We start from the raw sequence: 72,089 nt of genomic DNA, 5'->3' as shown, positions 1-72,089 counted from the left end.
CAGGGGTTTTTTTTTAATGAACCTTGTATATGTAAGATTCCTGACTATAATTAAAACCAAGCTTTTGTTTTAAGGTAAAGGATGGCAAAGTCAAGCTTTCTCTTTCAATGAAGGCTGTCAATCAAGGATCTGGGAAGGATCTCGATCCCAATAACGTTGCTCTTGAGTATGTGTTTTTGTTAATGGCTTTGACTTTTTTTAAATAAAATACAGTATGATAACTGTGAAAGATTTGCGCACTAACATAATGATTTGTTGCTCTACTTCCCAAAGCTCAGGGTTTCAGTCCATTCGGCAGATACTGCAATCCTTCTCCCACACTATGTTTTTAAAAAAAATTTTGTAGTCAACTCAAGTAATTTGGTTACTAAAAAAAGATGAATAAAGTTCCTCATTTACAATGCTGAACTACACACAAAAGCTCTTGCAGGTGGAGGATGCCATTCCCATAAACAGAATAGAATCTATTTTTCACAGCGGATTAATTCTATCTTTTTGTGATTTTGTTTGCAGCCAGGACGAGAGGAGGAAGCGCAAGTTCAAAGACTTTACAGGGCAAAAGATAAAACTTGAAGCTGTTCTAAACACAGTTTGCAAAAAATGTGGATGTAAGGGTATGTAATGCGTGTATAACTGTTTTCATTTTCTGCTGGGAGTTTGTAAAATAAAACGAACTTAAGTTCACCCTTTCTTAATTGCAGTAAACTGTAACTGCTGTTAATTATAGCTGAAGTCAATTACAGGTCAGTAAATTGATTGCAACTGTCAAGCTCCCGGGTGATAAATGGGTTTCTTTCTCCTTTTAAGATTTTTACTTATCTATGGGTGGAATTGCATTGCAGCTGGAGTATTTTTACAGTGCAGTTTTACTCTGCACTGATGTAGCCGCATTATATTGTAATTGCAGTTTGAATCTGGAGTCTAGACCCAATCTGACACCAGATTGAAGATGAATGAGACTCCCTGGCAGAGTTGATCTTGTTTAGATTTGCTTGGGAGTCAGTTTGAGTCTTGGTACATAAATTACACCCAGAGGGTTAGTGCTGGTGCAATATGGTTTCAGCTTTGCACCAACTTTAAATCTCTGGTGTGTAACTGAACCCCACAACACAATTTAAAGCTTGGTCTGTGATGTCCGGAGTGACCCAGGTAGACTGGATTTGCATACCAGTGCTCAGTGAATTCATCTTGCAGGGAACTCCTCAAGAATGCTGTTGGATTAAGATCCCAGTATAAACAATCCATTTCTCCCTGAACAGGCTAGTTAACCATTGGCTCAGGAGTAATGCAGGTAGAGGCCTGGGTTTACTTTGTCTGCAAAATTAGGGAAGTAGGTAAATTAATGCACCCTAAAATAATCTAAGCAAGCAACAACACATCTCATTTAAGCACAAATAACTGAAGGCTTTGAATTTGAGGAAAAGCAGTAAAGATGGGGAGCATTTTAATAACTTTCCCAGTGACCTAGTTCATAAATTGATGCTGCAGTTGTTTGCCAGTGAACTCAGCCACCATGGTCAATTCAAATATTATGATCAGCAGTCAACTTTGAGATGGTGGGAAGATGTTTACCTGGAAAACTAAACTTGTGTTGCAAGGTTTAATTTGGAGTGTGGCCGGCACTTGGGAGGGTTCTTAAAGTGGCAAGATCTTTTTTGGTGCCTGGAAGCTTTGCAAATGCACCTTTTTCTGCCCTGAATCATCTCAATCTGCTATATTTTTGAAACTTGAGAAATGGAATTATAAGAATGTACAGGAACTTTAATTGGTCCTCTGGATTTAGCATTTTGGAACAAAATTAAGCATTTGTGCAGTGATATTGTGCTGACGTAGAACTGCTTTAAAATGTTACTGTATACATAGAGAGTATAGACGTACCAGTGAACGAAAAGGATATTAGCATAAAGGTTTTCAATGATACTTTGTGACAATTGTGCAAAAGTTATGTTACTGCCTTAATAGTGAATCCTCATTAAATGTACCATCTCGTGCAACTTCTGTTGTTTGTGGGTACAGGATACTGTGAGAATGAACTGATGGTGATTACAATCATTGGATGTTGTAAAACCTACTCTTTTTATGCGTTTCAGAGGGCAGGCATTGACCAAAGATAGCCCAGTACATGGAGTTGTCAGCATGATGCTGGAAATGTGTGCTTTAGAGCAGGATTTAAATCAGCTGTGGTGGCACCAGCAGCAGAGATAATTAAAAAACTTTTTGCAGGCAGTTTCCCATACAATGAACGCTTGATCCAGATGTTGGAATCTTGAAAGGAAACTGAGCAGTTCTTGGGCAGAGGGACTGTTGTAATGACTGTCAGGCCAAGATACTTTTGGACATTCCTAGGATTATCTTCCATCTCTCAACAACAATTTCCACTATGTAGCACCTTTAACATAGAAAATGTCGAGCTGAACACAGAGCAATATTGTTAGAGGTGTGTGTTTATGCCAACCCTGTCGAAGAGGTATTAACATGGAAATGGAGGGGAAAACAATACAAGCACGTGTGCAAATCTTTCACAGTTGAACTCTTTTTTGTTGTGATACGCATATCGTCCTTCCCTGGTTTTAATTACTATCCATCAACTCTTTTTGCAGCTGTGTGGATGTTAGACCAGTGATTATGGAACTAAACTCCAGAATAGACCAAAGCCTTTGAAAGGGAAGAGGGAGGATAAAGTTAGTCTGAAGAAATAAGGTGGAAAAATTCCTCCTTTGATGGCTGCATTCACCATGTACTGGGCAGACCATAGAGGTACCAGTTCTTTGCTGGGTTTGCCACGTGCAATGGAAGACTCACTGGTCCCAGGTTAAGAAGGTGAAAATTGGCTAGGTTATAGTAGTTTGTGACTGACCGACCCGTTTCTCATCCCCAACACACAAGCACACTTAAGAAATACATGGCTAAGGCCAGGAATGGACCCATTGGTGATGATCTCTGTGGTCAAATAGCCCAAAACGCTCAGTGTTCATGTTTACTTTCTTCTATTTGTGTTCAGCGGACAACTGCACTCACATAAATGTATCACGTTACATGACTCCATTGTAGTAACCCCGTTTGCATTTAATGTGAGTGCATCACAACTTCAGACCTGTAAGTTAACTATGTTTTCTTTCCCAGGACATTTTGCAAAAGACTGCTTTATGCAGCCTGGGGGTGTTAGATACAGCCTAGTTCCTGATGATGAGGTGGAACCAGCCAACTGCTCCAGACAATCTGAATGTCAGCCTCCAAAGAAGAAAAAGAAGGTAGGTATTTATTTACAGGATGCAGGCTTGGCCTATAATTACAGCCACCTGAGAGCACTGCCTTCACTAGCTTGCAAACCACCAGTAGTCTAGTTTGTGGGTTTGATTCAACGACATGGGCTCTACTCTGGTTTGTATTTGTCATTGCGCAGAGTAGGTGAAATTTGTCTCTGTCCAGTCCAAAAGCAGTTGAGAAGACCGAGCACTGACATGGCCGGATGATGGTCCAGAGAGTCGGAGATGATGTGGTGATTTCCTTTTCTTTCATTTGTTGCGAACGTCACTGGCAAAGCCAGCATTTGTTGCCCATCCCTAATTGCGCTTGAGAAGGTGGTGATGAGGAGCTGCCTTCTTGAACTGCTGCAGCCCATCTGATGGAAGTACACCTAAATGCTGTTGGCAAAGGAGTTCCAGGATTTTGGCCCAGTGACATAGTATAGTTCCAAGTCAGAATGGTATGTAGCTTGGAGAGGAATTTTCAGGTGGTGGTATTACTTTGCATTGGCTGCCCTTGTCCTTCTTGGTGGTAGAGGTTGGTGCTGTCGAAGGCAGCTTGGTGGCCATCTACTTTCCACTATCCTTGCCAGTCAATGGAATCAGGGAAGGTTTTGGGGCTGGTTTTCATCCTTGAGGCGCGTAGTGGGAGTCAAGAAATTTCAGACTTGGGAGAAAGTGCCTGCAATGGCAGGATTTATTTTTGTTTGGGGAGGGTGGTGGGTGGGCAGGGGGCATGGCTGATAACTGGAGTCAGACCTGCTACTTCCGGAAGGAGTTTGGAGGAATCCACAGGGGCTGCCAGGTGCCGGGATGGGACTTCCTCTCAGTTACAATAAAATCAATAAAACAAAAAAATGCCCTCTACTCCTCATCCCTCACACCCCCTCACTTCCCACACACTGCCTTTGCCCCATCAATGCCAATTCATGCCACCTCATGTCGCTCCACTCACCCACATGGCCCCTCATTATTTCCATGCCAACCTTCATTATCTCCAAGCCCATTGACCTAGTATACACTCTGTACAGAACCAGTGAACCCTATAGTAACAATAGCATGTGTGGAAAAGCTTTACAAAAATAGTCATTCATTCATAACTTTATATTTTCTTTAAAGAAATTGCCTTTACTACTGCCCTATATAAGTGTCAATCATCCAGACCCTTTAAAGTATTAAGAGCAAAAACTACAAGCACTTGAACCTCTTTACCTTTATCCATTTAGTTCTTGAAAAGATGGCCCGACTCCAGAAATATTGCAAGGGTCAATCAGGCGCCTATCGCCTACAATAGAGCCGGCTAGGTCAGGACTGCAGGGTGCGGGCTCATGACAGCCTGTACTTTTATTCCACGCAAGTGAAAATTGGGGTCGTCAGGAATCGCAGAATTGGGTTCCCGTCCCATTTTTAAAAGTCCTGAGTCTCCCCGATCCTGTGAAAATCCAGCCCTTGGTGTGCAGGTTAATGATTATTATAAGTTAAGTGAATTGGCAGCATAATTTTGTCACACATTCTGTTCAGTAGTTGTAGGTTAGTAGCTGGTCAAGGGTCATGGTCTGTTATTTGAGATGAGTATAATGTTTAAGAAGTTGACCATTTAGAGATGCACCAGCATTCTACAAGTTAAAGATGAAGGGTGCAATTTTTGTGGTGTTGGGATTTTTTGAAGACGCTATTTCAGCCAGTACCCTGCTATAAGTTTCATATCGTTAGTGGTGTGAGTTGCAAGGTGGAAAATGCACTAATTGGAGTGCATATTTCAGGAGCAAAGACATTGTCATCAGCACAGGGAAATGTCCACAGTTTGATCTTGGGGAGATTATTCAGGTAAATTAATAAGGAGTACTTTTAGAGGAAATCCATTGATTTGATCTCTTCGCAGACTGGTAAGGTGAGTCGTGTATATTCTGCAGCAGTAACTCAATCAAGCAGCTGGCTGGGAAATTGAGAAGGAATCAAACAACAGTCTCTTTAAAAATAAGAAGTTCTGTAATGCTCAAATCTATATTTGTGAGGCTTATTTTAAGGAAACCGTTGGAAAGAGTTATTACAAAGTCTCCTGCATTCCTAAAGTCATTTTTACTCCAATAGTGGTTGAATGCAGTTTGATAGATTCTTATAGTTGTCTCTTATTTGTAATCCTGATAGCTGTCTTGAATATTTTGCCAAAGAAAGTCAATTATGCTTGGCCAAGGCAGGGAAAAATCAGACAGGCTCCCCACTTATTACTGTTTTTACCCCCTTTACCCCCTGCTAGAAGGTGGATGTATGTATACATTAGTTCAGGAAAGGATTGAACTGGGCAATAACACCTCTGTACTCAAATAGCCTATCTGTCACTGTCTGTGATCACACATGAATTACCTCTTGAGAATGACACTGGAGCACTGCCAACCTCTGTGGAACCATACCCCTGCATTTTAATACTTTGATCAAGAGAACTAGTGAGGGAATAAGAAATGGAAGGCATTAAATCTCCTTTCCCTCTCACTTCCTCACACACACATGTACACGTATAATCATTATTACATTTGTAAGCTTGTTGGGTTCCATTTTGCAGATACCTTGTGTTACAGTATAGTATAATGCAGCTTTAAGGTTTATTGTTTAGTGTAAGTAAAAGACAGCACTATGTCTTGAGGTCTTATAACTTGCACTTTTCGCAGGATTCCTTGCAGGTAAAAATAATTGTTTCCACCGACTTCTGAAGCAGCAGGAGGCATATTTTCCCATGAGGAAATGCATTCACTTGGTGGGATTAAAACCTCAGAATGACTTTGTTATCCAGATATGCGGAAACAATATGTCTCCAATAAGTACTTATTGCACATACAAGTCTTATTGCATCATATAATTTAGGCAATCTAACATTTACAACTAATAGATATTTATAATTAATATTTCCCAAATTAATAAGGTTTCTCCAGCTGTGCAGACTATGCTAATGCCTATTTTATATGACTTTCAAATCTTGAAATATTATTCAAACCTGGCATGCAAATATTTTGCAAATGGTTCAGTATCTGTAACATATAAAATGTGATTGCTGAGTGCCACACCTGAATATTGAACTGATTTGGTGCTTCTGATGCCTGAGGCAGAACTCTTGCATTCTTGTTTGAGGTAAAGAAGAAATGCAACAGTGGATCTGATGAGGTGATTGAGTGATGGTTTCTGTGTCCCATTAAATATTCAAGGGCTGGATCATACCAATCTCACAATAGGTAATATTTTCAGGTTTGGAAAGACTGATGAAATTCAAGGAAAACAAAGTATAAGCCCCATTTTAGAGTTCTGCAGTTCTGAACCTGTCATTTGAAAGGAAATCACAGCTATTTTACCAATGTTGCTGAAAGTAAAGGTTTGATCTTCTGCAGGAAAAAGAAAAGAAACGGAAGAAGAGTAAAGACAAGCTATCTTCCTCCGAGTCCTATTCTTCTGAGAAGTCAGACTCAGACAGTAAGCAGGAGCGTACTGATACCAAAACACATAAGCATTCAGAAAAGACTGAACGATCACACAAGAAGAAAAAGCATAAAAAACACAAGCATAAGAAGTCCAGAAAGACAGATTAAGGAAGAGTATCTGATGTAGAAAACCGGAAATCCTACTTTTTGTGCTCAAGTTGTTGGTATATAAAATCTAACACTCAAGGAGGTTGAAAGGATGTGGTTCCTCAGAATAATTTACTGTTTTGCATTCTGTTTACCCCGAAATGGAATCAAATTTGAAATACACTATTATTCTGTAGTAGCAAAATGTTATTACAAAATGAAACAGTTCAAATATTTTCTAGTCAAAGCACATCTCATGATGTTCTGGGAATCGTTAAAAACTGTTCCAACCTGAATAGTTCAGCCGTACAGTTGCACTTTAAGATATTCACATAGAAATACTTCACCTTGTTTGTATAAAATTCCTTTGCCCACTATTTTAATAGAATTGGAAACTGCTTATTTAAAAGGAATTAATATCATCATTAAAATACTAGATAGAAGAGACAGGAATTTCTTATGAATATATTAAGTATTCGTACATAGCATCACAACTCCAAGGCATTGCATTACCAGTCCACTTCACCCGGTTCACAATTTTCAATGCTTTTGTTACATCACCTTATCCGAAGATACATTTTGTTCAATGTAACTATGTAGATTTTAATAGGAATCTTTAGCTTTGAATTTTGGTTCGGAGAACAGTTTCAGTAAATTGTTTCTTTTTGCAAACAAAAATCTGTATTCAGCTACTAGGCAGTTCAGTGGGTTAAGATACTTCTGGAACCTTTTTGTTTAGGATTTATGGGATGCAAGCTTTCTTTTTCTGTCTATGATAAAATAATCTATCTTGGAAAAGTCAGCGAGTCACAACCCAGTTTCCAATCAAAACCAAAACAATCGGAGGTGTATTAGTATAAAAGAGAGATTGGCAACTTTTGCAGGTTTAAATGCAGATTAGCAGCTCAACGAGTGACATTAATGTTGATGTACTCTTATTTAGCTCCTTGGCTATTATGCATCCAGCCTCACAGTAAATAGGCCTACCGAGTGTACACATGTAAACTTTTTTCTCTTTTCATTTTCAGCTCCTTTTAAAAAAAAATTATTGCCTACTCCATGAATGAGATAAAAATGAATTTGCATCATTGTAACCCTACAACTGCAATAGAATTTGAACATCTTACTTCGAAAGAAGTGGTAGAGAAGGTCCAGGGGAAAGTAGTAATGATAATTGTGGGGCTTAAACCTCTTAAGCTTAAGAAAAAAAAGTTGGGAGAGTACAGGATGCGATTTATATACAATCGGTGGGAATGTTGAGCTGAACGGCCTTTTGTTAATTCATATTTAATGTCACAAAAGACCTGTAATGAAGGTCGTGGCCTTGGAATAAATTGAGGTTTATTTCACAATTTATAATTAAGAATCACTGGTACAGTGTTAAGATGGTTATTTTAAGATGGTTTTTTTCATATGAAGTTATTATACAAGGAGGTGCATCAAATAATGAAGCTGAAGAATGGAGTTTCCTCATATCGTTTCCCTTTGGGGGAACTATGTGAGAATTTAAGATAAGAGTCTAGAAAGAAGAAACCATGCGATCTGTCAAAAAACAAAATTTGGCAACTTGAATGTGCTGACATTCTGATCAGAGTGTTTTATCAAGTTGTTGTTACAATTTTTGGATTTTGTGCTAAAACTTCTCAGTTCAGCAAAACTGGTTACTCTGTTAAGTACAGCATTATTATTCTATCATGCATGTCTCACCAGGATAATGATGTTTAATTTTACCCTGTTAATCGCATCCTCTGGTACACAAGTGTAAAAATATTCCATCTCCCATATTATTCACTGGCTGTCTGTTGGGGTTGTCAATTTCAGCGCATTCAGGCCAATTTTGTTTTATATGCCCTGAGTAATATGCCCAGTATGTTGCTCTTCTCTAATTATAAGCAGAGATTAGTCCTTTACTCTCCACAATGGTTCTCCACACTCCATGTCCAATACTTATAACTTCAGAGGGGAACCTATTTCCGATTCACATACAATTTTGGCCCATCGACTGGGAGTTCCAAAAGGAATGTTTGGTCGCTGGTTCAATGACATTTGTTATGGATTCAAGAGTACAAGAATCCACTTGATAGGGTTAGCCTCGAGAAGACTGTCATTAGCCACCCCACTTATTAACATCTACAAAAGCCACATGCCTGTCACTTCATCATGAAAATGCATTTATGCCAATGATATTACTTTGACAACTCAGGCAAAATCTTTCCAAGACATGGAAGGCATGCTAAATTCTGATGTGTCAAAAATAGCTAAATATTTCTACAAATGGGTATTGCATCCAAACAGAGCCAAGGCCATAATTCGTGCAATCCACCATGAAAATTGCAAGGTACGTGACACCGTAAATGTTAACCGTGGAGAAATAGTGTGGCATAACCCCTGTCTTGCAGTGATCATATGAACATAAGAAATCTGAGCAGAAGTAGGCCATTTGGCCCCTCTTGCCTGCCCCATCATTCAATAAGATCATGACAGATCTGTTTGTGTTTTGAGTCCTAAATTCTCACCAACCCCATTAACCTTTGATTCCCTTGCCTATCAAGGATCTATCTACTTCTGCCACAAAAATATTCAGTGATTCCACTTCCACTGCCTTCTGAGGCAGCGAGTTCTAAAGTCGCACAATGCTTAGCGAGAAAAAGTTCTCCTTATCTGTCCTATAAAGGCGACCCCTAATCTTAAAATAGTGCCCCCTAGTTCGGGACTCACCCACAAGAGGAAACATCCTTTCTTCGTCCACCTTGTCAAGACTATTCAGGATCTTATATACAATCAGTTTACCCCTCATTTGAAGTGTGGTCTCACCAATGCCCTGCCTAAGTGAAGCATAACTTCCTTGCTTTTATGTTCAGTTCCTCTTTTAATAAAGGATAGCACTCCATTAGCCTTCTTGATTACATGCTGTACCTGCAGATTAACTTATTGAAACTCGTGCACAAGAACACCTAGATTCCTCTGCACCGCAGAATCCTGCAGTCGTTCTCCATTTAAGTAATACTCTGCTTTTTATTCTTCCTGCCAAAGTGATCAATTTCACGTTTTTCCTTTGTACACCATCTGCCAGATTTTTGCCCATTTACTCAACCTATTTAAAGAGTCTGCAAACTCCTTATGCCTTCTTCACAACATACTTCCCTACCTATCTTTGTGTCATCTGCAGGTTTAACTACCATGTCTTCACTCTGCTAATCTAAGTCATTGATATAAATTGTAAAAAATTGAAGCCCCAACACAAACTCCTACGGGACTCCACTCGCCACATCCTGCCAATCAGACAAAGACCCATTTATGCATACTCTCTGCTTTCTGCCAGCCAGCCAATCTTCTTATCCAGGCTAACATGTTACCCCCTACACCATGAGCATCTATTTTCTGCAATAACCTTTGATGTGGCACATTATGAAATACCTTCTGGAAATCCAAGTACGGTATGTCTACAGGCTCCCCTTCATCCACAGCACATTTTACTCCTTCAAAAAATTCTAATAAATTGGTTAAACATGATTTCCTTTTCACAAAACGATGCTGACTCTTCCGATTACCTTATGTTTTTCTAAGCGTCCAGTTATAAGCTCTTTAATGATCGGCCCCAACAGCTTCCCTCTTGATGGATGTCAAGCTAAGTGGCCTATAGGTTCCTGTTTTCTGCGCCCCCCCCGCCAACTTCTTGAATAGATGGGTTGTATTTCCTACTTTCCTGTCTGATGGAATCTTTCCAGAATCTAGGGAATCCTTGACCGCTCCCTAACTTATCATCACCACCTCCAAAAGACTGCCAAAATGATCAAGACACGTGTGAATATCATCTGCAAGTTCGCTGGTACAAGCTGAGGTGCCAAGACTGCTGTCCCCCACATTTCTGCTGTAGCTTTGGTTTTCTTGACAGCTGAGTACTGTGCACCAGAATTGGCCTCAAGTTGTCACAACAAACTCATTGATACACAACTTCACTCAGTAATGAGGATGATCTCCAGAACTCTGAGATCAACTCCAGTTCAGTGGTTACCAGTCCTCTCAAATATTGCCCATCCCTCCATTCAACAGGTCACAGCAACACGCAGAGAAATAACTTGTGTTAGCAGCAACTTGGACCTCCCCATCCACAGAAACCTTCAAGATGCCCCAGCTCTACAAAATACTCTCTGGACAAGAATTGAAAATCTTCATCTCTATAACACCGATGAAACCTCGAGGAAAGCTTAGGCAGATAACAGCTTTGCAATTAAACTTATTGGCCAGAATATTCCAGCCCCTCACACTGTCCCTCCGATGTGAAAGGAGATTTCAATGGCTTGTCGGCCCAGCTTCAGGGGAACCTGCTGCGGGTTGGGAGGGCTGGAAAATTCTGGCCATTGTCTCCATCTCAACAGGCAAGCTTCACCTCCCTCTGAAGTGAACAACCCGCAATAGAATATGGACTGGACATGGCCAATGTGGCCATCTGATGTATAAGTGTCCCCTCAAAACCTTGCCTGGCTGCGACTGTGGAAACCCTGACAAAACCATATAATAACATCTTTCCCTCACTCTGAGGACCACATCCTGGAGTTATACTTGCTCTCTGGCAGGGCAATGGACAGGCTAGGGAACTTGACATTAAAATTGTGACCACAGCTTATGTTCCTAAAGACATACAAAAGAAGCAAGATCGGGACAACAAACGACGAACCCGGTGGACCTTTCTTTTTCCAACTAACAATTCCTACACTTCAGTGAAGGCAAATAAATTGTAATTGCTGGGGACTGAGGAGTAGGATGGGGTTTGGGGGTGAGGAGGGATAATGGAATGTGTGAGGACGATGTAAGAGATGAGATTGAGGAGGAAGAAGTGTGGTTGGTGGATTGAGGAGGAGGAGGGGGAATGGCGTGTTCAAGAGGGAGGGATGGGGCGAGGTGGAGGAGGGGGCTGGATGTGCTTTAATTTTATAACAGTCTGAAGACATTCCCCGTGAAGCTCTTTGGGACATTTTGCTCTATTAAAGGCGCTATATGAATGCAGGTTGTTCATTTCTGTCGTACTGGAGCTGTTTTAGTTTGAAGACTGCATGCCTGCTCCCCACGTTTGCTGAAATCCCGCTCCCTCATCCCAGTCACAAACGCGTGACTTTAGTGTTCTGGGGGCCGGTTGGGGTGGTGACAGGAACAGCGGTGAGGAGTTGCATTGATACATTGTCTTTACTATAGGAAAATGCGTCCAAGTGTGAAGATAAATGAAGGAACAGCTCAGCTTCCAGGATAAGGGGTTGGATTTAGCGATGCAATTGTCAGGATTCAGCTCCCAGACTCCGCTCTCCTGGAATTCAAACTCAAGCAATTGAGGTATCAAAGCACTTAAAATGCGCAATAAGTGACAGAAAAATGGGCATTCAGTGTAAATTATCCCAATAATATGATTGTGAGCAATGGTAATGGGATAGCGACAATCTGGCATTTTGTGAGTGGCTGTCATCCATTCTTCAGATCTGAAGAGGAGTCATGCGGACCCGAAACGTTATCTCTGAGTCTTTCTCTCCACAGATGCTGTCAGACCTGCTGAGCTTTTCCAGCATTTTTTGTTTTCATTTCAGATTTCCAGTATCCGCAGTATTTTGCCTTTATTATTAAGGTGTGTCTTTTATTGTTTAAATAGTACAGTGAAGAGAATGTGGCGATAGGCGGGGTAAGGGTCCGAAATAATGGAATCAACGACCGCGGGAATTGATCCTCTCCAATGACTAGATCAATTGCAAACTGTTGTTGACTTGTATCTGACAGATACTAGCACAAGGCATGTCATGGTGCAATAATCTTGTTGGAACAAAGACTTTCATTTATATAACACCGTTCACAATCTCAGGACATTCCCAAGAGTCTTAAAGCCAATGAAATGCTTTTGAAAGCGTCGTCGCTGTTGATATGCAGGAAACACGGCAGCCAAAAAGCGCACAGTAAACTCCCAGAAAGGGCAATCTGACAAATGGTCAGCTCAGCGGTTGATTGAGGGATAAATCCTAGCCAGGACACGAAGGTGAACGCTGCACCTTTCTTTCTCAATGGGAAACTTGGTATTGCGCGACTTGATGTTTCTATTTAAATTTCAGGATATCATGTGGGCTGGAGGAGGATGCGAATCTTATTTTGAAGCTGTAATGTGGCAGTATATAAAGCTCAGTACTTCTGTTTATAGTTCAACTGAATCTGAATTTCCTAACGGAGGATGTCCTGGCTCAAAGTGATCGGCACATTTATTCCGTTTACTTTCTGTTGATGTAATGCAGTTTCAGATTGATGGCGAAGGGAGGTCTGCAGAGTAACTCTACATGGCAGTAGTTTCAATTGACTGTGGGTCAGGAGATAGTTTGATTTACCTTCAGCTTTGTACCAACTGCTCCCATTATTCTGGAACTGTATACAACACTGGTTAGGTCACAGCTGGAATACTGGGTGCAGTGTAATTCACCACACAAAAGAAAAATGTGATTGTACTAGGAAGGGTACAGAGGAGATTTACGAGGATGCTGTCTGGACTGGGAAATTTTAGTTATGTGGAAAGATTGGATAAGGCAGGGTTATTTTCATTGAAATAGAGGAGGCACAATAGGAGGCACAAAGAATGAATTTTATAAAGTTATGAGGGTTGTAGGCTGAGTCGAAAGGAAGGACCTATCACCTTGGTGGAGGGATCATTAACCAGGTGACATTGATTTAGATTAAGAGATAGGAAATTCAGATGGGATCTGACAGGAGTATTTTTCACCCAGGGAATGTTGGGGATCTGGGGATCACAGCCTCAAATGCTCGCAGATATAGAAAGTCTCACATAGAAACATAGGAACATAGGAGTTGGAGTAGACCATTCAGCCCATCGACCCTGCTCCTGCATTCAACTAGATCATGGTTGATCATCTACCTCAACACAATTTCCCTGCACTATTCCTATGTCCCCTGATGTCTTTAGTATCTATAAATCTATTGGTCTCTGTCTTGAACATTCTCAGTGATTGAACTTTCACAGCCCTCTGGGACAGAGAATTCCAAGAAGCTACCACCCTCTGAGTGAAGGAATTCCTCCTCACCTCAGTCCTAAATGGCCTGCCCCTTATTCTGAAACTATGTCCCCTTCTTTTAGACCCGCCACCCCCTGGGTCAAGGCCAGCATACTCTGTGCATCTACTCTTTCTAGTCCCTTACGAATTATCTAAGTTTCAATGAGATCACGCTCTTCTTCTAAACTTTAGAGAATATAGTCTCAGTCTCCACAATACCTCCTCAAAGGACAGTCCCATCATCCCAGGGATTGGCTTGGCGAACATCCACTACATTCCCTCTATGGCATGTATATCCTTCTTTGGGTAAGAAGACCAAAACTATATACAATACCCCAGGTGCAGTCTAACCAAGGACCTATACAACTGCAGCAAGATTTCCTTACTCCTGTACTCCAATTCCCTTGCAATAAAGGCCAACATACTATTTGCCTTCCTAATTGCTTGTTGCCTCTGCATGTTAGCTTTCAGTGACTTATAAACAAGGACACCCAGGTCCCTTTGGACATCAATACTTCCCACTCTCTCACCATTTAATAAATATCCTGCATCTCCGATCCTCCTCCCAAAGTGGATAACCTGACATTTATTCATATTATGTTCCATTTACCATGTTCTTGCCCATTCACTAAGTCTGTCTAAATCCCATTGAAGCTTTTTTGCATCATCGCCACAACACCACATTCCACCAAGTTTTGTGTCACCAGAAAACTTGGAAATATTGCATTTAATCTCCACATCTAAATCATTCATATAGATTGTGAATAGCTGGGACCAAAGAACTGATCCTTATCGTACCTCACTAGTCACAGCCTGTCCACCTGAATATGACCCATTTATTCATATTCTCTGTTTTCTGTCCATTAACTGATCCTCAATTCATGACAATATATTACCCACAATCACATGTGTTCAAATTCTGTTCACTAACCTCTTGTGTAGGACCTTATCAAAAGCTTTCTGACAATCCAAATGTACCACATCTGCTGGTTCCTCCTTAGTTTTTCTGCTAGTAACATTCTCAATAAACTTCAACAGGTTTGTCAAACATGATTTCTCTTTCATAAATCCATGTTGACCCTGCCCAATCAGATCATTGTTTTCTAAGTGTCCAGTTTTCACATCCTTTACAATAGATTCTGGTATTTCCCCTACTGCTGACATCAGACTAACAGGTCTGTAGTTTTCTGTTTTCTCGGTCCCTCCTTTCTTAAACAGTGAGGTTACACTGGCAACCTTAAATCTGTAGGCATTATCCCAGAATCTATAGAATTTGGAAATATGACCACCAATGCATCCATCATCTCTGTAGCCACCTCTTTCAACACTCTGGGATGTAGCTCCCAGGATTTATCAGCTTTCAGACCTTTTCATTTCTCCAGTACCTCCTTTTTACTAATACTAATTTCTTTCAGCTCCTCATTCCTACTAGTCCTGTATTCCTCTGTTATTCCCGGGAGGATATTTGTATCTATCTGTAAAGACAGATGTAAAGTAAATTTAGCATTTTTGCTTTTTTGCTATTTCTGTTCCCCATTATAAATTCTCCTGTCTCTACCTCTAGTGAACCCACATTTGCCTTCTTCACATTTCTACTTCCCTTTAGCTCTGAAGAAGTCATACGGACTCAAAACGTTGACTGTTTCTTTCTCCACAGATGCTGTCAGACCTGCTAAGTTTTTCCTGAATTTTCTGTTTTGATTTGCCTTCATTAATCTTTTCCTTTTTACATAGCCATAGAAGATTTTACAGTCGATTTTTATGTTTCTTGTTAATTTACATTCATATTCTGTTCTCTCTTTTATATCAATTTCTTAGCCCTTTGCTGAATTCTAAAAATGTTCCCAATCCTCTGGCTAACTACAGTTTACTACTTCCTTTTTGGCAACTTTATAAGTGTCTTCCTTTGATCTAATACAATCTTTAACTTTCTTTGTTAGCCTCGGTTGACTCACTTTTCTTGGAGGGGTTGTGTCTTAAAGGAATTTATATGTGTTGTAAACCACGTATTAGCTCTTTAAATACTAGCAATTGCCTGTTTATCATCATACCTTTTAATGTATTTCCCCAATCCGCCACAGCCAAGTTGCCCCTTGTACCTTCATAGTGCCGAGTGGATGGTCCATCTCAGCCTCCTCCAGATGTCCCCAACATCACAGATGCCAGTATTCAGCCAATTTGATTCACTCCACATGATTTCAAGAAACGGCTGAAGGCACTGGATACTGAAAAGGCCGTGAGCCTGACAATATTCCGACAATAGTACTGAATGCTTATGCTCCAGAACTTGCCACGACCCTAGCCACGCAGTTCCAGTACAACTACAAAAGTTTGCTAGCAAAACATCGAACATAATGTTTAACATTAGATGTGATCCCGTGATTGGACAGCACTTGCTCCGTCTCTCTACCCTTCAGACTCTCTCATGCTCTGTCTCTGCACCAGTTCACACTCCCACTCTCCCCAACCTTTTCTCTCCTCTATCTGTTTCTCTCCCTCCCCTTCCTTTACCAAACTCACTCCCTCTCACCTGCCACTCTCTCCCTCCCCTCGCTATACTGCACTCCCTTTCTGCTCCTTGCTTGTCCACATTTTCTCTCTTCCCTCCCCTTTGGTCTCATTCCCCATGGCCCCTCCCATTTCCCATTTTCCCTCTCCCTTTCAATCACTGTGTCCCATATTCTCTCCCTCTCTCTGATTCTCTTCCCTAGCCACCCCCCCCCACAAAAAAAATACCTTCCCAATCTTACTGCCACTCTCCCTCATCTCTCCTCTACCTCCCCACTCATGCAAGGCCTCTCCCTTTGAAATCCCGGTTTTTTAATCTCCCTGCTCCCACACTCTCTCTCTTCACCTCTGCCAATACCTATCACCCCTCCATCTCCCGCTCACCACCCCCACTCCCGCACTCAGCCACCTCTGCCTCTTTCTATCCTCCGCCTCCTGATGTCTCTCCCTTCCCCTACACTCTGTGTTCCCCTTCTTTCAATCTGCTCCCTCTCTGCACTCCCTGACTGCTCACTCCGTCCATCTCTCTCTCCCTCCCTTTTGCACTCTCTCTCCTATCTCACCCTCTCCAACTCCACCTCCCGCTCTCCCTCTTTATGCCCACGCTCTATCTCTCCTCTGCCACACTCTTTCTCTCCCCTCTCCCAGTCGATCCGCTACCCCTCCGGTTCGCTGTTGTCTCTCCGCCTCCCGCTATCTTTATATTTGTGTCTCCCGCCTTCTCCTCTGCTTCCCCCAGCTCCAGCCTCGCTGACTCTGGATCCGGACACAGCGAATCCCCAGCTCATCCTGTCTGAGGACCGGACCAGTGTGAGACTCGGAGACAAACAGCAGCGGCTCCCTGACACCCCGGAGAGGTTTGATCCCTGGGCCTGTGTCCTGGGATCAGAGGGATTCACATCAGGGAGACATTACTGGGAGGTGGAGGTCGGGGAGAAGACTGTGTGCGAAATCGGAATGGCCCGAGAGTCTGCTGAGAAGAAAGGGGGAACCAACCAGAAACTTGAGTCCGGATACTGGGTTCTGTGGTAAATCCCAGAGGAGGCTATGTTGCCCAGTAGACCCCCCTCTGATACCATCAACCACCAACCCCCCCACCCACCCCGACTCCAAGTGTGAATCCCCGGAAGATCGGAGTTTTCCTTGACTATGAATGTGGACAGGTGTCATTTTACAATGCGGACAACATGAAGTGAAGTGGGGGAAATAACAAGCTCCCCGCTTTGTATAAATTCCCAGGAGTTAGTGATATTCCTGCATGAGCAGCTGTCAAGATTTCCACCCCCAAACCTCCCGAATTCTCTCCCTTCTTCACGGTGATGGACATTTCGGCTGTCATGGTTTTCAGCAGTGAGTCTGACATTTCCTTTCGGTCGGAGGGGAGGGGAGGGGAGGTGGAGGACCAGCTGCTGTTGTGATTCTCGGCTGTCCTCAATTTGGGCTCAGGCAGTGAGCAAGTGCCGTTATCATGCTGCCTGACCTGCTGAGTATTTCCATCATTTTCTGTTTATATTAATCTCTGGTTGGTTTGTTTCTTGTAATCGTGATAAAACTGTCAGTTTCACTGACTTCAAACTCTCACCATGTTCCAATAACGTAACTTCCTTGCATGATTAAATAACACACAAACCGGACTGGGTTTGAACAGGTCTGTAAATATTGTCCAGAATGTCACGCTTAAGTGGCTACTCTGTAATAAAATTGGAGGGAAGGAAACTATGTGCTTATGAGAGATTTTATTTGACACTGTTTAAAGATGTGAATGATGTGACACTGCTGTGAATACTGATTTGACTGTCTGTATTGAACATGATGTGTGAACTAATGGGTATGTATGCCATTAATAGGTAATGTTTAACTACATGAAAAGCAGTTCAGCTGCTGCATCAGAATGTTAGTGGAGTCATAGTCATCACTTATCTCTGATTTGTCTGCCCTGCCTCATCACTGTCCACATCAGTGAAGCAGTCCTCAAATCACTAGTATGTTTTATTATTACTAACTGTTTTATTAAAAGTATCGTTAAAACACACTATACATGTAACCTTTGCATGGCTATTATGCTGAATTATAATTCATACTGGGGGTCCATGTTTGCATTTGAAAAGGGGATCTTCAGCCAAAAAAAATTGAGAACCACTAGAATAGAAGCAGTTTTTTTCCCCTCAATAATAACTCCCTACAAGTAAATCCAAGAAGCAGATAAAATAAATCTTTTGTTTTATTTATACAAATGAGAAGGCACAGAAGGTGGTCAGTTGGCCCCCTGTGTATGTAGAGGTGCCTTGATAGAGCTATTCAACTGGTCCCAGTCCAGTGCCTTTTCCTCAAAGCCCTATAATATTTTTACATTGAATTGTTCATCAGTTCCAATTCTAAGTTCAGAAGCCAATATGCAGAGGCAATTTGGATTGAGATGAAAAATGATAACGGCAAGAAATCACTTAGCCCCCTAATTGTAACTACATGGTAGGACAGAGTATAAAAGAAGAGATAATAGGAGCTTATCAGAAAGATACAGCAATAATCATAGGGATTTTAATTCACATATAGATTGGCAAACGTAGCATAGTTAAGGAGATCATAGAATGTTTTCGGGATGGTTCCTTAGAACAGCATGTTCTGGAACCAAACAGAGAGCAGGCTATACTAGACCTGGTATTGAGCAACGAGATAAGATTAATTGATAACCTCCTGGTGAAGGCACCCCTAGGTAGCAGCGATCATAATATGATTGAATTTTACATTCATTTTGAGGAGAAAGGAGGACATTCAAGACTAGTATTTTAAATTTAAATAAGGGAAATTATAAGGGCATGGAAGCAGAGCTTACTAAAGTGAACTGGCAAATCAGGTTAAGGGATATGCCAATAGAAGTTCAGTGGCAGACATTTAAAGGGGTATTTCAGAATACATAGAATTATACGTTCCAGTGAGAAAGAAAATTTGCAAGGGGAGGGCCCACCATCCATGGTTAACTAAAAAATGTTAAAGACAGGATCAAGCATAATGAAAAAGCATATAATTACGTTAGGACACATGGCAGGTCAGAAGATTGGGAAGAATATAAAGGACAGCAAAGAATGATAAAAGGATTAATAAGGAGGGAAAGTTAGAGTACGAGAGAAAGCTAGCTAGTAATATAAAGATGGATAGTAAGAGTTTCTATAGATATTTAAATAAAAAAGTGTTAACAAATTGAGTGTTGGTTCTGTAGAGAGTGTGTCTGGGGAATTGATAATGGAAAGTAGGGAGATGGTGGATGAATTAAACAAGTATTTTGCTTTGGTCTTCACTATAGACGACACAAGTAACATCCTGGAAATAGCTGTAAATCAAAAAATGGAAGGGAGGGAGGAACTCTGGAAAACTACAATCACCAGGGAGATGTATTGAGCAACTTTTTGGAGCTGCAGGCTGACAAATGCTAAGGCCTTCAAAGAAGTGGCTAGTGAGATAATTGAGTTGATGCATTGGTTTTAATTTTCCAAAATTCCCTATATTCAGGGAAGTTCCATTAGAGTGGAAAATAGCAAATGTAACTCCTTTATTCAAAAAGGAAAGGAGACAGAAAGCAGGAAACTACAGGCCAGTTAGCCTAACATCTGTCACAGGGAAAATGTTAGAAGCTATTATTAAAGACGTTATGGCAGGACACTTAGAAAAAATCAAGGCAATGACGCAGAGTAAACATGTTTTTGTGGAAGGGAAATTTTGTTTAACCAATTTACTGAAGTTCTTTGAAGGAGTCTCATGTGCTGTGGACAAAGGGGAAGCAGTGGATGTACTGCACTTAGATTTCCAGAAGACATTTGTCAAAGTGCCACATCAAAGGTTATTGCGTAAAGTAAAAGCTCATGGTGTAGAGGGTAACACATTGGCATGGATGGAAGATTGGCTAGCTAACAGGAAGCAGAGAGTTGGCATAAATGTGTCTTTTTCTGGTTGGCAGGATGTGATGAGTGGTGTGCCACAGGCATCAGTGCTGGGGCCTCAACTTTTTACAATTTATATAAATAACTTGGACGAAGGGAGTGAAGGAATGGTTGCTAAATTTGCTGACTACACAAAGATATGTAGGAAAGTAAATTGTGATGAGGACATAAGGAGACTACAAAGTGACATCGATAGGTTAAGTGAGTGGGCAAAGATCTGGCAAATGGAGTATGATGTGGGCATATGTTAAATCATTAATTTTGGCAGGAAGATTATTTTATAAATGATGAGAGATTGCAGAGCTCCGACATTCTGTCCTAGTGCATGAATCACAAAAGGCTTGTATGCCGCTAATTAGGAAGGCTAATAGGATGTTATCATTTCTTGCAAGGGAAATTGAATAATAAAGTAGGAAGGTTATGCCTCGGTTGTACAGGGTACTGGTGAGACGACATCTGGAGTATTGTGTACAGTACTGGTCCCCTTATTTAAAGAAAGATGTAAATGCATTAGAAGCAGTTCAGAGAAGGTTTACTAGACTAATACCAGGAATGGGCAGGTTGTTTTATGAGGAAAGGTTGGACAGGTTAGGCTTGTATCCACTGGAATTTAGAATTCTGGTGACTTGTTTGAAACCTTTAAGATCCTAAGGGATCTGGATGGGAGGATGTGAAGAGGATGTTTCCTCTTGTCGGAGAATTTAGAACTGTTAAAATAATACTGCATTTCCTGAAAAAATAGGTGTGGTCTGGTGGGGGCATAATTGTTTCTTATTCAAATACATATCCAAATCCCTTCTGAAAATTACTATTGAAGCTGCTTTCTGCACGATGCCGGTCAACCCATTCTAGATCATCACAAGTCATTGATAAAAGAAAATCCCCTCTCTTTTTTCCCCAATTATCTTCACGATTTTGGGACTTAATCCTTCAGATCTCTCTGTTCCCGCATTCCTTTTAAAACGAAGGATTTCGTTTACATTGCCTCTCCTCATTCTTCCTTCCAAGATGCATTCCCTTACCATTCATTGTTCAACCACATCTTTCCAAAGTCTGTTAATTACACCATCCTGTCGATCTCCTGAAATCTGTTACAATCATCCTCACTGTTTGCGATTTATTTATTTCAGGAGGAAGCTTGTCTGAAGAGGAGGTAGGACAGGCCCTTAACTGAAACTTTGCAGTTTGGTTTAAGAAAAACCCTCAGAATTGTGTTGTCATGGTAGTTGGCGAATTTCTTTTCTACCTACAGTTCCACAATTATATTCTGAAGGGGTAATTATTTGGGTGACGTTAACTCCGTTTATGATTCGCGCACAAGTGCTTCGGTTAAGGTTGCAAGGCGAGATGGTGGCGGAGTGGTTTCATGTCACTGGACTGGCAAGTGAGAAACCCAACGTAATTCTGTGGGGACTGAGTTCAAATTCCACCAGGGTAACTGGTGATTATCAATTAACAAATATGGAATATAAAGCTATTCTTAGCAACTGTGACTATAACAGCTATCGTCGATTGTCCTAAAAAGCCAATCGATTTATTAATACCCTTTAGGGAAGGAAATCAGCCACTCTTATGTAGTCTGGCCTATTATGTGCCTCCAGACCCACAGCAGTAGTGGCCTAGCAAGCCAATCAGTTCAAGGGTAATTAGGGCTTGCAAGCTGTAGGCTGCCTGTGAGGTCGTGACATTCAGACTGACCCTGAGAGAGTCACACGGCCCAAGGTTCCAAGGTGTGGGTCATTCAAGCACCTGCATGGCACCTGACGGACCCAAGAAAGTCTTACCTTAAACGAGAACCCGGCTCTATTTTTACAATATCATAGAAACTTGCTCTCTCCCGACAACAACCACAACTGCAACAATTTGTATTTATATAGCGCCTTTAACATATTAGAAAGCCATAAAATGACAAGGAGGCACACAAGGAGGTATTAACACAAGGGATGGAAGTAGATTTTATAGTTGTCTTAAAGGAGAAAAGAGGTAGAAAGGTTTAGGGAAGGGTTTCCAGAACTTAGGGCCTCGATAGCTGAGGGCACAGTCACCATTGGGTGGGGGACAGCGACTAAATTCAGAGATATTCAAGACACCAGAGTAGAAGGCCGCTGGTTTCTAGGATGGTTGTTGAGCCCATGTGTTACCTAGCTGGACTATAAGCTGATGCCCAATTTTTGGATTTTTGCGACACTTGGTAGTATTTTCAGTCTTTGTCTTTGTTCTACAAGTTTTGTTTATTAAATAGTAAGTGTGTAGGCTAAATGTTTATCTTTTCCTTGTAATATGTGATATTCTGGCATCGAGGTTGTTATCAGACTATGGGCCTTTCCCTTGGCATGGGTGTTTTATACTCTGTCTTTGCATTTCCAAGTTATATTTTGCTCAGTCATAGAAACAATAGTAACATTCCACTTTCTAACATATTCACTCTAACAGGAAAAGTGCTGAAAGATGGGAAATGTGGGTTAGCTTGATCATTTAAGTAATTTCTTAAATATTCTAACAAAGGTTAATTTATAACACCACCTGTTTAATATTTACAGGTTTAGTACCGAAATACTCACACACTCAGCAACAGATGCCTTCTTCGCTATCGGAAAGTTCAAAGGCCCTTTACAGTACACAGCGTGGAAAGAAATGATTGACTCCATTAACCCAGATAAATTTCTAATTCTCCTGATTATAAATCAAGTTGTGAAGGAACAAAAGGAACACCAAGGTTAAAGATTAAATACTCAAATTTCTGGCTGTTAATCCCGGGAGAATCTCCATTCTTATATTTTGCTTTCTGTGGCTTCCTCTGGGTAAGTGTCTGAAGCCATCAGCACAGTGTGTCAAAGCAGTGAAGGAATCTGTATAACCAGAGAAATAGAGCACGAATCTCAGGATGTAAAACCGAGTTTGTAAAGGAGACTAGTCTGGCACCATGTTGAGTTTTGGTGATCATTTTATTAAAGACCATGATCATTTTATTATCACAAAACCATGTTGATTCTGCATCACCCATTGAGATTTTCCAAGTGCCCGTCTATAACCTCCTTAATGATAGAGTCCAGCACTTTCCCTATGACCGATGTTAAGCTAACTGGCCTGTAGTTTACTGCTTTCCTTCTCCCGCCTTTCTTGAATAGAGGAGTCACATTCGCTATTTTCCAATCTGATGGGACCTTTCTAGAATGTAGGGAAGTTTGGAAAATTAAAACCAATGCATTTACTATTTCAGCAGCCACTTATTTTAAGACTCTAAGATGAAGTCCGTCAGGGCCCGAGGACTTGTCAGCTTTTAGTTCTAATAATTTTCTTAGTACCCTTTCCATTCTCTCTCTTTCACTCCAACTCTCCTACTCTGTCTCTCTCCCTCCTCCCCATCACTCTCTCCCTTCCCCACCATCTCTTTTCCCACAGCATTCCATATTCTTTCCCTCTTCCTCATTGTTCCCTGTCATCTCTCCACAATCTCCTTCCCCATCCCTCTCCCTTCCCATGTTCACTCTATAAACTTGTCCTCACACTCTCCCTCAATGCTTACCCTCACATCCGTGATTCCTCCTCTGCCTGCCACCTCTTGTTCTGTCTCCCCTCCCCCTTTCTCCCCTCCTCATCTGTCATGATGTGTGCCAGGTGGGCCAAATCCATGAGGGAAACTTGGTTGTGCTATCACAACGGTTTTGCAATTTGTATTTATTACAAGATGTGTGCACTGAATTCAGAAGTAATAAGTCCACCAAGGCTTCTAGGGATTTAAAAAAAATTAGAATATTTATTAACAAAATAAAAGATTCCAAGTACATATATAAGATTACAAATTGCTTACAATTATAATAACTTCTAAAATTCCTAATTAATCTGATTCCCAGTTACCCCCCACCCCTTTAAGGCAACGTCCGAAAATAGATTTTGGATTGTAAACAGATCCAGAAAATTAACACAATCCCCTGGACAGTGGAATTCCAAATGGCATTTCTCTAGCTTCAGTTTCAGTCGATAGCAGACTTATGCATGGATGTGAGAGGCTTCATTAAGGCTATTTCACACACTTCTGTTAGGTTCTGCCGAAGGGCCATGAAGGCTCGAAACGTTAACTGATTTCTTCTCCGCCGATGCTGCCAGACCTGCTGAGTTTTTCCAGGTAATTCTGTTTTTGTTTTGGATTTCCAGCATCCGCAGTAGCTTTTAGCTTTTTTGTTTTTATCTGTTAGATCTTACTTGGCCTTCTCCCATAACATTTCATTCTCCTTTATTTATGTTTCTCTCTTTTTAATATGTAAATTCTATTGTTCCATATGTCTTTGAAACTGTATCTTCATTATAACATTAAAATTGTCATAGTGCCAATATTGCCAGTAACCTTTGGGAAAAGTAAACAAATTCTTTAGCCTTGCTTATCTGGCTATGCAAACAGACTAAAATCCCTTTGAAATAAAATCTCCCATCATCTATCTAGAAATGCAAATTCCCTTCACACCTTACATGCTAAGCCAGCATCCATGTTCATTCATTGCATGTCAAGTACCTAACTTCTTTTGATGAGTTAAAGCTTGCAGTCTACTTGACCTCAAATGTAATTAAACACACACAGACAGGACCCAACTATATTTACCCCCATAAACCTACTTTACAATAAACCAGAAGAATATTATGACAATTATTACACTTTGGTGACATCCTCACACACTCTTTCTCTATCTCCTAGCATTTCCTCTCCACTTCCACTTACTGTCTTGCTACACTTCCCTCATTCCTCCCTTCCTTGCTCCTACCCCCCATCACCACACTTTCTCTTCCCCTTTTCTTCCCCCTTAAGCGCTCTCTCTTCCCCTTGCCCTCACATCATCTTTTAATGCCCTGTTCCCTCCCACTCTCTTTCCATCCAGTCCCTCTCATGCTTTTGTTTCACCATGCCCACTCTTGTTCGCATTCCACAGCCCCCCCCCCCCACCCCCCCCCCCCCCCCCCCCCCCCCCCCCCCCCCCCCCACCCACCATGCCTCTTCTCCCCTGGCTTTCTCACTCCCACGTCAAGCTATCATTCCTTCCCCTTCTATTCTCTCTTTCCTCTCCCGTCATGACCTCTCTCCTTTCCTCCTCCTGATCATGCTCACTCTCCCCTCTTCCTCATGATCTCCCTCTCTCTCTCTCCATGATGTTCTCCCTCACCCTCGCTCTATATCCCCAATGCTGTGCACGCTCTTCCCTCCACCTCCAGCATTCTATCTCTTTGCTCCCGTACTCTGTCTCCCCACTCTTTGTCACCCCTCCATCTCCCACTTTCACTCTCCACTCCTCCTGCTGTGTTCTCTTCTCTGCCTCTATCTCCATTGCCCTTCAAGCTGTCTCTCCCTTCCCCAACATTCTCCACTCTGTTTCCAAATTACCTTTAATCATTGTCTTCAGTTTAAGAACATTCTCCCACTGGCTATTGTTTTCTTTACCAAAATCCCTCATAATTTTCTTCAGCTCAGCTCAATGTCCCCTTAACTCTCTGTTTAATGGATAACAACCCCACCTTGTCTGGTCTGTCCACATAATTGAAGTCCCTCATTATTATAACACTCTTGTCAATTTCATCTGTCCTTTCTGTAGCCCGGGACATTTTTTTAAAGTGTGATGCTGAGATTTGGTCACAATGCTTCAGTTCAGTCTTTCAATGATTTATTAAGGTTCACTTTTGTAGTTTGACTTTCTGCTTACCAAGCTAAGGATTTTCTTAGCGTTTTTATCCAACCTTGTCAGATTTGTATGTGACTCCAGGTCTCTCATTTCTTTAAACCCTTCGAAAATTGTAGCACTAAGTTTTCATTGCCTCTCATTAATCTTTCTTTCAAAGTGCATCAAGTTACATTTCTCCGTGTTAAATTTCATCTCCACTTTTCATGCGCCTGTCTGTGCCCTCCTGAATTCCCTTGCACCTCTCGCAGTTTACTAAGTTTGCAAGTTTTGAATCATCTGCAAACGTTTACGCTGTGCCCCACGATCCCAAGATCAAGTAATATAAAAGTTATTTTATCTTTCTATCTCTATGTCAGCAGCAGTGAGAATTCTGATTATCGCCAACTTGTAACAATTCTGGTGCAATTTCTGCTGTCTGGATGTAGGTGGTCAGTCTTTGTCAGCTCTTCTGTGAAGATAGGATATGCTTTTTACTGAAACTCTGTCATGGTAACTCTGTGTAGGAAAATGTGGTTTACTTATGACATCAACTGTTTAATATTTAGAGGATTCGTGTGGACTCTCTTTTTCTCCCAGTAACAGAAAATCGAAAAGTTCACGACCCTTTTCGGCATGGAGAGGACAGGTGGGCGAACATTAATTTTGATAAGACTCTTCCATTCCCTTTTCCCGATTTATAATCCAGAATGGAAGAATCTAAACATGTTTCCAGACTCCAAATTGAGTGCTCATATTCATGGTTGCTAATTCTCCGGAGCCTCTCCATTCTCATTTGTTACTTTCTGTGGGTTCCTCTGGGTAAGTGTCTGAAGCCATCAGCACTGTGTGTCAAAGCAGTGAAGGGATCTGTATAACCAGAGGAATAGAGCATGAATCTCAGGATGTGAAACTGTGTTTGTAGAACAGAAAGATATAGCCGCATCTGGAGTTCTAGGTAAGATCTTGATCAACATATTATCAGGGAGGCATACAGGCACTGGAGTTAAAAAAGAACTAATCTAATGGGGGGGGGGGGGGGTGCGGGGAGGTGGGGTGGTGCAGCTTAGTCAAGAGGAGAGGCTACAGAAACTGGGAGGGTTTGCACTGGGAAATAGAGGATTTAGGGAGAACTTAGTGGAGCATTTAAGATCCGAAATACCATAGTCAAGATAAATAACCACAAATAGAATATAGTCTCATTCTCTATGATAAAAGATAGAAAGCCCCAAGTTGAGAGAAGAAAGGGTGATAATGCAACTTAGATTTAGCAGGGTTAGTTATTTGAGTGACCTCAATGTCCTCCTCATCTCCCCCTGCCTTCCACCCTCCCCATTCTCACCCCAGTCTCTTTAGACACGGATTCTGCTGCGGCGCTGAATCGGCCCAGACAGATTTACCTTCGGACTCAAACCTTGGAGTCGATACAGTTTCCTGAATACAATAGAGACTCCGATTGGACACTTCAAGGAGAAACTTAAAAAAAAAATCCAAGCAAGAAACTGAATCACTGACTGTGTTATTGAACTTCAGCTTCTCTGACTCTGGATCTGAACACAGCGAATCCCCAACTCGTCCTGTCTGAGGACCGGACCAGTGTGAGACTCGGAGACAAACGTTAGCCGCTTCCTGACACCCCGGACAGCTTTGATCTCTGAACCTGTTATGTGACAGGTTTAAAACAAGTACAGAGGAAGGAAAAGGGAGGAGAGGAGGATGGAACAGAAGAGAAGTTCTGCGAAAGAGTGGAATAAAGGAGTGATTAAATGACAAAAGGGATGATGGTGCAAGGTAAAAGGGGGTGATATGGGAGAAGTAAAGAGGTGTAAATGGACAGAGCAGAATCATTACCAATAGCTGTCCTGGAGCAGGGCAGTTGTCCTCGTGTCCTAACCAACATTCCTCCCTCAAACAGCACCACCAAAGAGAGATGAACTGTTCATTTATCTCATTTTCACTTTGTGGGATCTTGCTGTGTGTAAAATGACTGCTGCATTTCCGACATAACGGCGATCATTGCACTTGTGAGTAATTCATTGCGGGAGCAGAAAGTTTCTGTGATGGGTTGAGACTGTCTGAATGCAAGTCGTTTTCATTGTTACAAAGTGCACCGCTGCCACCTGCTGACAGAATCTCAGTGCTGCAGTAAAGAATTCCCCAATAAAGAAATGACCTAAATGTGATGACTGGCTTTGAAGCGTTCCCCATGACTCCTGAAACTGATTAAAGCCCTCAGTGCTCACGGGTAAAGAATGCGATGACGCCATGTAAAGGAGTTGGAAGATGAATGAAATTCTAAACGTTTGACACAATATTTGTCTTACAACGAATGCTAAAGTACAAGTAACAAAATTGTTTAAGATTGGAAGACATATGCTAGCCAAAGTAATGCCTTGAAGTTCTCAGGTCTTCGTAAAACACTTGATGGACAAGTATTTGCAAAATATGATCAGCATGACTATTGAATGTCAGATGGGGTGATTATAGGATTGTGTAGGCTCAGTGTGGAAGACATGCTCAAAGGGAATGCGAGTAGGTGGTCAAAGACTCGATTTTCCACGCAGACAAAATTCTGAATGAATATATAGCAAGAGTCAGTTGTGTCTAATTTCGCGTTGTCTATCTCCATTGCAGTTTCCAGGGTTCGCCAGGATCCCTTACGTCTAATTAACTATCTTTGCAACCTGCCCTGCTTCCTTCATTTGTATACATATATCCCCAGGTCACTCTGTTCCTGAATCCTCTTTAGAATTGTACATTTTAGTATATATTGCCTCTCCTCGTTCTTCTTGCAAAAATGTATCGCTTCACACTTTGGATTAACTTCCATCTATTACAAATCCACCAAATTCGACTAACCTCCGCAATTTTCTTGAAAATTTGCTCCTCTATATCATTCCCAGTAATTTTTGTCCAGTAGAATGCACCCAGAACTGTAAGGATACGTCTATTGTTTCTTAGCTCTAACCAAATTGCTTCCGTCCTTGACCCATTTGGAACTTCCACTCTCTTCAACACTGCAATGGTCTCCTTAATCAATACTGTCATTAATCTTCTTTTTCCTTCCCTATATATCTACCCATGAATATTTAGTGTCCAGTCCTGCTCCGTTGAGCTAGATCTCCATTATTATTGAATAATAATATAATAATCTTATTGAAACACATAATATCCCCAGGGGAACTTGATAGGATGGACACTGAGAGGATGTCGCCCTTATTGGAGGAACTAGCTCCCTAAAGTCTGTCTGCAGGAACCAGCACAGATTAAAAATGAAGATTCTGCCATTTAAGGTGGCGATGGCAGATTTTATTTTTCTCTCAGAGGTTCGTTAGTCTGTGGAATTCACTTTATATTCCTTGTTTTTCCTTTCTAATGTTACCTCCTGTTTTCCAATCCTCTGTCAAGTTTGTTTAAACCCTCCCCAACAGCAGAATCAAATTGCCCCATGAGGATATTTGTCCTGGCCCTGTTCAGGTGTAATCCGTCCAGACTGAATAAGTCCCACCAGCCCCTGAACCAGCCCCAAAGCCCCAAGAATCTAAAGTCCGACTTCCTGCATCATCTCTCTAGGAGTGCATTGATCTGCCTTATCCTGCTCGCTGGCCTTAATACTCGCCAGCACCTGCCATTGGGACTAATCGGGAGAGGTCCTGGTTGCTAATTTCCTTTTCTAGCTCCCTGAAACCTGTCTGCCACCTTAAAATATGTGCATTTTCATTTTTTTATTGCACAGAAAAATAATCTAACAGTGTTTTTGGGTCCAAACTGGAACTACAAGCACAGACGTGTCAGAAATTAAAGTCTTAAAGTGGGGCCGAAGCAAAGGACTGGGAAAATTGAAATACTCATTAATTTATGCAGCATCAGTGGAGAAAGAAACATAGCTAATGCTTCAGATCAATGACATTTCAACAGAACTTAAAGAAGGCACTGTAATGTTCCTGTGAAAAGGCTTTGGAATATTTGTGTGATGGTAGAAGTGTTATGCAAACGCAGGTTGTTGTTGGTGTTGTTGACTGTTCGCAGGGATTCAGTTGCTCATCTGAACTTGAAAAATGATATGGTCATGTTGGGGAGAGACTGATCACCAGCTGCACGAGGAAAGGAAAGCACTCAGTCACCCCATTTATGTACGCACTGGTACAGTCACAATGGAGAGAGACCGCTCAGATACTTCACATGTGCGGGGGGGATTCACTCAGTTTTCCCACCTGTTAACAGCCTAGTTAAGTTCCAATAATTTGATATACGATCAGTGCATTCTTACTGGAGAGGGGTTATTTTAATATTCTGTATGAGGGTAGAGATTCACTTGTTCATCCCACTGACTGACACACCAGTGAACTCACTGTGACTGGAGGGATTGGCTTTTGCTGTTATTGCTTCTGCTTTGGGACTCTTGATTCTGCACAAATTCCCCCTCCCCACCACCCCCCCCCCCCGACTTCTTTCTGGTGCATAATAGATGTCCTGTGCATTTGGGTTTCCGTATAATTTATTTCCTAATTTTACTCGTTAAACATCCGATCCCCATCACAGCGAGAGAGAAAACATCACTCCAACCTAATTGGGACTTTACATGGCGGTGCTTTTACCCACGGTGCAGAATGTACTCTTTCCACACCATAGGAGAGAGCTGCGCAGACGCAGCGCCGAACAACATTTGGAGCATGCGCAGAATGAGTGATGGCGACGAAGAGCCGCTTGTGCGTCTGAACTGTGGACGGTAAGCGGCGGAGGTCGGGATCGGAGGGAGCAATACAGCTGGCCAATGAATGGGGAGGCACCAGAAATACTTTTCTGTGCCTATCAATCTAGATTAAAGCCCTGCAGGTCCGGCATTTGCAGCTCCCGGTCTTTTTGCCAGGGAAAGGCCCGTGTTAACGGCCGCCATCCTGGTAAAGGAGGAAAAGGTTCAGTTCGTCGCCATCTTTGTGCAGGAAGGCTGAGTGGGCGGGTCTTTCGGTCCTCGTTCTCAGCTTTTCCAGACGCTCGGGAGAGAATCTGATTGGTCCTTTGGGATCACGTGTGTGTCCAGCGGGACGGGCTGTGGGTTTCACCACAAGCATGATCCAGACCTCCCTGTCGCTTGCCATTTTAACACTCCACCCTGCTCTCTTGCCCACATGTCCGTCCTTGGCCTGCTGCATTGTTCCAGTGAAGCTCAACGCAAACTGGAGGAACAGCACCTCATCTTCCGACTAGGCACTTTACAGCCTTCCGGACTGAATATTGAACTCAACAACTTCAGATCATGAGCTCTCTCCTCCATCCTCACCGCTTTTTGAACCCCCCTTTCTATATTCATTTTTATTTTTAAACTTTTATTTTTTTTCCCCCACTTATTTTCATTATCATTATTTTAAAAATTTATTTCCCTTTTCATTATTTCATCCCCAGCTTTTAGCCTTTTAAAATATTTTTTCTCACCACTGTCCCCTACCCCCCACCTCTTCCCGCCCCCCCCCCCCCCCCCCCCGCCTCCCAACTAGGGCCATCTGTCACTTTCCAGAGTTCCTATCACATTCTGCTTTCCACTCTTAATGTCACCATTAGCACCTCCTTTAGTCAGTACCACCACTATTCACAACCCTTTGACCTTTTATTTATGACATCTTACGCAAGCTCTCCTTTGCTTCCACCTATCGCTGGCATTCTATCCAGCTTCACCTGTTCCACATCCCCTCCCTTGAACAGTATATATTTCACCACATTTCTACTTCCCTTTAGCTCTGAAGAAGTCATATGGACTCAAAATGTTAACTCTGTCTTTCTCTCCACAGATGATGTCAGACCTGCTGAGTTTTTCCAGTATTTTTTGTTGCGGGTTTGCCTGTCAGGATGCACGAGGTCCATGCTCCATCTGATCCAGGTGGAGAGAATGTTGTGCATTTCTATCCTGAACGAACAGTGATGGACTCTGGAAACCCCTTTTACAGCGGGATAGAAGGAGAGGATTTACACATAACAGAAAATGATTCATTCATTTTATTCCCACTCTGCACACAGGGGCTGGAGAACTGAATCCAGCCTGAGTAGAGGGAGACAAGGACTGGAGGGAAGAAATGGTGCAATGGGTTTGGATTTCAGCACAGGGAGGAGGGAAAGTGTGTGGGATGGGGATTTACAGCTTTAGGTGAACAAAAGAGGAAACGACTAGTCACTTGGTAGTACAGAATTTGAGCATTGCTGAAAAAAAAAAACAGGTCAAAGCTTTTCCTCCTTGGAAAACTCTTGCAAAACTCAAAACACATGTCCAGCATTGGATGTGATTCCACAATTGGACAACATTTGTTGAACAATCCTAATGTGCTTAGAATTATACTGGCAACCAATTTAAGATTGTCAGTCAGGCTCGCAGTGTGGTGCATTTGTATGTACTGGAAGCTACATATATTAATACACGGGGCCCTGTTCTTTTCAGACAGAAAGAACATGTACACACATTGCACCTGTTTCAGCTAAACAAAATAAGAAACAGTCATTCACTGACTCATTCCTCAGGGGCAATGCCTTGACCAATAAGAGTCAAGCTGCCTGGTTTAAATTTCAAACAATGCTTGGCAGCTGACAGTCACATCACTGGTGCATTCTCCATGGCAACGCCTCTACCAATCAGAGTCTACTTGCTAACCAATCAGCACTCTCTTCACATACAATGTAAATTATTGTTTTCCCCATATATTGGTATTCTTGCAAAGTATCCTGATGAGTGCAAGACAAAAAAACTTAGCCATGTCTCTTTTTCAGCAATACTAGAGGAAACAATGTTCCATAGAAACTAGAATTGTCTGTTCTGATTTTCTACCCTGTACTGACAGTGATGGCTTTTGTAAACTCCTTTTACAGGGTATTCAAAGGGAGGATTTGCTGACCGAAAGCTCAACCCAAAATTTATATCAAGATCTGACATTCAGTCGGTTCATCAGGACCTAAATATCTTTGAATGGGGAAGGAGAAGTGTTTGCCCTGTGTTTGGGAAAGGATTTCAAACATAGTCTGACTGGAAAAGCACCGAGACACGTACATGAGTGAGAGTGTTCCAGTGCACCAACTGTGGAATGAGCTTCAACTAGTTATCCAGCCTGTAAAAACATCACACCGTTAACAGCGGGAAGAAACCATACACATTTTCTGTAAGTGGCCAAGGCTTTAACTGATCATCCAAACTGGAGAGACACAAGGACACCCACACCATGGAGAAACTGTGGAAATGTGGGGACTGTGGGAAGGTATTCAATTACCCATGTGAGCTGGAAACTCATCAACGCGTTCACACTGGGGAGAGGCCGTTCACCTGCTCCTTGTGTGAGAAAAGATTCAGTCAGTCCTCTCATCTCATTGAACACCAACGGGTTCACTCTGATCAGAAACCTTTTAAATGTTCCAATTGTGGGAAGGGTTTTAAAAGAAGACATGATGTGATGAGGCACCAACACACTCATACTGGGGAGAGGCCATTCATCTGCTCTGTGTGTGGTAAGGGATTCACTGATTCATCCACCCTCATTGATCACCAACGTGTTCACTCTGATAAGAGACCTTTTAAATGTTCTGACTGTGAGAAAAGCTTTAAGTGCAAAAGGGAACTGCTGACACACCAACGCACTCACACCGGAGAGAGGCCATTCATCTGTTCCGTGTGTGGGAAGGGATTCACTCGGTCATCTAACCTGTTGACACACCAGGGGGTTCACACTGGAGAGAGGCCGTTCACCTGCTCTGTGTGTGGGATGAGATTCACTTTTTCATCCAACCTGCAGAGACACCACCGAGTTCACAAGTGACTGCAAGTTTTGGATTCTGCCGTTATCACTGCTGTTAATCACATTCAGGACTGGACCATGTTTAATCTGGTGGATGGGGTTTGTTTTGGCTGATGTTAATAACCTTTATAAGTTGGGCTATTGTTTGATATTATGTAGAAATGCAAACAAAAATCAGCTTTAAACAGAGTGTCTAATCCTTGATACCTCAGCGATAGGACATGAAGTGTGTGGAATTTACCTTTGAATTCTGTTCCTGGATCAGAGTGTGTATTATAACAGGAACTGGACGCAATAATATGTTGCAGGGAATCAGATAGAGTAGGGACTAGAGTCATGGCTACAGAAAAATCAGGACTGGGGATTAAAAACTGCAGGGTATAATATAATTTGAAAAGATAGTGATGGAAAAATGAACACATTACGTTGTTCGTATTCAATATAACAACATTATATTCTTATATCATCCATCAGTGAGATACAAATAGAACAATGTGGATAGGAATATAAGATGATAAAGAATCAGTCACACTAATAGGTGTAGTCTACGGACTGACTAATAGTAGAAGGGAGGTGAAGGAAAATCATGCGGACAAATTAGGGAATTAAGTTTAAAAAAAAAATTGAAAAATAATCATGGGTAATTTCAACTACCCTGATATTAATTGGACAAGAACATAGAAACATAGAAGCAAGAGTAGGTCATTCGGCCCTTCGAGGCTGCTCCGCCTTCAATATGATCCTGGCTGATCCTTTATCTCAACGCTATAGTCCTGCTCTCTCCCCATATCCCCTGATGCCTTTAGAGTCTAGAAACCTATGTATTTTCTTCTATGTATTCAATGACTTGGCCTCCACAGCCTTCTGTGGTAAAGAATTCCACAGGTTCACCACCATCTGAGTGAAGAGGTTTCTCCTCATCTCAGTCCTAACTGGACTGCCCCATATCCTGAGACTGTGGCCCTCTTGTTCTAGACCCCCCCCCAGCCAGAGGAAACATCATCCCTGCACCCAGTCTGTCCAGCCCTGTCAGAATTTTATATGTTTCAATGAGATCCCCTCTCATTCTTCTAAACTCCAGTGAGTTTACAGGCCAAGTCAGCCCAGTCTCTCCTCATACGACAATCCGGCCATCCTGGGAATCAGTCTGGTGAACTTTCACAGCATTCCCTCTATGACAAGTATAAGCTTTCTTAGGTAAGGAGACCAAAACTGCACATAATACTCCAAGTATGGCCTCACCAAGGCCCTGTACAGCTGCACTAAGACATCCTTGCTCCTGTACTCAAGTTCTCTTGCAATGAAGGCCAGCATACCATTTGCCTTCTTAACTGCTTGCTGCACCTGCATGCTTGCTTTCAGTGGCTGGTGTACAAGGACACCCAGGTCCCTTTGTACATCAACATTTCCCAATCTATCACGATTTAACTAATACTCTGCCATTCTGCTTTTCTACGAACGTGGATAACTTCAACAACTTCACACTTACCCATGTTATACTGCATCCACTATGTATTTGCCCAATCACTCAACTTTTATAAATCACCTTGAAGCATCTTAATATACTCCTCACAACTCACATTCCCACCTAGTTATGTGTCTTCAGCAAACTTGGAATATTACATCTGGCTTCCTGATAAAATCATTGAAATATATTGTGAACAGCTGGGGCTAAGCACTGATCCCTATGGTACCCCCCACTAGTCACCGCCTGCCACTCTGAAAAAGACCCATTTATTCCTACTCTGTTTCCTGTCTGCTAACCAATTCTCAATCCCATGAGCTTTAATTTGAACACTAACCTATTAGGTGGGACTTTGTAAAAAAGCTTTCTGAAAATCCAAATACACCACATCTACTGGTTGTCCCTTATCCATCCCGCTAGTTACATCCTCAAAAGCCTCCAGTAGGTTTATCAAACATGATTTCCCTTTCATAAATCCATGCTGACTTTATCTAATCCCATTGATAGTTTCTAAGTGCCCTGTTATCACATCCTTTATAATAGACTCTAGCATTTTCCCTTCTACTGATTTTTGGCTTACCGGGCTGTAATTCACTGTTTTCTCCCTTTCTCCTTTTTTAAATAGTGGCGTTCCATTTTCTTCCCTCCAATCTGCCGGGACCGTTCCAGAACCTACAGCATTTTGGAAGATGACAACCAACGCATCCACTATTTCCATGGCCACCTCCTTTAGTATCCTGGGATGTAGATGTAGACAGAAGAGACAGGTAAAGGGCCTAACAGAATGCAGTTTCTACAATGTGCTCAGGAGTTCTTTGTAACCCAATATGCAAAAGGCCCAACAAAGGAAGATTCACTATTGGATCAAATAATGGGGAATGAAACAGAGGGCAGAATTTTACTGCCCTGTTTCGGCGGGGATGGGGCCGTAAAATGCGGCGAGACATTCTAAACCTCATTGGCTTCAGCGGGAATGTAAAATCCCGCTGCCGTAAAATTTCGCCCAGAGTGGGTAAGAGGAGTAAAGTTCGGGGAACATCCAGGCAATAGTGACCATAACATAATGTGCTTTCAGTTAATAATGGAGCTGGGAAAAAAATATGAGAATTTCTCATGATTCTGCCATTTTGCCCTTGCTGCTTGTGATTTTACCCTGTCCATTCTTCAGCCCAAGCTACCTTTTTTTTATTGATGTGTCTGTAGAATATTTCACTTTTTCATGTTTCTCGATAATTCAATTTCATAATCTCTCTTTTCCATCCTAATTTTTTATTGCCTTCTTTCCTAGTTTCTTCACATTCTCCCTTGTCCTTCTCTCCCCTGCTTTCGTGTTTTGCCTCTATCCTCACCCTCAGTTTTTTTTCCTCATGTCTTCATTTCTCCATGGTCCTCATTAGTGTTTGGTTTGTTTCTGTTTACTTAGCAGAATATATTTTTCCTGGAATCTGTTGTCCACAGTATTAAATGATTCCCAATGTTGTTCTACATCATTCTTTGCCAATGTTGTTCTTCATTTAATTTTCCAACTTCTGTCCTGAGCCCCTCAAGTTTACTCTTTCTCCAATCTATTATCCTGGTCAGTCACATTCCTGACTTTTGCCTTGTAGATGGTGGACAGACTTTGGAGTATCAGGAGGTGAGTTAGCAGGACTACTAGCCTCTGACCTGCTCTTGTAGTCACAGTATTTATATGGCTTGTCAAGTTCAGTTTCTGGTCAACGGTATCCCTCAGGATGTTGATATTGGTGGATTTAGTGATGGTAATGCCATTGAATGTCAAGGGTTGATGGTTAGATTCTCTCTTGTTGGAGATGGTCATTGCTTGGCAATTTATGGATGATCGAGAGTAGATTGATGGGGCGGTAAGTGGCCGGTTAGATTTGTCCTGCTTTTTGTGTACAGGACATACCTGGGCAATTGTCCACATCGTCGTGTAGATGTCAGTGTTGTAGCTGTACTGGAAGAGCTTGGTTAGGGGCACGGCAAAGTCTGGAGCACAAGTCTTCAGTACTATTGCTGTAATATTGTCAGGGCCCATAGCCTTTGCAGTAGCCAGTGCCTTCAGCCATTTCTTGATATCACGTGGAGTGAATTGAATTGGCTGAAGACTGGCATCTGTGATGCTGGGGACCTCCGGAGGAGGCCGTGATGGATCATCCGCTCGGCACTTCTGGCTGAAGATTGTAGCAAATGCTTCAGCTTTATCGTTTGCACTGATGTGCTGGCCTTACCCATCATTGAGGATGGGAATATTTGTGGAGCCTCCAACTCCAGTGAGTTGTCTAATTGTCCACCATTATTCACTACTGGATGTGGCACATCTGCAGAGAGAGCTTAGATCTGATCGTTGGTTGTGGAATCACTTAGCTCTGTCTATCACTTGCTGCTTATGCTGTTTGGCACACACGTAGTCCTGTGTTGTAGTTTCACCAGGTTGACACCTAATTTTTAGGTATGCCTGGTACTGCTCCTGGCATGCCCTCCTGCACTCTTCATCAAACCGGGTTTGACCCCCTGGCTCGGTGGTAATGGTAGAGTCGGGGATATGCCGGGCCATAACATTAGATTATAGTTGAGTACAGTTCTGCTCCTGCTGATGGCCCACAGTGCCTCATAGATGCCCAGTCGAGTTGCTAGATCTGGTCAAAATCTATCCCATTTAGCACGGTGGTAATGCCCCATTCAAACTCTCTGTTCCTTTTTTCCCAGTATCAAATTAATTTCAGCCATTTCAGCTCTTTAACAGCCAGCTAGCTTCACTGGGCTGGCACTGCCCATGGATTTCACCAAGCTCCAATTTCACCAGCTACACCAAGCTATAAAGGGCCCCTAGGGCTTTATCTGAGCCCTAACCCTATCCAGGTACCTCCTGCTCGCCGCCTTCTCAGGTCCTCAGTACTTCTCCTGAGCCCTGACTCTCTGGAGACTGCTAACCTCAGCCCCTCTGCTAACAACAGCACTTTAGCTGCATGGAACTTCTTCTGCTCCTCACTCTGACTAACTAGAAAAATGACTGACTGACTAAAGATAACTGCTCATTCTGACCCTTGAACTGCTGGGGAACTTATCAACACATTCACAGCAGGTTCCACCCTTGTCATTAGGCAGAAACCTAGTGGAACATGCTGTATCCCAAACTGTCACAATGTCCTCAGGGACACAGAATGAAAGGGCTTCGTAACAGTGGGAGAGAAAAAACTAGAACCCACCAATATGAGATTGTCACCAAGCCAAATGATTGTCACAAATCAATAAGAAATTCAACATTCTGGTCGAGGTGGTGTACTTGGATTTCCAAAAGGCATTTGATAAGGTACCACATCAAAGGTTACTACACAAGATAAGGGCACATGGTGTAGGGGCTAACTTTCTCACATGGATAAAAATTGGTTAGCTAACAGGATGCAGAGAATAAGGAAAATTGGCCTTTTTCAGATTGGCAAGCTGTAACTACTGGAGTGCCACAGGGATCAGTACTGGGTCCTCAACTATTTACAATCTCTATCAATGACTTAGGTATGGTAGCTAAATTTGCCGATAACACCAAAATAGTTGGGAAAAACAGTTCTCAAGACAAGGTAGAGAGTCTGTAATGGGATATAGACAGGTTAAATGAGCGGGCAAAGGTTTGGCAGATGGAATATACATGGTTAAATGTGGCAGGAATAGAAAAGCAGTATACTATGTAATGCAGAAAGATTGCAGAACTCTGTGGTAGAGAGTGACTTAGATGTCCTGGTACATGAATCACAAGTTAGTATGTAGGTACAACAAGTGATTAGGAAGGCAAATGGAATGTTGGCATTTATTGCAGTAGAAATGGAATATAAAAGTAGGGAAGTTTTACTGCAGCTGTGGCCTTGGTGAGGCCACATTTGGAGTACTGTGTGCAGTCTCGTCTCCTTCTTTAAAAAAAGATGCAATTGCTTTGAATCAGTTCAGAAAAGGTTCATTGGACTCATTCCCGGGATGAAGGAGTTGTCTTATGATGAAACGTTGAACAGGTTAGGCCTATACCTGTTGGAGTTTAGAAGCATGAGAGGTGATTGAAACATATCAAGTCCCACACGATCTTATAGGGTGTATACCAGAGGATGTTCCTTTTCTGCAGGAGTCTAAAACTAGGGGACAGAAGCTGTTTCTGGCTGGGTTCGGTGCCACACACTGGTGCTCCTCCCTCCCCCTCCTCTCCTGAAGGTGTTGACTCCAGCTGGGTTCAATTCTACATTCACTGGTTCCTTCTCTCTGTTTCTCTTCACCAGCACCCCCACCCACCCTGAATATTCACTGTTTTATAGAATGAATCGGCACTAATGGAAGCCATTCAGCCCATAATGCCTTTGCTGACTCTCTGGAAGATCGACTGAATCAGTCCCAAAATCCTTCTAACCCTGTCAGAATGATGTATGTCTGCTGCAGTAAGAGGTGGATGGAAAAGGTGTTCCTGGATATTTCTCACACAGTCACCCCTGTGGAAGGCTTGATCAAGCAGTGTACTAAGCATGTAGAATGGCACATTTTTTAGGTAAGCACAGTGTACCTGGTGGAGGTGAATTCAATAATTCTACACACATATGTCCCTGTGGCATTATTAATTAAAGGGTCCCATTAAGGGAATTTCCCTGGTGTTTTAGGGACGATGAATTCTGGATAGAGAGATAATGGTTCACATTTCACAGCAGATGCAATGCAGCAACTCTTGTCATCTTGTCAGTGTGTAACAACATTTCCACATCCCCTACCACCCAGGGAATAGTAGGATGGTCAAGCTCTTTAATCGCTCGAAAGAAATGACACTGAGTAAAGCTGTCATGAAGGGAGCTGATGTTCTGGTCAAGGCCAATGACTGGGTCACCGTCTTGACTGGTATCTTAATGACCATTTGCTCCACTCCTGTTCACTCCCCTGGTCACAACCCATTTCAGCTCATGATAGGTCAGCAAATGCAGATTGCTACTCGTCAGACTCACAACCAGTTTCTCCAGAACCTCCAATAAACCTTAGCATCCTCCTCACTACATGCAACTAAGAAGATGCGTGCTGCCCATCTCAATATCTGCAGGGATAACCACCTGGCTTGTTACATTACTTCATCTCCCATGGAGCATCAACATCCTGAGGGTTATCATTGACCAGAAGTTGAACTGGACTAGCCACATAAATACTGTGGCTACATGAGCAGATCAGAGGCCAGGAATCCTGCAGTGAGTAACTCATCTCCTGACTCCCCAAAGCCTGTCAACCATCTACATGGCACAAGTCAGGAGTGTGATGGAATGCTCTCCACTTGCTTGGATGAGTGCAGGTCCAACAACACTGAAGAAGCTTGACACCCTCCAGGACAAAGCAGCTTTCATGATTGGCACCACATCCACAAACATTCACTCCTTTCACCACTGATGCACAGTGGCAGTGGTGTGCACCATCTACCAGTGTGTTCTAAGGAACTCACCAAGCTTCCTTAGACTGCACCTTCCAAATCCACGACCACCACCATCTAGAAGGACAAGGGCAGCAGACACATGGGAACACCACCACTTGCAAGTTCCTCTCCAAGCCACTCACCATTCTAACTTGGAAATATATCATCATTTTCTTCAGTCACTGAGTCAAAATTCTGGAACAACCTCCCTAACAGCACTGTAGGAGTACCTATACCATATGGACTGCAGCGGTTCAAGAAGGCAGCTCACCACAACCTTCTGAAGGGCAATTATGGATGGGCAAGATATTCTGGCCTGGCCAGTGATACCCATATCCCATGAATGAATAAAAAAAGTTAATGTTTAAAACATTTTTTAAAGGCTCTGGGATGCCAGTTGGGAAGGTCTATATAATGTTCTGGATAAAATGGAAAAAACAAAACTTAAATTGTTATTCATAGAACCATAGAAAATTACAGCCTAGAAACAGCCTAGATTCAGTCCATCATGTCTGCACCGGTCAAAAAAGAACATTTTTTTAAAAGCCGTCTATTCTAATCCAACTTTTCAGCACCTGGTCTGTAGCCTTGCAGGTTACTGGGCTTTAGATGCAGATCCAGGTACCTTTCAAATGAGTTGAGGGTTTCTGCCTCCACCACCAAACCAGGCAGTGAAACCAGACACCCGCCACCCTCTGGATATAGAAGTTTTTCCTCACATTTCCTCTGATCCTTATAGCAATCACCTTAAATCTGTGCCCCCTAATAATTGACCTCTCTGCTAGGGGAAACAAGTCTTTCCTGTCTACTCTATCTCGGCCCCATATAACATACAAACATAAGAATTAGCAGCAGGAGTAGGCCACTCAGCCCCTTAAGCATACAATAAGATCATGGCTGATCTGAATGTAACCTCAACCCCACATTATGTCCTTCCTGTAATGTGGTGACCAGAACTGTACACAAAATTCCAGCTGTGGCCTAACCAGCGTTTTATGCAGTTCCATCATTACATCCCTGCTTTTGTATTCAATACCTCTCCAATAAAGGAAAGCATTCCATATGCTTTCTTTACCATCTCATCCAACTTTGCTGCCACCTTCAGGGACCTGTGCACATGCATTCACTTCCTCTGCCCCTTTCAATATCCTTACTTGCTTTGTTTGCCCTCCCCAAAGACATTACTTCACACTTTGAAATGAATTCCATTTGCCACTTTTCTGTTCACTCAACCAAAACATTGATATCATTTTGGAGTCAACAGATATCCTTTTCACTATTAGCTACATGGCTAATTTTTGTGTCATCTGCAAATATCCCAATCATGCCTCCCATTTTTAAGTCCAAATATATATAATAAACAACAAAGGATTCAACATGAATTCCTGTGGAATTCCACATGATTCCTGTGGAATGTCACTGGAAACCGCTTTCCATTCACAAAAACATACATCGATTATTACCTTTTGTTTCCTGTCACTGGGCCAATTTTTGATCCAACTCGCCACATTTCCCTGTATCCCATGGGCTTTTACTTTTCTGACTAGTCAGCCATATGGGATATGTTATATATATATATGTGATGTGTATAAAAATATATATACATATTCAGAAAGAAAGAAGAAGCATAAAATCTGTGGTGCCATGGAGATCAGCGTAAACTGTACAAATGAGAGGTAAGATAACTGGATGAAGCATAAACAGTGTGTGTGATTTTAGCCATCAGGGACAAGAGGTGGAAGGTCATCGTGCTCCTGGACTGTGTCCACCAGGCTGAACAAAGAACAAAGTACAGCACAGGAACAGGCCCTTCGGCCCGCCAAGCCTGCGCCGATCATATTGCCCGTCAACTAAAACATTTTGCACTTCCGGGGTCCGTATCCCTCTATTCCCACCCTATTCATGTATTTGTCAAGCTGCCTCTTAAACACCACTATCGTACTTGCTTCCACCACCTCCTCTGGCAGCGAATTCCAGACACTCACTACCCTCTGCCTAAAAAACTTGCCCCGCACATCTCCTCTAAAGTTTACTCCTCTCACCTTAAATCTATGTCCCCTAGTAATTGACTCTTCCACCCTGGGAAAAAGCTTCTGACTATCTACTCTGTCCATACCACTCATAATTTTGTAAACTTCTATCAAGTCGCTCCTCAGTCTCCGTCGCTCTAGTGAGAACAATCCGAGCTTCTCCAACCTCTCCTCATAGCTAATAACCACCAGACCAGGCAGCATTCTGGTAAACATCCTCTGCACCCTCTCCAATACCTCCATATCCTTCTGGTAATGTGGCAACCAGAATTGCACGCAATATTCCAAGTGTGGCATAACCAAGGTTCTATACAGCTGAAGCATGACTTTCCAGCTTTTATACTCAATACCCCTGCCAATGAAGGCAAGCATGCCATATGCCTTCCTGACTACCTTATCCACCTGCATTGCCACTTTCAGTGACCTGTGGACCTGTACACCCAGATCCCTCTGCCCGTCGATGCACTTAAGGGTTTTGCCATTTACTGTATAATTCCTGCCTGTATTAGATCTTCCAAAATGCATTACCTCGCATTTGTCTGGATTAAACTCCATCTGCCATTTCTCCGCCCAAGTTTCCAACCGATCTATATCCCATTGTATCCTTTGACAATCCTCTTCACTATCTGCAACTCCTCCAACCTTAGTGTCATCTGCAAACTTACTAATTAGCCCAGTTACATTTTCCTCCAAATCATTTATACTACAAACAGCAAAGGTCCCAGCACTGATCCCTGCAGAACTCCACTAGTCACAGCTCTCCATTCAGAAAAGCACCCTTCCACTGCTACCCTCTGTCTTCTATGACCAAGCCAATTCTGTATCCATCTTGCCAGCTCACCTCTGATCCCGTGCGACTTTACCTTCTGTACCAGTCAGCCATGAGGGACCTTGTCAAAGGCCTTACTGAAATCCATGTATATAACATCCGCTGCCCTTCCATCGTCGATCATCTTTGTCACTTCCTCGAAAAACTCGCTCAAGTGAGTGAGACACGACCTCCCCTTCACAAAACCATGCTGTCTCTCACTAATATGCCCATTTGCTTCCAAATGGTAGTAAATCCTGTCACAAAGAATCTTCTCCAATAATTTCCCTACCACTGACGTAAGGTTCACCAGCCTGTAATTTCCTGGATTATCCCTGCTACCCTTCTTAAACAATGGAACAACATTGGCCATTCTCCAGTCCTCTGGGACTTCAGCCATAGCCAGTGAGGATACAAAGATTTCTGTCAAGGCCCCAGCAATCTCCTCCCTTGCCTCCCTCAGTACTCTGGGGTAGATCCCATTTGGCCCTGGGGACTTATCCACCTTAATATTCTTCAAGACGCCTAACACCGCTTTTTGATCTCAACATGATCCAGGCTATCTACACACTCTTCCCTAGACAAATTGACCGCTAAGTCCTTCTCTTTGGTGAATACCAAAGTACCTCTCCCATTTCTTCTGGCTCCACACACACATTCCCACCTCTGTCCCTGAGTGGGCCTACCCTTTCCCTGGCTACCCTCTTGCATTTTACATATGTATAAAAGGCCTTGAGATTTTCCTTAATCCTGGTTTCCAGTGACTTTTCATGACCCCTTTTAGCCCTCCTGACTCCTTGCTTAAGTTTCTTCCTACTTTCTTTATATTCTCCACAAGCTTCATCTGTTCCCAGCCTTCTAGCCCTTATGAATGCTTCCCTTTTCTTTTTGACTAATCTCACAATATCCTTCGTTATCCAAGTTTCCTGAAATTTGCCATGCTTATCCTTCATCCCAGCAGGAACATGCCGGTCCTCAATTCTTATCAACTGATGTTTGAAAGCCATCCACGTCAGTTGTTGATCCGCCTCCAGTCTAGATTCCTCAGTTCCTGCCTAATATTGTTATAATTAGCCTTCCCCCAATTAAGCACCTTAACCTGAGGACTCCTGTTATCCTTATCCACCAGTACCTTGAAACTTACTGAATTATGGTCACTTTTCCCAAAATGCTCCCCTACTGAAACTTCGACCACCTGGCCGGGTTCATTCCCTAATGCCAGGTCCAGTATTGCCCCTTCTCTAGTTGGACTATCTACCTATTGTCTCAGGAAGCCCTCCTGGATGCACCTTACAAATTCTGCACCATCCTAACCCCTAGCACTAAGTGATTCCCAGTCAATATAGGGAAAGTTAAAATCAACCACCACAACAACCCTATTGCTTTTACATGAAGTTCTGTTCACACTGTACGATCCTCTCCCAGATTGTTCTGAGCTCCAGCCAAGTGATGTTAAACACACAGATGAAAGACAAAAATCTGCAAGGACGTGTTCAAAACAAAGCTGATTTATTTCATAATTATCCAGAATATTAAACTACAGCCTAGTTAGGATGTTGACATCAACAGACACAAACCCATCTGTCAGAATGGACATGGTTCAGTCCTGGGTGGGATTAACAACAGCAATAACAGCAGAATCCAATCCCTGCTGTCGCGTGTGAATTCTCTGGTGTGTCAACAGGTGGGATGACTGTGTAAATCCCTTTCCACACACAGAGCAAGTGAATGGCCTCTCCCCCGTGTGAACCCGCTGGTGTCTCAGCAGATGGGATGTACAGGTGAATCCCCTCCCGCACACGGAGCAGGTGAATGGTCTCTCCCCAGTGTGAGTTCGTTGGTGTGTCTGTAAGTGGGATGAATGAGTGAATCCCTTCCCGCACATAGAGCAAGTGAATTGCTTCTCTCCGGTGTGACCTCGCTGGTGTGTCAGCAAATCCCTTTTAGTTTTAAATCTTCTCTCACAGTCAGAACATTTAAAAGGTCTCTTGTCATTGTGAACAAGCTGGTGTGTCAGTAGGTGGGATGACTGCACGAATCTCTTCCCACACACAGGGCAGATGAATGGTCTCTCCCCCGTGTGAATTCGCTGGTGTGTCAGCAGGATGGATGACTGAGTGAATCCCTTCCCACATTCAGTGCAGGTGAACGGCCTCTCCCCGTTGTGAACTCGCTGGTGTATCAGTAGGTGGGATGAGCGACTGAATCGCTTCCCACAATCTGAGCAGGTGAACGGTCTCTCACCAGTGTGATTATGCTGGTGGGTTATCAGCTCACTTCTGCTTTTAAAGCTCTCCTCACAGTCAGAACATTTGAAAGGTCTCTTATTGGTGTGAACAAGTTGGTGTGTAGTGAGGTGGGATGAACAAGTGAATCCCTTCCCACACATGGAGCATGTGAATGGCCTCTCCCCAGTGTGACGGCGCTGGTGTACAGTGAGTTGAGATGATCGTGTGAACCCTGTGCCACAGTGGGAGCACCTGAATGGTCTCTTGTCAGTGTGAACACGTTGATGGCACTTCAGTTCCTCTGCACTTTTATAGCACTTCCCACAATCCGGGCATTTAAAAGGTCTCTCATCGGTGTGAACTCGCTGATGCTTCAGCAGGTTGGATGAATTAGTGAATCCCTTCCCACACTCAGAGCAGGTGAACAGCCTCTCCCCAGTGTGAGTGCCTTGGTGTCTCATCAGATCCTGTTTGCTTTTAAATGTCTTCTCACACTCAGAACATTGAAAAGGTCTGTTGTCAGTGTGAACATGCTGGTGTCTCAGCAGATGGCCTGTCTGAGTGAATCCCTTCCCACAAATGGAGCAGTTGAACGGCCTCTCCCCGGTGTGAATTCGCTGGTGTCTCAGCAGGTGGGCTGAATCAGTGAATTCCTTTCCACACACAGAGCACGTGAACAGCATCTTCCTGTTGTAAATGGACCTATAAAGTCCCAGCTCAATCAGGTAATTAAATTCTTTCCCACAATTCCCAAGTTTATGCAGTGCCTCGGCAGTGTAACTGAATCTGGCCTGTTGATGCACAACTCATTAGTTTATGCCTCATCACACACAGAACGCATGGACAGTATCTCCTCACTCTGCATGGTGCTTTTTGCTTCCATATTCAAAGGCCATTGTCACTGAATTGATTGATTGTCAGGTTTTGATATGATGCTTGATTTCAGGTCACTGTCTGGAAATTTTCTCCTTCTGATGTCCTGTGAAATTAATTTAAAAAAGGAAAAAGAGAAGGTAAGAGAGAATGCACCAAAAAAAGGCAGGCCATAAAATTGAGCTAAATGGATTTGTGGGACAGCTCTAGAAAGAAAATTAGCTTGAAAGTTGTTGTTTGGCGTAAAAACCCAACTGGTTTATTCATGTCCTTCAGGGAAGGGAAACTGCCACTTGATCTGGGACTACACAAACTACTGGACTCAATGGGAAGAGAGAGTTGGAGGTGGCAGGGAGAAAAGGAGATGAACTTTACACATCTGAATTCAACAAGAACTTTGACAGAATTTCCCAAAGCCACGTTTAACAACTGGAAAGAAAAGGGAAGCAAGTGCATGGGAAACCATCACCTCCAAATTCTCCTCCAGCTCGCTCATTTACATTGTATGATAGTCTGTTTTAGCAACCTAATTGCACCTAGAATCTACATTTCACGATAGTTACACACTGGAAATTGTTGGGCCCCACTGGGCTCAAAGGTGCCTGGGGTTAAAACCAGCAGCTTCTCCTTCATCTCCATTCCAGTTCAAACTGATGCAACAAAAGACAAGGAATCGACTTCTACACTCAACGCCCTATTCTGATACAAATGGACTCTTAGTTGTTCTGTCTGAGTTTCTCGATTCAGTTATGTGAGCAATAGCTGCAATAAAGCTAAGGCAAATTATCGAGGGTGCTGAAAATCTGAAATGAAGAAAGAAAAAGTTGGAAATACTGAGCAAGTCAGATAATATCTGTGGAGGGACACAGAGTTAACGTTCCCGGTCGCTAACCTTCCGTCAACCTACAGTGAAAAACTTATCGAAATCAGTTGAAGAATGGAGGCTGTAGTTCCCACAATGCCGGGCGCTCCAGAAACCGTTCTATCCAACGCGCTCATTTCCTCTTACGCAGGCAGGGCGCATGCTCCCCAGGGCCATTCCGGACAGCTCCTTTGTTGTGAGTCGAACTCAGCGAAAACGGGAGAAGAAACCAGGAAGCGGCGGCTCGGTTGGAGCAGGCGCTGCACCATCGCTTTAACTGAGAGAGACCCACACCACCTCACCGCAGTCCGCCGGGCAGCTCCAACTCGGACCCTGAGAGCCGCGCTCCAAGATGCACTCGCCTCCGCTCAGTTTCTTGGCTACGCACCACGCATGCTCCACTGAGTCACGTGGTCCAAGGCCTCCTTACGCGTGCGCTTCTGCCCTTCCGATGGAGATAGATCGTATTCACTGATACGGCGCATTCTGGGTCTTTCCATCGGCCCTTGCTGTGGAGGAGCATGGTGACAAGTTCATGCGTCTTAATCAATATGATTAAAATATTAAAAATATAATGTTATGAAACTGTGATTATCCACTTCCTCCCTCTATTACTGTTACATAAAATGAAGATATTAATTTCAACAATTCGTTTGATTTGATTTTAAACACTTCAATTTATAAATTGAGCTATGTTTCTCGAATTGTATTTCCGAACTCAGATTCACGGCTTCATTATTTTTCTTCCCCTACGCCTCTAAACTTTAACTGGCAGTGACCAACAAGAAGAGAGCTTAGAGGCCTGGAGCACCAAGTGAGCAGCATGTTCTGCAAACAATCACGGTGCATGAGGAGTGGAACCTGATTTGGTCAGATTGGTGAGTCTGCGTGAATGCCTGTTAAAGAATTTATCTTTTGAAAGATATTCGAGATTTCTTTTGTCAACAAAATTTGTCAGGATTTTGCTTTCCCGAGGTTCCTATTATGAGTTTTAGACATTTTGGCAACAAGGGGAACCAGGTGTTTGAAGGTCATTCATTTCTTTCCATTTGGTATTAATTAAAGCTACAGAAATTGTTTGTTGCAAGGATCTTTTGAGTCCTATCATGAACCACCCTTCCATGGCTCTCAAATCCTGAAATGGGTCTTGAACCCAGGGTATTCTGCCATAGAGGCAGGGGTGCTATGACTGAACCACAAGTTCTCTTATTCCTCATTATGCATTTCGTGATACTAAGAGAGACACTTTTTCACTTTTCTACCCCTTTCGTATTTAAAGTACCATCCTTTCTGTTGGTAGTGAGTCACATCTGGTATTGGGGGAAATGCCTCAATGCCCTCAAACCACACCATCACTGTAACCTCACCCAAGCCCATAATCTGCCAAGATCTCTGGATTCCTCCAGCCTTTTGTGCAACACCACCCCCCACCCCCACTTCCTTCGTTCCACCATTGGTGGTAGTTCCTTCAGTTACTCAGCCCAAGGATCTTTGACCAAGTGTTCAATCACTTGTTCTAATGCCTTCTCCTTTTTCTTGGCGTCAATTCTTTACTGATTACGCCCTTGTGAAGCACTTTGGAACATTTTACCACATTGAGGATGCTAAGTAAATGCAGTTTGCTGGTGTGAGATCATTGACCTCTGCCCTCCAAACAGGATCATCCAGGGTCAGCAGCATTGCTGCTCCCACTGACAAAATACTGGCAACTCATTCTTTAGGGTCTCAAGCTCAGGATTAACACTTGTAAAGGCACTGGAGGGTAAACAGTGACTGGGACCAAACTCCAGCATCACACAGCACCTTGAAGTGAGAAATTGAGAAAAGCCTAATTAGAGAGAAGGGGCAGATGGAGAGGAATGCTGATTAATAAGGGAGGGGAGGGCAGGTGGAGGAATATTGAATAATGCACCCTTGTGCGGAGTCAGTGGCCTTATGGTAATGTCACTGGACTAATAGTGCTCAGGCTGATCCTCTGGTTCAGGTCTTACCATGGCAGATGGTGGAATTTAAGCTCAATTAATTAGTAGTTTCCGGATGACTCAAGGCTTAGGAGTGTTGTAAACTGCGTTGTAGAACTTCAAAAGGACATGGACAAGTTGGTGGAGTGGGCAGATAGCTGGGAGATGAAGTGCAATGTGGAGAAGTGTGAGGTGATGCATTTTGGTAGGAAGAACACGGGCAGACAATATAAAATAAGGGGTGAAATTCTGAAGGAGATGCAGGAGCAGAAAGACTTGGGTGTATATGTGCATAGATCATTGAAGGTGGCAGGACAGGTGGAGGGAACAGTTAATAAAGCTTATAGTATACTGGGCTTTATTAATAGGGGCACCGAGTACAAGAGCAGGGAGGTTATGCTGAATTTATATAAGACACCCGTTAGACCTCAGCTGGAATATTGTGTTCTGGGCGCCACATTATGGGAAGGATGTGAACACATTGGAGACATGCAGAAGAGGTTTACAAGAATGGTTCCAGGGATGAGAAACTTCAGCTATGAAGATAGACTGGAGAGGTTGGGACTGTGCTCCTTGGAGTGAAGGAAGCTAAGAGGAGACTTAATAGAGGTGTTAAAAATCATGAGGGGGCTGGACGGAGTGGATAGGGAGGAGCTGTTCCCGCTCATAAAAGGATCAACAACGAGAGGACATAGATGTAAAGTGATTTGCAAAAGAAGCAAATGTGACGTGAGAAATAAACTTTTTCACACAACGAATGGTTCCGGTTAGGAATGCACTGCCTGGAAGTGTGGTGGTGGCAGGTTCAATCGAGGCATTCAAGAGGGCATTAGATGATCATTTGAATAGAAACAATGTGCAAGGATACAGGGAAAATGCAGGGCAATGGCACGAGGTCATAATGCTCATTTGGAGAGCCGGTGCAGACACGATAGCCAAAATGGCCTCCTTCTGTGCCTTTAAAATTCTGTGATATGTTGCCTCACTACTAATGTAGATAGACTCTATTTTACTCTGTGGGTCATTCGGCATAGCATCGACTACCATTGCCTTCAAATGGTACAGCAGCTAAAGGATATTTTGGCTCATGATGTCTGAGTTAGCTCTTTAGCATAACTATCGAATTGATCCCATTCACCTGCTCTTTACTCAAAGCCTTCAACTATTTACCCAATGTTCTCTAAAATGTCACTATAGAGTCTGCTTCCACCACACTTTCGGATAGTGCATTACAGATCAAAACAACTCAGCACTTTAAAAAAATGTTATTTCGGTAATCACCTTAACTTTGTGTCCTCTGGATCTTTCTACCGCTGGAAACACCTGCTCCTTCTTTAGATCTCAAACCCATTCATAATTTTGTACACCCCTATCACATCTATTCTTAACTCTTTTTGCCCCAAGATAGACACATGCGTCTCCCCTCTCAACACATAACTGAAGCCTGTCAGCCTTGATGCAGTTCCCGTAAATCTCTTCTGTACTCTCTCAAAGACCTTGACATAATTTCAGAAGTGCGATGCCCAGACTTGAACACTGCACTCTGTCTGAAATCTAACCATTGCTTTATAAATTCTAGTGTTAATTCATTTAACATAAACAGGTTTAAAATAAGTTATTTAAAGACAGCATTAAAATATCACATATAGCATTTAGAAGAGCTTGTAAACTATTGGCAGCATTGTGCAACTCTTTTGGATCGCCAGGTAAAAAAGAGTATGATAGCATAGTGGTTATCCGTCAGCAATGTCTCATGTCGAGGGTAATACCATCCTTCAGACGGCTGGCTGGAAGTCATTGTTGGCTGAAGGTTCACAGATGGACTACAAGGCTTTTCTTAGCCTTGCAGGGTCTCTCAACATGAGGAAATTGATTGCCAGCTTGGAGAGGTGGTGGTGGATTGTTAGCTCGAGCAGCTGCCCTCTCTTTCCGTCTCTCCCAGTGCTGCTCTTGTTGACTGGAAAGTCTTGACACCATTTTTTTAATGATGAATCATCATTTTGGTCACAATTGGGCATCTGCTTCCAAAGTATTATGTTACTAGTGTGGTCCTTCATGGGAGCTTTGAAATTGTGTTTAAAATACTTCCCCTGGCTCTCATGTGAACAGACTCCCTGGAGTAGCTTTGAGTAGAGTACCTGCTTGTGCAGCTTTGAGTCTGGCATCATGGCAGCATCTCTCTCCACAGATGCTGCCAGACCTGCTGAGTTTTTACAGCATTTTCTGTTTTTATTTCACCACAATGTGCTTATATTACAGGATTAGTAATCTACATGGTAGAATAATAATTTGGAGTTGTAAATTCAAACCAACCACAGCTGTTAGGGAGTCTGTTTGGTGAGAGCTAAGGAACAAAATTGGTGCAATTACGGGTTTGTGGTGTAGCCTATAGGCCATCAAGTAGATGTAGAGGAACAAATTTGCAACAAAATTATAGAGAAATGCAAGAATTAAAGAGTAATTATAATGGGAGACTTTAATTATCCAAATGTACACTAGAATTGTGGTAGTGTAAAGGACGGAGGGGGGCAAGAGTTCCCAGAGTGTGCTCAGGAGAATTTTCTATCGCAGTTTGTTTCCAGTCCAATGAGGAAGAAGACACTGCTGGACCTGATTCCAGGGATGAGGTGGACCAAGGGGTTCAAGTGTCAATAGGGGAACATTTAGGGGACAGTGATCATTGTATCATAAGGTTTAGGTTGGCTGTGGAAAAGGACAAGGAACAATCCAGTGTAAGTATAACTAACTGAGGGAAAGGCAACTTCAATGTGATAAGAATGGATCTGATCAAGATGAATTTGAATCAAAGCTGTAATTGAACAATGGGCTGCCTTTAAAGAAGAGAAAGTTGGGGCACAGTCAAGGAATATTCCTACAAAGAGGAAAGGTAGAGCAAACAAGTACAGAGCTCCATGAAAGATGAAACAGAGATTAAGATGAAGGAGGAAAAGTGTGCTTATGACAGATGTCAGAAGGATAATACAACTTAAAACCAAACTGAATACAGAAGATTCAGAGAGGAATTGGAAAAGCAAGTGAGGGAAGCAAAGAGAGAATATGAAAAGAGACTGACAGCTGTCATAAAAGGGAATCCAAAGGTCTTCAATAGGCATATAAGAGTATAGGGATTTTAAAATGAGGAATGGGGCCAATTAGGGATCAAAAAGGGGATTTACACGTGGAGGCAGTAAATGAATACTTTGTATCTAACTTTACTGAGGAAGAGGATGCTGCACAGATCATGATGAAAGGGGAGATAGTTCTGACACTTGAAAGGTTTGAAATTGATAAGGAAGAAGTATTTACATAGGCTGTAGGCACTTAAAGTTGACCAGATGAGATGCATCCAAGAATAATGATTCAAGTGAGAGTGGAAATTTTGGAGGCACTGGCCATCATTTTCCAATCTTCTCTAGACTTAGGGGTGGTGCCAGAGGACTGAAGAATTGCAAATATTACACCCTTGTTCAAAAAATCAGGGTGCATAGATAAGCCTAGCAACTGCAGGACAGACAATTTAACCTCAGTGGTGAGGAATATTTTAGAAACGATCATTTGGGATAAAATTAATAGTCAGATGGGCAAATGTAGGTTAAATAAGGAAAGCCAGCATGGATCTATAAAAGGAAAAATCGTTTTTTAATGTGTACAGAGAGTTGATGATGGCAATGCTATTGTTGTAGTGTACATGGACTTCCAAAAGACATTTAATGAAATGCAGCAATATGGATCTCATGGGGCAGTAGCAACACAGATGCAAAATTGCCTGAGTGACAAGAAACAGAAAGTAGCAATTAATGGTTGTTTTTCAAACAAGAGGAAGATTTATAGTGGAGTTCCCAAGGATGGTATTAAGTCCCCTGCTCTTCCTGATATATATTAATGGCCTCGACCTTGGTGTGCAGGGCACAGTTTCAAAATTTGCAGAGAACACGAAACTTGAAAGTATTGTGAATTGTGACGAGGTTAGTGCAGGACTTCAAAAGGGTTTAGACAGGTTGATGAAATGGGCAGACAACTGGCAGATTATATTTAATGCAGAGAAGTGTGAAGAGGTTCATTTTCATTGAAAAAATGCAGAGAGACAAGATAAAATAAAGTGTACAATTCTAAAGTGGGTGCAGGAACAAGGCAACCGTGGATATATTTGTGCATAAATCGTTGAAAGTGGTAGGACAGGTTGAGAGAGCAGTTAATAAACCATATAATATGCTGGGCTTCTAATTAGGGGCGTAGAGTACAAAAACAAGGAAGTTATGTTAAACCTGTATAAAACAGTGGTTTGGTCTCAACTGGCCCAGTTCTGGGCACCACACTTCAGGAAGGATGTGAAGGCATAGAGAGGATGCAGAGAGATTCACGAGAATGGTACCAGGGCTGAGTAACTTGAGTAATGTAGATCGATTGGAGACATTTCAACTGTTCTCTTTGGCAGTAAGAAGGTTTGGAGGAGATATCATAATGGTATTCAAAACCATGAAGTATGTGGACAGGGTAGATGGGAAGAAATTGTTTCCATTAGCGGAAGGGTCGGGAACCAGAGGGCAAAGATTTTAGGTAATTGGCAGACATCTAGAAAACATCATGCAGTGAGTAGTTAAGGTTTAGAGTGCACTGCCTAAGACTGTGGTGGAAGAAGGTTTAATTGAGGCATTCAAAGGGGAATTGGATTGTTATCTGAAAATGAAAAATGTGCAGGGCTATGGGGAAAAGGCAGGCGAGTGACACCAGATTAATTGCGCCTTCAGTTGGCCAGCATAGACAGGCCAAATGGCCTCATTTTGTGCGGTAATCATTCAACAATTACAGAAGCAAACCAACTAGAGATTAATATAAACAGAAAATGATGGAAATACTCAGCAGGCCAGGCAACATGATAACGACACTTGCTCACTGTCTAAGCCCAAATTGAAGACAGCCGAAGATCAAAGCAGCAGTTGGTCTCCCACCTCCCCTCCCCTCCCCTCCGACCGAAAGGAAATGTCAGACTCATCACTGAAAACCATGACAGCCGAAATCTCCATCACCGTGAAGAAGGGAGAGAATTCGGGAGGTTTGGGGGTGGAAATCTTGACAGCTGCTCATGCAGGAATAACACTAACTCCTGGGAATTTATACAAAGTGGGGAACTTGTTCTCCCCCCACTTCACTTCCTCTCCCTCTTGTGCTTTTCTCTCTCTCTCCCACCCCCTGGAGAAATTATTTCTTGGACCCCCTGGAAAGACTCCCCGGGCCCCAGTTTGCGAATCACTGAACTGATTCATCTCAAACAAGCTGATGTCCCACCACCTTCCGCCTGTGGAGCAACATTACAGGCAGGAAGGTCACCGGGTTCCTGCAGTTCACAGCTCATTCTACCCAGTAAGTTCGTCTCTACAACTGAGTTTCTATTTGTTTCTTCTCTCCCCCTCCTTCTTTCCCCCAGCCCTACAGAGGTCCTCGCTGATCCTTCAGTTCCCAGTTCCCAGACAGGGTTTATACCCGGAATGTTAACCTGGCTTCTCTCTCCACCTGTGACTGAGACCGACATCCATCAGTTTACAGCTGGCAGGAGGCAGGGAGCCGGTGAGAAATTATGGGATGGATCTGTTAGTGACCTTTAATCCCGCAGATTCTTAGCGGTGCCGAGTTCTCCCTGTCCAGGTTTGATCCTGGACTGAAGACGGGAAAAATTCTCTCAGTGAAAGTGTGGGTGAAAGTGTGGAGATGGGACATGTTGTCCGCATTGTAAAATGACACCTGTCCACCCTCATAGTCCAGGAAAACCTCGACCTTCCGGGGATTCACACTCGGGCTGAGGGAGGTCGGTGAGGGGGAGGTGAAGACAGTTCCGACAATCAGCCTCACAATCCACAATCCGGACTCAGGTTTCGGGTCGATTTCCCTCTTTCCTGTCCACTGAACCCTGTGCCACTCCGAGCAACCACCAAGTCTCCTCCCCCACCTCCAACTCCCAGTAATGTCTCCCTGATGTGAATCCCTCTGATCCCAGGACACATTCCCAGGAATCAAACCTCTCCGGGGTGTCAGGGAGCGGCTGCCGTTTGTCTCCGTGTCTCACACTGGTCCGGTCCTCAGACAGGATGAGCCGGGGATTCGCTGTGTCCGAATCCAGAGTCAGAGAGGCTGGAGCTGGGGGAAAGTTAAAATAACACAGTCAGTGATTTAGAGAGGGGTTGGGGGTTGTGGGGGAGGGGGGGGGGGGTGTAGGCGGGGTGTTTCCCGTGGGTTTGAGACTGCATGGGAGAGGGAATAGTGTGTGCAGATGGAGGCAGGTTGAGGGGAGTAAGAGAGATGAAAGAGGAGAAGGAGAGGGAGAGAGGAGTGTCGGTAGAGGGAGGGGACAGAGATGAGAAAGTAGGCGACAAGAGAGCGTGAGATTATTAATGGAGGGGAGCGAGTGAGCGGAGGGAGAATGAGGGGGGAGGGAAGGAGAGACAGCAGGAAGTCAGGGGATGGGAGGGTGGAGGCAGGGAAATGGTATCAGGAGGGCCAGAGAGGATGAGGTGGGTGGTGGGGAGGGGTAAAAAGAGAGCGAGGTGGAAGGGGCAGCTGTGATGGGATATTGAGGGGCACTGGAGGGTGAGGAGTTACAGTGATCGGGAGGCTGAGCTGTGGGATAGAAAGATTATGAGTGGGAGAGGGGAGAACACGGGAGCATAGAGTGGGAGATTGGAAGGGGAACAGGGAGGGGAGATGGGGGAGAGTGAGTGGAAGAAGGAGTGAGAGAGCTATAAGGGGAGCACAGTCAGGGAGGGGGGTGAGGGAGAGGGAGTGTGAGAGGGAGGAAACAGTGACAGGGAAGGCAGAGAGCGTAAGAGGAGCAAAGCAGAGAATTATTTTTATTCACTCACGGGATGTAGGCTTTGCTGGCTGGGCCAGCATTTATTGCCCATCCCTAGTTGCCCTTGAGAAGGTAGTGGTGAGCTGCCTTCTTGAAGCGCTGCAGTCCATATGGTGTAGGTACACCCAAAGTGCTGTTAGTAGGGAGTTCCAGGGTTTTGACCCAGCGGCAGTGAAGGAATAGCAATATATTTCCAAGTAAGGGTGGTGAGAAGCTTGAACGGGGAACTTCCAGGATGTCACAGAGTGGCTGCAGGACATTTTGGGGAGGGAAGGTAAACAGCCAGTGGTTGTGGTACACATTGGTACCAATGACATAGGTAAAATAAGGGATGAGGGCCGGCAAGCTCAGCACAGTTAGTTAGGAGATAAATTAAAATGCAGGACCTCAAATGTAGTAATCTCAGGATTACTCCTGGTTCCACGTGCTAGCGAGAGCAGGAATAAGAGGACAGACCAAACGAACACGTGGCGGGAGAGATGGTGTAGCCGGGAGGGATTCAATTTCTTGAGGTGCCAGGACCAGTTCTGGGGAAGGTGGGACCTGTACAAACCGGACGGGCTGCACCCAGGCAGAGCTGGGACCAGTGTCTTTGCAGGGACTTTTGCTAGTTCTGCTGGGGAGTATTTAAACTAGTGTGGCAGAGGGATGGGATCCCAGGAGTAGGGTCAGATAGGCCAGATTCAGATCAGTAAAATGGAGGTAGAACATTAGCTAGGGACGTTGTGATAGACATGGAGTTATAGGAGAAGCAAAGTTTAAAAGTGTCCAGCAAGGGAAATTGACGGGGTTAAACTGTTGTTACTTCAATGCAGGAGCATTACCATCAAAGTAGATGAGTTAAGGGCACAGGTAGACACATGGCAGCAGGATGTCATTGCTATAACGGAGAGCTGGCTAAAGGAGGGACAAAACTGGTAGCTTAATATCCCTGGTTATCGAGTCTTCAGACACGATAGAGTAGGAGAGAATGGTTAAAGAATCAATTCCAGTTGTGAGAAGGGATGATGTACTAAATGGGTCAACAAACGAGGCTTTATGGATTGAGCTTAGAAATAAAAAAGGGGCAGTCACACGATTGGGAGTATACTACAGATCCCCAAATAGTGAAAGGGAGATAGAAGAACAAATATGTAGGCAAATTTCTGCTTGTAAGAACAAGAGGGAAATAATAGTAGGAGACTTCAACTATCCTAATATCAACGGGGATTCAAACAACATAAGGGGAACTGATGGAGAAAAAGTCATGCAGTGTGTCTAGAAAATTGTTTTCAACCGATTAGTGACAAATCCAACGAGAGGAGATGCAATTCTAGACCTAGTCTTGGGGAACGAAGAAGGGCAAGTGGGTGAAGTGGCAGTTGGTGACCATATCGGGGACCGTTATCACAATTCAGTTAGATTTAGCATTACCATGGAAAATGACAGAGATAAGGCAGGAGTAAAAGTCTTGAACTGGGGGAAGGCAAATTTTGCAGAAATGAGAAGAGACTTGGCTGACGTGAACTAGACAAGCACTGCTGGAGGATAAAACAGTGGAAAACTGGTGGGAAGCACTAAAAAGCGAGATCTTAATTATACAAAGTAGACATGTCCCCTACAAAAATAAGTGTGGAACTGTCAAATCTAGACCCCCCTGGTTGTCTAGAGGAATACAGAGGAATATCAAACAGAAAAAGAAAGTGTACGATAGGCACTAAGAACTAAGCACTGCAGATAGCTTGGACAAATATAGGAAGTGCAGGGATGAAATAAAAAACGAAATAAGGGAATCAAAGAGAGGGCATGAAAAAAGATTAGCAAGTAAAGTTAAAGATAACCCAAAGATGTTTTACCAAAACATTAATGCTAAAAGGTTAGTTAAAAAAAAAGTGGGACCTATCAGAGATGAAGATGGAAACTTGTGTGTAGATGCAGAGGCTGTGGGAAGTGTTCTGAATGAATATTTTGTCTCCGTGTTTGCAAGGGAAAGGGAGGATGTAGATATAGTAGTCCAGGAGAAACACTGCGAGATATTGGACGGAATAGTCATAAAGAGAGAGGAAGTACTCGAAGAGTTGACATCCTGGAAAGTTGATAAGCCACCAGGGCCAGATGGATTGTTTCCGAGGTTGCTGAAGGAAGTCAGGGAGGAGATAGCAGATGCTCTGAGGATGATTTTCCAACCTTCACTACATACAGGGGAAGTACCTGAGGACCGGAGAAATGCAAACGTAGTTCCATTGTTTAAAAAAGGAATCAAAGGAAATGCCAAACAATTGTAGGCCAGTTAGTCTCACATCGGTGGTGAGCAAATTAGTAGAATCAATCCTGAGAGATAGGATTAACTGTCATGTGGAAAGGCATGGACTAGTCAGGGATAGTTAGCATGGATTTGTTAAAGGAAGGTCTTGCCTCACAAATTTTATTGAATTCTTTGAGGAAGTGACAAGAAGGGCTGACGAAGGTAGTGGATGTTGTGTACATGGATTTTAGCAAGGCATTTGACAAGGTCCCACATCGCAGATTGGTCAGGAAAGTAAAAGCCCATGGGATTAAGGGTAATGTGGAAAACTGGATAAAAGGTTGGCTTTGTAACAGGAAACAAAGCGTAATCGTCGATGGATTCCTCTGCGAATGGAAAGTTGTCTCAAGTGGTGTTCAGCAGGGCTTGGTGTTGGGACTCTTACTGTTCGTGTTATATATTAACCATTTGGACGTGAACGTGGGGGGCACGATTAGGAAATTTGCAGATGACACAAAGATTGGCCAAGTAGTGGAGAGTGTAGAGGATAGCCATAATCTCCAAAACGATATAGGTGGGTTGGTGGAGTGGGCGGTAAAGTGGCAGATGAATTTTAACCTAGAGAAGTGTGAGGTCATACATTTAGGGAGGTCAAACAGTTACAGGGATTACACAATAAATGGGAATATACTAAGAAGTGGTAGATGAAGTGAGAGATCTTGGCCTACAAGTACACAGGTCCCTGAAGGCAGCAGTTCAAGTAGACAAGGTTGTAAAGAAGGCATATGGAATGCTCTCCTTCATTGGCAGAGGTATAGAATATAAAAGTAAGGATATAACGTTGGAATTGTATAAAACACTGGTGAGGCCACAACTGGAGTATTGTGTGCAGTTCTGGTCACCTCATTACTGGAAGGACGTAATAGCTCTGGAGAGAGTGCAGAGGAGGTTAACAATAATGTTGCCAGGGTTAGAAAAGTGTAGCTACGGGGAAAGATTGGATAGGTTGTGGCTATTTTCCTTAGAACAAAGAAGGCTGAGAGGTGACTTGATTGAGGTGTACAAAATTATGAGGGGAATAGATAGGGTGGACAGGATAAAATTGTTTCCCTTGGTGGATAATTCTAGAACCAGGGGACATAGATGCAAGATAAGTGACAGACGGTGTCGGGGGGACATGAGGAAGAACTATTTTACGCAGAGGTTAGTGGATGTCTGGAATTCACTGCCCAAGTTGGTGGTAGAGGCAAAAACTCTAAACTCTTTTAGAAAGCACCTAGATCTGCACCTTAAGTGCTGTAAGCTGCAGGGCTATGGGCCGGGTGCAGGAAGGTGGGGTTAGAAATGGCACCTGGGTGCTTTCGGTCTGGCATGGACAAGATGGGCTGAATGGCCTCCTTCTGTGCTGTAACTTTTCTATGGTTCTATGGTTCTATGATAGCACAGGTGGGGCAATAGAGAGTGGGACCCTGCAATGGAGGTGTGAGAGTGTGTGTTGCGGGGGAAGGGGTGTGGGGAAGGAGAGAATTTGGAGCGGGGAGATAAAATGCGGTAAATGGAGGGGAGAGAGTGTGCAGGAGTGGGAACGGAGAGCGAGGATGATAGCGGGGCAGGGAAAGGGCAGATTAGGAACGGCATGGAGAATGTGAGTGTGAGGGAGGAAGAAGAGCGAATATAGGAGAGAGAGAGATGGAGCTGCAGGGGTGGAGAGAGAGGTTTGGAGAGAGGGAGCGGGAGTATGCGCACGGAGACAGAGCACAGGAGGGGAGATAGAGTGGGCTGGTAGGGCAGAGGGAGAGTGGAAGGGTGGTTAAAGAGGATGGGAGGAAAGGAGAGTGTTGAAAGAGGGTTGGAGGGAGTGCGAGGGAAAAGAGTGCGCCGGAGGGTGAGATGAGAGAGGACAACTGAGGGAAAAGTGGAAAGAACACGGATTGTGGGGGCAGTGACCGTGGAGGATGAGAGAAAGGGAGAGGTGGTTGGGAAAGAGGGTGGGACAGTGAGCTGGAAAGAATGAACGGGAAAGCAGATGAAAGACGGCAAGAGTGTGGGAGAGTGAGCAGAGAGACAAATAAATCATACACTTAATAGAATAGGGAACAATCCAGTGCAGGAATAATTAATTGGAGAAAACCAAATTTGATAGGATGAAGATGCATCTGAATCAAGTGAGTTGGAGTCAAATGTTGGCAGAAAAGATGGCGGTTGAATAATGGGCCGTCTTCAAAGAAAAAGTATTGCAGGCAATGCCAAGGTATATTCCCTTGAAGGGAAAAGGTAGGACACATAAATCCAGAGCACCCTGGATGATGAGAGAGATAGAGGTAAAGATGAAACGACAAACATCAGATAGAAAATACAATGGAGAATCAGGCTGAATATAGAAGGACCAGAATGGGAGTGAAGAAACTAATAAGAAAAGCAAGGAGAAAACATAAAAAGAGTATGACAGCGCGCATAAAAGGGAATCCCAAGGTCTTCTACAAGCATGTAAATAATAATATGGTGGTAAAAGAAAGAGTAGGGCTGATTAGGGACAAAATAGTGGACTTGCATGTGGAGCCTGGAGAAATAGTGCAGTTGTTGAATGAATACTTTGCACCTGTCTTTACAAAGGAAGGGGATACTACCCAGGCCAAGGTGTGAAAGGGGGTAACTGGTGCAGCAGAGGAACTTATAATTGAGAGGAAGGAGGTATTGAAAAGGCTACCTTTACTTAAATTAGTTAAGGCACCAGGACTGGATGAGATGCATACAAGGGTACTGAGGGAAGTGAGAGTGGAAATTGCAGAGGCACGAATGATAATCTTCCAGTCTTCCTTAGACACAGGAGAGGTTCCAGAGGACTGGAGAGTTCCGAATGTTACATTCTTGTTCAAAAAGCGGTGCAAGGATTAAACTGGCAACTACAGACTTGTCAGTTTGACCTCAGTGCTAGGGAAACATCTGGAAACTATAGTGTGGGATAAAAATCAATCGTCACTTTGACAGGTGCAGGGTAATTAAGGAAAGCCAGCATGGATTCATTAAGAGAAAATCATGTGTAACTAACTTGTTGGAATTTTTGAGGAGGTAACATAGAAGGTTGATAAGGGAAACGCTGTTGATGTGATGTATATGGATTTTCAAAAGGCAATTGATACAGTGCCACACAGCAGACTTGTGTACAAAATTCTAGGTCATGAAATAAAAGGGAAAGTAGGCACTTGGATAAGAAACTGGCTGAATGACAGGAATCACAGGGTTGTGATAAATGGTTGTTTTTTAGATTGGAGGACGGTTGGTAGTGGAGTTCCCCACGGGTCAATGCTGGGACCCTTGCTTTCCCTGATATATATCAATGATCTAGACTGTGGGGTGTAGGGCATGATTTCAAAATTTGCAGTTGATGCGATGATTGGAAATGTTGTTAACTGTGATAGTCTTGAACTTCAAAAGGACATCGACATGTTGGTGGATTGGGTAGACAGATGAAGTTCAATGCAGAGAAGTGTGAGGTGATTTATACTGGCAGGAAAAATATGGTGAGATAGCATAAAATAAATGGAGAGCCTCTAAAGGAGGTGCAGAAACAGAGAGACCTTGGTGGATAAGTGCATAGATCATTGGAGATAGTAGGGCATGTTGAGAGAGCACTTTATAAAGCATATAGTATCTTCGGCTTTATTAATAGGGGCATTTAGTACAAAAGTAATGATGTCATGTTGAATTTGTATAGGACACTAATTAGGCCTCATCTGGAGTACTGCGTCCATTTCAGGGCACCATACTTGAGGAAGGATGTGAATGTATTGGAGAGAGTACAGAGGAGATTCACAAGAATGATTCCGATTAAAGCTATGGATGGTTTATCTTCTTTGTGCTATTTCTGACCTTGAATATCACTCTCAGGTCATACTAACCAACCCCGCCTCCCACTTATTCAGTGCAAAGAATCCTGAATTCGAGGCTAGACACAGCATGGGTGATCATTTAATCTGAGGCCTGGAAGCTAATTTATGCTCTTCTCATCTGAATTTATAAATTCTGGAAATAAAAATGGGAGTTCAATCGGGACTAATGGCGTCTATCATTTCTCACACTCCACACTGTGACTGTAAACAGCCTTTGAACCTCCCTGTGCACAGGCTGCCATCCGCTACTGGCATTATATGATGTTCATCATTAATCCTGATAATATTAACCAGTTGAAGTTATGCATTGATCATCAACATTTCCCTGGGGCATTTAACAAAATTATGCAGAGTTTCAATATAGTCCATGTCCTACCTTCCCTTCCGCCAAGTTTCCTCCTGAAAGAAATGAATCACCAACAGTGACTAGGACGGTAACAGATTTTAGGAGGAAGTAGACAGGCTGGTGAAATGAGCAGACACAGGGCAGATGAAGGCTTATGCAGAGAAGTCTGAAGTGAAGCAGTTTTAAAAGCAATTAAGGAACAGAGAGAACTGGAGATCATATATGCAAATCATTAATGGAATTGGGAAAACAAGAGAGCAGGGGTTTGTATAAAACGACAAATAGTGATGTGGAATAAAAAGAGAAAATCCTGGAAATACTCAGCAGACATGGCAGCATCGGAGGACAAACAAACGGAGTCAAGGACCTTTCGGTAGAGCTAGTGACCTGGAATGCACTGCCTGACAGAGTGTGGGAAGGTGGAATGCACTGATTGGCACAGTACCAGAGGGAAAAATGCACTGACTGGCAAGGAGCCGGAAGGAGGAATGCGCTGACTGGCAAATTGCCAGAAGGAGGAAGGCACAGACTGGCACGGTGAGGGAAGGAGGAATTCACTGACTAGCAGGGTGCTGGAGGGAAAATGTACTGAGTGGCATGGTGAGGGAAGGAAGAATGCACTGACTGGCACGGTGCAGGAGGGAAAAATGCACTGACTGGCAAGGTGAGGGAAGGAGCAATGCACTGACTGGCAGGGTGCCGGAATGAGGAATGCACTGACTGGCACGGTGAGGGAAGGAGGGATGCACTGACTGGCAGAGTGAGGGAAAGAGGGATGCACTGACTGGCATGGTGAGGGAATGAGAGATGCACTGATTGGCAGGGTGAGGGAAGGAGGGATGCACTGACTGGCATGGTGCCGGAGGGAAAAATGCACTGAATGGCACAGTGACGGAAGGAGAAATGCACTGACAGGCAGGGTGATGGATGGAGAAATGCACTGACTGGCAGGGCAAGGGAAGGAGGGATGCACTGACTGGAACTGTGCCAGAGGAAAAAATGCATGGAATAGCATGGTGCTGGATGGACGAATGCACTGATTGGCAGGGTACAAGCAGGAGGAATGCACTGACTGGCATGGCGTAGGAAGGTGGAATGCATTCCCTGACACAGTACTGGAAGGTGGAATGCATTGACTGGCATGATGTCAGAAGGAGGAATGCACTGACTGCCAAAGTGCTGGAAGGAGGAATGCAGTCACTGGCACGGAGATGGAAGGAGGAATGCATTGACTGGCATGGTGAGGGAAGGAGGGATACACCGACTGGCAGGGTGAGGGAAGGAGGAATGCACTGACTGGCAGGGTGCCAGAAGGAGGAATGCACTGACTGGCAGGGTGCTGGAAGGAGGAATGAACTGACTGGCACGGTGCCAGAAAGAGGAATGCACTGACTGGCACGGTGCTGGAAGGAGGAATGCACTGACTGGCACGGTGCTGGAAGGAGGAATGCACTGACTGGCACAGTGCTGGAAGGAGGAATGCACTGACTGGCATGGTCCCGGAAGGAGGAATGCACTGACTGGCACGGTGCCAGATAGAGGAATGCACTGACTGACATGGTGCTGCAAGAAGGAATGCACTGCCTGGCGCGGTGCCAGAAGGAGGAATGCACTGATGGGCATGATGTCAGCAGGAGGAATGGCCTGACTAGCACGATGTCAGAAGCAGGAATGCATTGACTGTCAGGGTGCTGGAAGGAGGAATGGCCTGACCGGCACGATGTCAGAAGGAGGAATGCATTGACTGTCAGGGTGCTGGAAGGAGGAATGCACTGACTGGCACGATGTCAGATGGAGGAATGCACTGACTAGCATAGTGCCGGAATGTGGAATGCACTGACGGGCATGGTGCCAGAAGGAGGAATGCACTGGCTGGCACAGCGTCAGAAGCAGGAATGCACTGACTGGCAGGGTGCTGGAAGGTGGAATGCACTGACTGGCATGGTCACGGAAGATGGAATGCATTGACAGGCATGGTGCCAGCAGGAGGAATTCACTGATTGGCACTGTGCCGTAAGGAGGAATGCACTGATTGGCATGGTGACAAAAGAGAAATACACTGACTGACATGGTGCCGGAAGGAGGAATGAACTGTCGGGCATGGTGCCAGATGGAGGAATACACTGGCAGACACAGTGCTGGAAGGAGGATTGCACTGACTGGCACAGTGCTGGAAGGAGGAATGCACTGACTGGCATGGTCCCGGAAGGAGGAATGCACTGACTGGCACGGTGCCAGATAGAGGAATGCACTGACTGACATGGTGCTGCAAGAAGGAATGCACTGCCTGGCGCGGTGCCAGAAGGAGGAATGCACTGATGGGCATGATGTCAGCAGGAGGAATGGCCTGACTAGCACGATGTCAGAAGCAGGAATGCATTGACTGTCAGGGTGCTGGAAGGAGGAATGGCCTGACCGGCACGATGTCAGAAGGAGGAATGCATTGACTGTCAGGGTGCTGGAAGGAGGAATGCACTGACTGGCACGATGTCAGATGGAGGAATGCACTGACTAGCATAGTGCCGGAATGTGGAATGCACTGACGGGCATGGTGCCAGAAGGAGGAATGCACTGGCTGGCACAGCGTCAGAAGCAGGAATGCACTGACTGGCAGGGTGCTGGAAGGTGGAATGCACTGACTGGCATGGTCACGGAAGATGGAATGCATTGACAGGCATGGTGCCAGCAGGAGGAATTCACTGATTGGCACTGTGCCGTAAGGAGGAATGCACTGATTGGCATGGTGACAAAAGAGAAATACACTGACTGACATGGTGCCGGAAGGAGGAATGAACTGTCGGGCATGGTGCCAGATGGAGGAATACACTGGCAGACACAGTGCTGGAAGGAGGATTGCACTGACCGGCAGGGTGCTCGAAGGAGGAATGCACTGACTGGCACTGTGTCAGAAGGAGGAATGCACTGACTGGCACTGTGTCAGAAGGAGGAATGCACTGACTGGCACTGTGTCAGAAGGAGGAATGCACTGACTGGCAGGGTGCCAGAAAGAGGAAGGCACTGACCGGCACGGTGTCGGAAGGAGGATTGCACTGACCGGCATGGTGTCGGAAGGAGGATTGCACTGACTGGCACTGTGCCAGAAGGAGGAATGCACTGACTGGCAGGGTGCTGGAAGGTGGAATGCACTGCCTGGCACTGTGCCGGAAGGAAGAATGCACTGCCCGGCACGCTGTCAGAAGGAGGAATGCACTGGGTGGCAGGGTGCCGGAAGGTGGAATGCACTGACTGGCACGACGTCAGAAGGAGGAAGGCAATGATTGGCACCATGTTAGAAGGAGGAATGCTCTGAATGGCAGGGTGCTGGAAGGTGGAATGCACTGCCTGGCACTGTGCCGGAAGGAAGAATGCACTGCCCGGCACGCTGTCAGAAGGAGGAATGCACTGGCTGGCAGGGTGCCGGAAGGTGGAATGCACTGACTGGCACGACGTCAGAAGGAGGAAGGCAATGACTGGCACCATGTTAGAAGGAGGAATGCTCTGAATGGCAGGGTGCTGGAAGGTAGAAAACACTGACTGACACGGTGCTGGAAGGTGGAATGCACTGACTGGCACGGCGTAGGAAGGTGGAATTCATTCACTGGCACGGTGCCAGAAGGAGGAATGCACTGACTGGTACATTGCCAGAAGGAGGAATGCACTGACCGGCACGGTGCCGGAAGGAGAAATGCAATGACTGGCACGGTGCTGGAAGGTGGCAGCACAGACTGGCAGGGTGCAGAAGGTGGAATATACTGACAGGCACGGAGCTGGAAGGAGGAATGCACTGACTGGCACGGTGCAGGAAGGAGGAATACACTGACTGACACATTGCCGGAAGGAGGAATGCACTCGCTCGCATGGTGCCGGAAGGAGGAATTCACTGACTGACATTTTGACAAAAGGATGAATGCACTGACTGGCAGGGTGCCGGAAGGAGGAGTGCACTGACTGGCACAGTGTCACAAGGAGGAATGCACTGACTGGCATTGTGCCGATAGGAGGAATGCACTGACTGACACGCTGCAGAAGGAGGAATGCACTGTATGCAACGGTGAGGAAAGGAGGAATTCACTGAATGGCGCAGTGCTGGATGGAGGAATGCACTGAATGCACAATGCTGTATGGAGGAATGCACTGAATGGCACAATGCTGTACGGAGGAATGCACTGAATGGCACAATGCTGTATGGAGGAATGCTCTGAATGGCTCAGTGCTGGATGGAGGAATGCTCTGAATGGCACAGTGCTGGATGGAGGAATGCTCTGAATGACACAGTGCTGGATGGAGGAATGCTCTGAATGGCACAGTGCTGGATGGAGGAATGCTCTGAATGACACGGTGCTGTATGAAGGAATGTTCTGAATGGCACAGTGCCGGAAGGGGGAATGCTCTGAATGACACAGTGCTGTATGGAGGAATGCACTGAATGACACAGTGCTGTATGGAGGAATGCACTGAATGACACAGTGCTGTATGGAGGAATGCACTGAATGGCACGGTGCTGGATGGAGGAATGCACTGAATGACACAGTGCTGTATGGAGGAATGCAGTGAATGGCACGGTGCTGGATGGAGGAATGCACTGAATGGCACAGTGCCGGAAGGGGGAATGCACTGAATGGCACGGTGCTGGATGGAGGAATGCTCTGAATGGCACAGTGCCGGAAGGGGGAATGCTCTGAATGGCATGGTGCTGGATGGAGGAATGCACTGACTGACACGGTGTAGAAGGAGGAATGCACTGAATGGCACGGTGCCAGAAGGAGGAATGCACTGAATGGCACGGTGCCAGAAGGTGGAATGCATTGACTGACACGGTGCAGAAGGAGGAATGCACTGAATGGCACAGTGCCAGAAGGAGGAATGCCCTGAATGGCACAGTGCTGGATGGAGGAATGCACTGAATGTTACGGTGCCAGAAGGAGGAATGCACTCAATGGCACGGTGCCAGAAGGTGGAATGCACTGACTGACACGGTGCAAGAAGGAGGAATGCACTGACTGGCATTTTGACGGAAGGAGGAATGCACTGACTGACACGGGACCTGAAGCAGGAATGCACTGGCTGGCATTTTGACGGAAGGGTGAATGCACTGACTGGCACGGTGCCGGAAGGAGGAATGCACTTACTGACATGGTGTAGGAAGATGGAATGCACTGACTCGCATGGTGCCGGAAGGAGGAATGCACTTACTGACACGGTGTAGGAAGGTGGAATGCACTGATTGGCACAGTGCCGGAAGGAGGAATGCACTGACTGGCACGGTGTCAGAGTCGGGGAGAATATTCAACTTAAAGAACCCGGAATAAAAATGTAAGCTAAGCTTCAATACCACAACTCTTCCCGGAGAGGTTTCAGGTATTCCCGGGATTTTGCAATTAGTGTAAGAATCGTTTACTTCATCAGCTGAACCGCCGAGGAATGGACAAAATCATCAATTTCAACCCACTTCTAAGTTTTCGTCAAGTGCTGCATTTGTTTCAAAGTTATTCTCGGTTATTTTGTGACTGTGAAGTTTCACTGAACTGACTCATAATATATTCCCTCACCTGCCGAAATGATAGAAAATCTGTTTGCGCCATCTGTTTCTGAAATTTTGAGAGCTTCTCCTCAATAGAATTTAAATTCTCCTGAATCTCTCGAAGATTTTTTCTCCATTGTTTCTAGAATCCTCTCCTCTTCTTCCCTGAGATCTCTGAGTAAACGCTGCTCTTTCTCAGTGAGAATCTGGTGCATTTTAGTGAACTCGGATGTGATGTGGGTCTGCAGACTGCTCGACTGTTCCTACCAAATGAAATGTGAAACATAATTAATGTCCCGCGATAAAGGGAACAAAACTAACCGAGATCCCAGAAAATCAGCACAGGGAGACCTTAGCCTAACTTCGGAAATCTTCCGTTTCTGTTTCTGTTCCGTTTCTAGAACCGCCGATTTCTTCTCTGTAGATAATCTAAGGAAGATTTCAGCTGATCCTGGGATTAGGAGAGAAAATCACAGAATGGAAGTGTTAGACCATGAAAATGTAATAAAACAACGTTCATGTTCCTTTACCTTGTAGATTTCAAAAGCTCCTTTCATCGGGAGGAAGTTGTGAGATTTGTGTTCCCGCGAATCTCTACAAGTGTAACAGATCAATTTCTTGTCAGTTTCACAAAACAGATTCAGTTCTTCCTGATGTTTCTCACAGTGAAGTTTACTTCCCTTCTCTTTCGGATCCAGCTTTAATTTTCGAGGTTTCTCGGCCAGATTCGCTAAGGCCCGATTTACCCTGAGGATTCTTTCCGGAAACTCCTCTCCACATTCCGGGCAGGAGTTTATCTCCTTTTTTCCAACACTGGGTGATGCAGGAGCGGCAGAAGTTGTGTCCACAATCCAGTATTACCGGATCGGTGAAAAAATCAAGGCAAAAGGGACAAATTGTCGCCTCGGTCCAACTTTCAGCCTCCTCTCTGGAATCCATGTTCACACTCAGCACTTTCCCTGTTTCAAACTAATATCAGTTTCAATTACTGAGCAGTCGAACACATTCAGTTCAGCGATTACCCGTTGAAGGCCACTGCAATACTCAGGGAATTATTATTAAATGCTAACCTATGTCCTGTTGACTTCTGCGTGCGTCGAGCAAAATCTAGCTTCAGGGTCATTATCGTTCGAAAGCAGAACGGGAACAACTGGCTGGGAATGTGAAGCCATAAGGATGGTCGACAGTGGGGGGAGAGGGAGGAGGGAGAGAGAGGAAGGGAGGAGGTGGAGATGAGCCGGGAGTGAGATTCCATTGCCCTTTGCTCCAGACTGTACTCGCTGCAGATTCCAAACCCTCTGGTGAAACACGGTGTAAGATCCAGATCCAGAAACTGAATTGTGTTAATGATTGCAGCCGCTCAGCCTTAAACACAAAGAGCCAGGGACGTCAAGGAGTCTTTTTAGATGACAGTACGGAGGAGAACTTCAGAGCGATTGGACCTGCGAAATTCGGTGGTACTGCTAGAAAGCAAAGGAACCAAGACTTGGCATTTTTCTAGCGCCTTTCACCGCCCCGGCTCGTCCCAAAGTGTTTTAAAGCCCATGAATTACAAATAAAGTGCAGAAATTGGAATGACGTAGGGAAACACATCAGCCAATTTGAGCACAGCAAGCTCCCACAAACAGCTATGAAATCAATGTCCAGAGTATATGTGTCTAGGTGCCGGTTGAGGGATGAATGTTAACCAGAACACCGGGAGGATTTCCCTGCTCTTGTTGGAGTAGTGCAGTAGAAACACTTACATCCACCCGAGAGAGAAAACTGAGCGTCGGTTCTTCTCATCCGGAAAAACGGCACATCTGAGTGTGCAGCTCCCCCTCAGTCCTGCCTAGATTCTGTGTGTAAATGCCTGGAGTGGAACTCGATCTCCAGGCTGACTGTGTGCCAGAAGAATGGGCTGGAGATATAATCTCGTTTCCAGGCCGGCTCCTCCCAGCTGACTCCATAACACAGACCTTTGTTCTCAGTGGATCCTACCCAGGGACAATGGCCCAGGGAAAAAGAAATCATCTGGTGCTGGAGAGTTTCACCTCTCTTCTAATATTCGTACTTTCTTGACCTGGACAGCGGTGAGAATGTGGAACTTGCTGCCACATGGAGTGGTTGAGGCAGAGAGTAGATACATTGACAGGGAGGCTTGAATTTCAAGGTGACTCTATATCACGCAGAATGTATTTAGAGATTGTTTTGCACCTGTTTGAGAAAACAGTCTATTTTGGGAAGTAGAAAAAGATCCCGAGACACTCAAACTCTGTCTCGGTGATTTTGTATCTATGGATTCATATTTCAGACGGCGCTGCCCTCCCAGCCACTGATAAAGTGGAAATACATCACAGGGTGTTGGGGCAGGACTGTGAAACAGACCATTGGGAAGGGGAGAGGGCGAAACCACATCTTACTGGCACTGACCTTGAAGCTCTACCCCCTACAGGCAGGTCACTCCTGCCAATCCAGCAGGGAGAAAACACAGGCTGTGACATTTCTAAGACTTAGACAAACATTTTCGTAAGGCTGGGAATATAGAGAGCAAAATGGGAAGGGACTAAAGTTGATTTGATCTAAATGACGTGTTTTATTGCAGAGATATTATCTGTGTTTCCATTATGCAAAATATTCCATATGTTTCACAATCTGGAACATCCGGCTCTATTTTTATTGTTCCTGTCTGGGTGTTAAGCATCGCCTGTGTGCAGCACAGGAAGGAAAACCTCATGTGGGACCCCGACACCCCTTCCACAGCTCAGCGGAATTTCCTTACATTCATTTCAACTGGAGGGCAATCTGGAAAGTTTCTGTCATTGGAAACAATCCTCCCCGCCGGACGGAATTCTACTCGAATTTGGAAAATACTCTCATCAGCTTTGTCATGCAGGAGGGAAATTCCGAAGCACTTTCTCGCTACAAAGCGCACAGGAAAAGGGGGATTTCCTTCCCCAAAGCGTTGCAGATACTGGGACAGCCGGATCTTCCCCCCGTATCCAGGGATATGGAGCTAAGGTGGATACATGGAACTGAAGTAGAGATCAGCCTTGATCTAATTGAAAGACAGAAAGGGTTCAAACGGCTGAATGACCCACTCCTGTTGCTGCCTTTATACCATTCGGCCAGTCCTTCCGCTGAGATATTAAACCAAGGCCTCAAGTGGGTGTTTCGGATCCCACGGTAAAGAGGAGCAGGGGAGTTCTCCCGGTGTCCTGGACAACATTCCTCCCTCAACCAGCGTCACCAAAGAGGGGCTAACTTGTAATTCGTTTCATCTATTCTCCTCTTGGGTCGTGCTATACATACAATGGCTGTTGTATTTTCCTACGAAACGGCGGCTCCTGCACTTGTGAGTAATTCAATGCGGGTGTAGGAAGTTTCTCGAATGGGTTGAGACTCTGTCTGAAAGCAAATCTTTCATTGTTACAAAGTGCACCGCTGCCACCTGCCGACTGAATCTCGGTAATGCAGGAAAGATTTTCCCATTAAAACGGCCCAATGACTGGTGTCTGTCTTTGAATTTGAAGGTTCACACCACACGACGGGCCGAATGGCCTTCCCCTGCGTTGAGTCATACTAGAATTCTTATTCCTAGATTTGGACCTTATTAAATCCATATTTTCAAAATTGATTGCATTCATCCTATTATTTGATAATCTGTTCCATGGCCATCATTGGGAAAGATCAGTGAAAAAATCCCATATAAATATCCACAATAATCTGTAAGTATATACGGTTAGAGTTCGCCATTAATGTGTAAAGTTTGATAGATGCTGCAATATTTATCTGGCTCTGATTTACACTATGTAAACCAATCTGATTGACATCAAGGCATTGTTGTTCCAACAGAGCGATTTAGGTACAGTAATGATGGAGAACAAGTGATTGGAGAACTCAGGAATTTGACAGGATCGCTGGCAGTCTTTGTATCAAAACTCTGGCT

The 72,089-nt window shown here is 43.9% G+C and overlaps 3 protein-coding genes and 1 pseudogene across 5 annotated transcripts in view; 2 read left to right on the top strand and 2 right to left on the bottom strand.

Annotated features, from left to right (window-relative positions):
- Positions 1-8,183, top strand: part of zcchc17 (zinc finger, CCHC domain containing 17) — a 19,648-nt gene extending 11,465 nt beyond the window's left edge. For all 3 annotated transcript variants that reach the window (XM_078566606.1, XM_078566609.1, XM_078566608.1), the window contains exons 5-8: positions 75-166; positions 514-614; positions 3,124-3,251; positions 6,623-8,183. In XM_078566606.1, coding sequence (XP_078422732.1) covers positions 75-166; positions 514-614; positions 3,124-3,251; positions 6,623-6,820 — 519 coding nt within the window. In that variant the 3' untranslated portion in view covers positions 6,821-8,183. The remainder of the gene's footprint in view (positions 1-74; positions 167-513; positions 615-3,123; positions 3,252-6,622) is intronic.
- Positions 8,184-30,583: 22,400 nt separating this feature from the next.
- Positions 30,584-35,293, top strand: LOC144695674 (uncharacterized). The gene is made up of 2 exons (XM_078566610.1): positions 30,584-30,647; positions 32,771-35,293. The coding sequence occupies exon 2, from the start codon at positions 33,118-33,120 to the stop codon at positions 33,706-33,708; it is 591 nt and encodes a 196-aa protein (XP_078422736.1). The 5' UTR covers positions 30,584-30,647; positions 32,771-33,117; the 3' UTR covers positions 33,709-35,293.
- A 9,609-nt stretch (positions 35,294-44,902) lies between these two features.
- LOC144695666 (uncharacterized) lies at positions 44,903-47,782 on the bottom strand. The gene is made up of 2 exons (XM_078566591.1): positions 47,421-47,782; positions 44,903-46,619 (listed from the first exon to the last, which is right to left on the bottom strand). The coding sequence occupies exon 2, from the start codon at positions 46,321-46,323 to the stop codon at positions 45,013-45,015; it is 1,311 nt and encodes a 436-aa protein (XP_078422717.1). The 5' UTR covers positions 46,324-46,619; positions 47,421-47,782; the 3' UTR covers positions 44,903-45,012.
- Positions 47,783-54,925: 7,143 nt separating this feature from the next.
- Positions 54,926-69,100, bottom strand: LOC144695441 (zinc-binding protein A33-like; annotated as a pseudogene).
- Positions 69,101-72,089: the final 2,989 nt, after the last annotated feature.

The sequence above is a fragment of the Cetorhinus maximus genome, chromosome 21, assembly GCF_964194155.1.
Source record: "Cetorhinus maximus chromosome 21, sCetMax3.hap1.1, whole genome shotgun sequence".
In the NCBI taxonomy this organism is placed as follows: Eukaryota; Metazoa; Chordata; class Chondrichthyes; order Lamniformes; family Cetorhinidae; genus Cetorhinus; species Cetorhinus maximus.
The sequence above is the reverse complement of the archived record's forward strand: the minus strand, read 5'-3'. Positions and strand labels throughout refer to the sequence as shown.

Coding starts and splice junctions, on each gene's coding strand:
- LOC144695674 (XM_078566610.1), top strand. CDS start 33,118: ATGGAGAAACTGTGGAAATGTGGGGACTGTGGGAAGGTATTCAATTAC.
- LOC144695666 (XM_078566591.1), bottom strand. CDS start 46,323: ATGCTGTTCACGTGCTCTGTGTGTGGAAAGGAATTCACTGATTCAGCC.